Source organism: Lutjanus erythropterus, chromosome 8 (genome assembly GCF_056507025.1).
Source record: "Lutjanus erythropterus isolate fLutEry1 chromosome 8, fLutEry1.hap2, whole genome shotgun sequence".
In the NCBI taxonomy this organism is placed as follows: domain Eukaryota; kingdom Metazoa; phylum Chordata; class Actinopteri; order Lutjaniformes; family Lutjanidae; genus Lutjanus; species Lutjanus erythropterus.
In genome coordinates, this window is record NC_139324.1 from 28,960,860 (window position 1) to 29,032,948 (window position 72,089).

General features: G+C 38.1%; 1 protein-coding gene across 1 annotated transcript; it reads left to right on the plus strand.

Moving 5' to 3' along the window:
• Nucleotides 1–506: 506 nt before the first annotated feature.
• Nucleotides 507–47,440, plus strand: grb14 (growth factor receptor-bound protein 14). The gene is made up of 15 exons (XM_084724092.1): nucleotides 507–769; nucleotides 8,966–9,180; nucleotides 10,895–11,024; nucleotides 32,728–32,884; nucleotides 35,260–35,381; nucleotides 36,912–36,986; nucleotides 37,113–37,250; nucleotides 39,181–39,291; nucleotides 39,404–39,499; nucleotides 39,881–39,943; nucleotides 43,060–43,176; nucleotides 43,931–44,000; nucleotides 44,101–44,188; nucleotides 46,327–46,420; nucleotides 46,611–47,440. The coding sequence occupies exons 2-15, from the start codon at nucleotides 8,993–8,995 to the stop codon at nucleotides 46,755–46,757; spliced, it is 1,596 nt and encodes a 531-aa protein (XP_084580218.1). The 5' UTR covers nucleotides 507–769; nucleotides 8,966–8,992; the 3' UTR covers nucleotides 46,758–47,440.
• Nucleotides 47,441–72,089: the final 24,649 nt, after the last annotated feature.

Sequence of the window (72,089 nt, forward strand, 5' to 3'; positions counted from 1 at the left end):
TTTTTTTTTTTTTTGGGGTGGGGGGGGGGGGGGAATAAAATGAATAAATAATAAAAAATAAAGTTGAAATATTGAGAATAAAATTTAATGTTGAGATTAAGTTAAAATGTTAAGAATAAAGTCAAAGTTTCATAGTTAGTGCCAGGCATAAGAAAAAATAAATAAATCAGAGGAGTAAGATTACATTTCATTTTACGTTTTTTGGAAGTTTTTCCAAAGTAACGTTAAAATGTCAAGAATGAAGTCGAAACATCGAGAAGAAAGTCAGATTTTCAGAATTAGTGCCAGGCATAAGAAAAAAATAATAATCAGAGAAGTACGATTTTACTTTACATTTTTTAGGGGGTGTGATTTCCAAAATAAGATTTAAATATTAAGATTAAGAACAATTTTCATTATTAGTTTCAGACCATAGAAAAAAAAATAAAGATGGAGTTTTAAAAAAGTTTATTTATTTTTTCTTTTTGCATGTTGAGAGTAAAGTAGAAATGCAAAATAGCAAAAAAAAAAAAAAAAAAAAAAAAAAAAGCTGACCTTCTTTCTTGGCACTAATGCTCTTCCGTACACCTCGGATCCCGTTGACCACAGCGTGTTTTCAACAACAGGTAAAACGTGACCGCAGTTTGTGACGCAGAGCACGTTTACAGTCGGAAGGCACCTGTGCTACACGTGTGGACAGTCCGCTCCATTATTCACAGGCTACAGGAGCAGCGACATGAAGACCAGACTTCAGGGTTTCAGCCGGAGACTCCATTTAAAGAGGCTCAAGGTAAGAATAAAGAGGAAAGTCCGCATGTCCGTCACTTTAAACGGGTATTATTGAGTCAGTTGTCGCGGGTGTGGAGGGAGCAGGAAGGACTGACACCGTGTTCAACAGCTTCCTATTGACTTTGTGAGGTGCAGGAAAGTCGGTCACTCACTTTGAAGAACTCTTGCAAATTTTAACCTAAAACAACCTAATTCATGTCGTTAATCTCTTTAAAATATTTGGACACGTCAAGGACAGTAACTACTGCAAGCTTTCACTGACATTAGTATTTATCTGCTGTCCGTAAAATACTAAAAATAAATACTAATGATAGTTAACATTAGCGGACAGTTGTCACACGTCAAGGTCGTGCTTTTCTCCCACTAGTTTCTGCATGAAGAATACGAACAGGCAGATAATCCCTCACATGCATTATCAAAGGAAGTGTCGTTCAGAAATCTGAGTTTCTTTAATGTTAACATCGTCCAACCCTTAGGGACAGTTGGACAGTTTGACGCCAACGTTTTGCTGTTTTGTGCATTAAGAGTTTTATGTTCAACTTCATTCAAACAACTAGCAAGTTATGCACAACATCCCAGTATAGGGGAGAGCGGGGCATCTTGTCACGCTGGTAACATATCCAACACCAGAGGGTCCTATCTAAAGAAAAAATCTCACTGTCATGTGTAACTCACTGTTCTGAAGTCATTTTACTCTTGACATGCAGTGTATTAGTGCATTCACACGACTTGCAGGATGGGTAGTTCTGACTTTGGCGTCTTCATGTGCTTTTAAGTTGTAAAATGGAAACGGTTCCTTAAGCCCCACCAGCAGCATTTCAGCAGCGGGACAGTTTGCATTTTGTTGCTCAGGTCCTCTTTCCTCGCTTGCTTGCCTCTACCATGGATAAAGCAGGGTACGTGGTTAAATAGTTTATTTCCTGTCTGTCTTTATGATCGTGAGTCTGCACGGGGTCTTTCATTTTGAAAACTGATCAGATCCCTGCCTTTTCTGTGTCCGACTTCCTGCCCGTTTGATCTGCTCTGTGCTAATTGGCGACGCATCCGTCAAAAATAGAGTTGCCGCCGTATTTGAAGCGGAGCAGAGAGCCGCTTCTGGGACGCGCCGCGGCGCCTCTGGTGGAATCGCAAGCATTGTCTAGAATGGCCACGGATCGGTCGGGCTGTGAAGAACATATTTTGATCGAATACAATGCATTTACCTCGTGTAGTTCTAATAAAAGTTCCTAATTAGTGACAGCTGAAAAACCATGAATTAAATTGTTTTCTCCAGACAAATAGGATTGACTGAACAACAGCATGAAATCCAATATAATTCTCTTTTCAACAGCCTATTCTGTGATCAGTTCAGTTAGAGGAAGACATTCTGACATGTCATTGGAAAGAGACTCATTTGATTTCCAAATTAGGTGCTATAACAGAAAGGGGCCTGCAACCAAAACACAGCAGAGAGATAAAAGAATAAACACATTGGTACTGTATCACAGAAACTTTTCTTTTGATATTTCCTGCATTATAAAACAGGATAACCTGCTGGAAAACAATGGAATTTGTAACAGACGGGTGTCCTCTCTTCCCTGTAACTTTATTAAACGTGTCAGAAGAAGGCACAAATAATTAGACATGACATTATCACTGATGTCTCACATTATGAATGTGCTAGCATGGATTCTGTCTGTACAAACGCTGCTGCAGCACAAGTGTTAACCAGCCACCCTCTGCCTGTAGTTTCCAACAGCTGCTATGCCTCACTCCATTGCATTCCACATAAGCCAACCGACAGGGAGCACAAATGTTGTAACCTTTCCATTTCATTAGATGGACAGAGTGCATCGAGCTGAACTGGACAGCTGTAGCTTGATTTAAAGGTCCAGTGTGTAAGATTTGAGGAGATTTACTGGCATTTAATGGAATATAATATTCATAAATATGTTTTCATTAGTGTATAATCATCTGAAGATTGATTGAAGAATGATTCTTTTTGTTACCTTAAAAATACACATTAAACATGGAGGGTCTTCATGTTGCACAGCCACATTTCTACAGTAGCCCAGAATGGACAAACCAAGCCAGTTTAACAGCCACTGTAGGCTCCCATACACACATTCAGTCAGTTGGAAGTATTATGGTTCTCCGAGTATCGCAATTTAACTAAAGCTGTTTGCTTTTTTAACACTAGAACATAGGAAGAAGTTGAATCATTGGGACTGAATAGCGTATTTCATTTTTCTGAAAATAATGCACATAACATGTCAGTCTTTCTGAGTTTCATTATAGCAGCGTCACTGATTTGCTGCATATGTAACTGTAACTGGTCAGTGTGCAGTGTTACAGCTAAATAGACTGAGTTAGCAATGTGAAGTAAGCAGCTTTTAGTTTGTTTATACAGGGCACAGGAAATATATGCAGCTATTCATGAGTTCATGTCATTTCATGTTAAATATGTTGAGTAAAATGGATCAGTTTAAGATAATATTATAGTCATCACAATGCTAATTTCCATTAGCATGTCAATGGGAATTCCCATTTTATGGTAGCATTGAGCCAGCACACTAAGTGAGAGTTGATTATATAAAGAAACAAATCAGGAATTCAAAAACAGATTCAAGTAATTGTTAAAAAAGAAAAAAAAGATACTTAAGAGAATCTTTAAGAGAATTTTTTTTTCCTGACCGCTACCAGATGCCACTAAATTATACACACTGGTCCTTTAAACTCATTGTGTTGTACCACAGAGGCCAGTAGGTGGACCAACAGAGTAAACAATTTTTCAGAAGTGAATCTTGTTCAAAGTGCTGGAATTGCTGGGGTCTGAGAGAGATGAATGCTCCGAACAGTTCTTATAATAACAATGAATCACCTAGAAGGTCTTTATTTTTCTTGTGCTTGAGGGCAGTTATACAGTACAGGCCATGACACAAGTACGGTGTGTCCTCTTCACTAGAGTTAACTTCTCAGCTGGTACAGAGGTCTTACCTTTTGTTACAGCTGTGACTGGGACACACCCAGCTGCAGGTTGTTGGCCACCATTGCCAACTTGATGGCAAGGTGGAATATCCGGTTTCTACCACCCCCTTGTTCATGCTCTGCTGAGAGGTGGCCTGTAGGATGGGCTTTGCAGAAGTGAGGAGTAGGGATTAGTCGTCAATTAAACGCTGCCACCCTCGCTAGGTGGCACCAGAAATACTAATTGGTTAAAGCATTCATTCATATTTTATTAATGTACGACAACTGGTTAACTGTTGCCTCTTAGATGTTATGCAGCCGCCTGCCACTTAGGGCTGCAGCCCTGCTCTTCCCTTGCTAATACCTGTATGGCCTGGATGTTGTTATCAGCAAAGTGGGACAGATGACCGCTCTTAAAACCAGCGTAGTTTTGGCAGTATTTTGGTTTAGAAAATGATAAATGCATACAACTACTCGACCAGAACAATATGTAACCGCATTCAGAACAGCCATGTGGACATTAACCTGCAAGCAGAGCAGGCTGCTGCTGCTGCTGCATTACTAACGTTAGCCCCATTGTGTGCTCCAGGTGTGAGTTGCACCAACAAGTCTTTACTAAGCCTGGTCTTAACTGCTGAGTCAGTGTTAATCAAGACCAGTCTTTAGAATGGACTTTACCTCTGTTGCATCAACCAGATTAAGCCTAGTCTAACCTGTGCCTGGTCTTAGCTAAGCGTGTTCATGTGAATTCCCACGAGACTTTGGCTGTTGCCTAGCAATGTGAGTTGCTATGATACACTGTTAACAACATTCTGCTGTCTGAGATAAAGTAAAGGCTATTTCATCTCGCGTTGAGATGAAATTTTGCCATTTAACTAGTAGCAGCAGTATCACCGTGGTCCCTTTAAAAAAACATTTGCAGTTTTGAGGGTTGCAGGGTGAGGAGAAACTTAAACTTTGTGAAACACTGCTTGTTACAAATTCTCAGTTATTTGGGCCTTCTTGTCAATTTATGGTATTTAACTCTAATGTCTGATGTTATTTCTGACTGAATATCATTCATTTTCCACACAGCTATTGAACAGCACATCTCTTTGAGCCTTCATAGCACAGAGTAGAAAACATTAGTGACTTGAGGCTGTATATCTGTATAAATCAGTCTATATTTTGACTTTACACCTGCTCCTGACTAGGTGCAAGATTTACACCAAATCTTAGCAAGAAGAAGGCTTAAGACTAGATGGTGCAACAGTTGTTAATATCAATGTTGTCTTTGCATGTCTGCAAAGTGCCACACATTCCAGCTGCATTTAAAATACAATTTGATTATTGAAGCATGTGATTGAATGCAGAACAGCTTCAAATGGCTTTTAATACATGCAATATTTCAGGATGATATTTAACCATATAAATGAATAAATTGTGCTTAATTAAACTGTTTTCTTACTCTTAGACTAACTGACTAGTGTACATTAAAATTTATTTTTAGCTGACAAGTAAATTAGTTGCCAGGATTATCCCTGCTGAAAAGGAGACTGGAGTAGAGCGATTAAGCATAGATGAGGTGCCACCTCATTTTCACTTTGCCTCAGTGTTTTACTCTGAACTTTACTTCAGAGTAACACCTTACAAACCTGTCAACCAGCACTCTGAAAGGTCAGTAATTTATAGTGAAGTGTGCTGAAGGCACTCCTGGTGCTGTGGCACAGAAAGCAGAGTAGGTAATGGTCACTGGCAACAACCAGTGCCACAACAGGTGATGTTATTTTTGGCACGAAAGGACAATGGGAGTAAAACTGCTCCTGTGATGTAATACAGAACTGTTCCAAATGAGTGCGATTCCTTAATATATATACTGTATATTTTAAAAACATAACATTTTTGCATGTTTTTAAGACAAAATAATGCAAGTCAGTAACTGACTATCAAATTTACTGATGATTTTATTACTGTTGTACCAAAAGTGAAGTGCTCTTAATTTCCAAGGTGTAAAACTTAAACCCAATGAATGAGCAAAATTCAAGCAACGACAGCTGATTAGCTGTTATAACTGCCAGTGTCACGCCTAAAAACAAAAGCCCAGTTTAACCATTGTACTATAAAATTATTAATGTTTCTTACGACTGTAAGGTGTAGGTGTAGGTAAACTACAGACAATTTGGGGACTGTGTAACTTAGAATCAGTTGGGCTGTTGTACCCCTGCATCCCTACTTCCAGTGTCTATGCCAGTACACCAGTTTTTACATTACATTACATTACAGCATGTGTGCACAACAGAAAAGGAGGCTGAAACAATGTACAGCAATGGTAACGGTAAAAGTGTGAGATTATCATTTAGCAAAAAAATTCTTTGTGCACCTTACTGTTATGTGAAACAGTGTTATTAAGTCCCTAAAATAGATTTGGCATTCATCCTACACCAATGTAATTAGCATTTGCATTGACTGATACCAGAAGAATGTGCTCCAGGCTATGAGTTATTTCTGTCTCTCTCTCTTGATGCCTGGGGTTTCTTGTCCTTGTATCAGTCCACAGTAGGACCTCAGCTGAACCATTTGTCTCCCACCCCCCCCCACCATCTCCTGCTGCTCTCTGCACTCCCAAACCGACGAACACAGACGCCGCTGCTTTCACCTCTGAAGCTCAGTTGTTTCTCTCCTGTGTTCATGATGTGCTTTTTAAGTGCATATAATAGTTCTTGTGTTCAACAGTAACCCGAGACACGTAGAGCTGTGTAACTGTGACAGTAGAGTTGTAAAAATACCAGAAATTTAAACTTTGATACAAACCCCCAAACAATACTTGATACCTTTTTCAATGCCATTTTGTGTTGTAGGCCCACAAAATAGGATTTTTTTCCCCCTTTATGTTTTTAGTAACAACCTGCACACAGTGCTGCTACAGAAAAAGACACTGAACACCGTTTGGCTTTGCTGCAGGAAAAAACTTCAGGCAAGATAATTTTTTTTAACCAATTTAAAAGCTGATAAAGTATGTTTTGTGTGCCATTTCTCCAGAGCTGACAGGTTTTCTCGCAGTTTGGTTTGGTCTGCCTTGTTGGTCTAAAAAAGGCACTGTAGCTGACATTAAGTTGAATTTCAGAGCCATTTGTTTGAATAATAGAGGCTGCAGCCAATGTTTATTTTCATTATTGATTAATCTGTCAGTTTTTTTTCTTGATTAATAAATTAGGTAAATTAAAAATGTCAAAATTGTGAGAATCAATTCATTTTCCTTTGATAATAATGCTACACACAAAAGCTACATACAGGCTTTTATCATTCTTCGATGCAAGACTGTACTGTTGCCTTTAGGGCTGCAACTAAAGATTATTTTCATTATCGATTAATCCGGGGATCAACAATAAGGATTGCCCACTTGCCTGGGGCAATTGAGGTGCCATAACGGAGTACAAGATAAGACAGAATTTTATTAATCCTGAAGGAAATTCTTGTACCAGATTGCTCCAAAAATTACAGTAACACAGAATAAATACAATAGAAAACAAGAGTATTAAATGTAAAGTGTAAGTGCAAGGAGTAAATACAGAGAAACAGGGCCTAATAACAAAAACAGTAAGTATATATAATAACAAATAAATATCTCAAATAAAAGAAAAGTAGTATTGGCAATTACTAAGTGATACTGAGAAGAAATGCAAAGTTATATTGCACCAGATAATGAACATAAAAGTTACACATGATATTAAATGTAATATTGTGCATGATGATAATAATGAAAAGTAATATTTCGCATATTAAAGCATATATTTCCAGACTGAGAAAGTGGTTTAAAAAAAGAATAAAACTATTTTGATAATCTTTAAAGTAATTTTTCATGTTTCATCCTAATTAATAAAAGAATTTGTGAAAGGGCAAGAAGGAATTGACTTTGGGCAAGTAGATTTCTGACGCATTTGCTATACTGGGCAAGTGGAAAAAAGAAAACGTTAATGTGAGCCTTGAAATCTGCTGATTACTTTGACAATTAATCGATTAATCATTTAGTTATGAATGTGTATGTTGAGATGAAGTGTGCATATCATTTTGTGAGTTGCATTTTTCATGATTGTATAGTCTGAGGCAACACACTGTTGTATGCGTATTGTATTTTATTAGTATAAATAGAATTTATAGTGAAGTCAAAGGCAAAATTGTAAAAAAATGTCCACTGAAATTTCTCAGAGCCTAAAGTGACGTCTTCAAGTTGCTTCTTTTGTCCAACCAACAGTCCAAAACCCAGAGACTCTTCATTTACTGTCATAAATGATGAAGAAAAGCAGCAAATTCTCACATTTAAGAAGCTGGAACCAGCAAATGTTTGACATTTTTGACACAACTAATCAATTTATCGACCAGTAGTTGCAGCTGTAGTTTATGTATTTCTTTCCTTTGCAAGTAAAAACAGGTTGGTTTGAACACTGGACCAGCCTGACATATTTACCAAAGTAATGAAGTTAGTCTTCTGTTAACGCAGTGAGGTATTCCTTTAACCCTCTGTCAGTCTGTATCTCCAGCAGCCGGCCTGTCCTCCCCTGTCCAGACTCTGTTACACATTACCTTTCAGAAAGATGTTATCATCCTAACCATCCCCCACGTGGAGCCTGTCACTGAATGACACAGCCCACAACGCAACCAATCTGCAGGGCTGCCTCCTCTGTACAACCGCATGCTTCTTCTGCAGCGTACTAAGTTTAAAGTGCAATTTGGATCCCTGTGCGAAGTCCATGACAAAAGAACAGTTTGTTTTATAGTACTGGCGGCTCTCCCGGACTCATTATCGAGCTAAAGACACCCCCTTTGTGTGAGCGGGCTTTGTGTGCACTTTTCCTGCCCTCCAGGTTGCAAAGTGAACTTTTTCAAAAAAAACAAAACAAAACAAAAGGAGGAGAATTAAAGCAAAGTTATAAACAAAAGAGTTGAGGAGGCTGAACAAATAAGTTGATTATTTGTACGCTGCCGTGTCAGAGCAGGGATGGCTGTTTTGGGAGTCATTGTGTTAAAAATATCTTTATTGTGGCAGATCATGTTTGGGTAGGAGGGATCGTTTTGCCCCACTGGGCCAGCCTCGTGGGCAGCAGATGAGCCAGTGTGTGTGTATGCGCGCACGCGCGCGTGTGTGTGTATGTGTGTGTGCTCTGCTGAGCTGTGAGCAGAGGAGCCCCGCCAGCCAGCCAGCTCGCTCTGACAGTGCTCTGCTCTGCTCTGCACACACTCCAGTCCAACAGCTTGTCTCTTCTCTCTGCTCCAGATGATGCCTTGGATTTAGCTGGCCCACATGAGTGATATGAATAACACGCTGGACGAAATACACACTTCTGGAAGCCTCGGAGAGAAAGCAGAGATTTTTCACAGTGGCAAGGGTAATGTGAGTGGCTTTCCCAGCCCAGCCCTCATCCCTCTGCGAGCTCCTTTACTACCACCAAATGCCCAGAAGATCAGGACTGCGCTCTGCAAGGGGAACAGGTACGACTCCTCTTTCCTTGCGCTCGCTTCAATTAAGATAAATCCAATTGCACTGAAACCGAAGTGGTCTTTTCTGCTCTACACTTCGCAGAAGAATAGCACTCTCTTTGTATTTGCAGGAGTGAGACACAGAGGTCTGTTTGAGAGCCGCAGCGTAGACTTTGTACCTGTAAACACAGTTGGCTCGACCCAAACGCGGCTGTCAATGAAGTGTAATGTATTATTTCAACAGTGCCGTTAAAGACCTGGAATCAAATCAAGCACCTGTTAGTTTGCGGGAGATAATGAGTAACTCAGTAACTGCCGTGTTTACAGAGCAGTAAAGAAAGTGTCAGTCAGAGAACAGAACCTTTGACAAACTGAGGCCTTCTCATGTGCGAGTGTGCTGAAATCCATCTCTTTCTTACCGTATCATGTTGATTATACGATGTGGTGTTTTAGATGAGCCAATAATTCAGATGTTAATTCACAATAAGGGCATGTTAAATGCATTTTAGAACAAAAACACCCATCCTGGCTACTCCTTCACAGATAAGAATGATGTATCCCATAGGGGCTGTGAGGAATGACACATAATTAGAGAATTATCCCTAAAAAATATATTTATTTTTTTATTTGTGATACAGCTTGATATTCTCTGACCAGCAGTTCAGGAGCTTTTGTTTTTATTTACTGGTATATTATTGTCCTGAGCTCACATGTGCATTATCTGCCACCTTATCAAAAAGTCTGATGGTGAGTGGGGTGTGTCGTCTGGTAGTTGAGAGCAGGAGGGGTCCATGCAGAGACGGCCTTTGTTTGTTTATCACCTGCTCCATTTATACTCCCCGGTCCCCTACATGGGACAGCAGAGGGACCAGCTGTATGCCGTAACAGCTCTATAAGCTTCAGGTTGTGACATAAGTCTAACACATCATTATAATGTTACAGTCTGGACAGAGTGTAACAGGCAAAATAAGGGAGACTAGTGATCTTTTGTTAGTGTTAATCATTTTAAAAGCTTTATTTTCAACAGAAGTTGTTGCATCAACACTGTAAGATGTACACACTGTACAAACTGGGAGAATTTTTTAACAAATTTTCTGCCTTTTTGTTTCACTTATTGTGATTTAATATCAATTTGCAAATTGATATTAACATTGTGATACCCATAGTGGCTACAGATCCTTAACATGTCTTAAATTCAGATTTATTAATAAAATAGAATTAAAAGGTATAAGTAAATAATAGTCTTAAATTTTGTTTGGGAAGGTCCTCAGTATTTATGAATTGAATGCTCTAATGTTGGTCTAAAATGGTCTGAAATTCCCTCCTGAAAAGTTTTGATATTAAATATCATCATCTTTGTACTGTATTCAACTGAATATAGGTTGAAACATTTTTGCAAAATGTTAAATTCTGTTTTTATATATATTTTATAATACTGATAATAGTAATCTTTATTTATAGAGCACTTTTCAAAATGCTTCAGAGGCAACAAATTAAAACAGACAAGTTGTAAAATCATCAGGTTGTACACAATGTCACAACGTTTTTTGAACTGGGGATTGTAGATGAGTGCATACTTTTCTACACACCGCCCAAAGCGCAGTGTGACATACTTTACACTTTTGAAAACTCGGGGATCTCATAAAAACTTGAAAGTAAATCTGAATGTTTGCCACATTTTATTCAGCATGTTTCTTTCTCTCTCTCTGTTTTTTTTGTCCTTCAGGAGCAACAAAGAGGGAGAGGAGTCCTTCTCTTCCTCTGTTCCAAACCCTTTTCCTGAGCTCATCCCCTCAACCTTCCCCCCTCTCGTCTCTGAATGTTTATTACCGTGGACCAAAAGTAGCGCGACTCAGGTGAGTGTTCAATTTACTTTGCTGGAGGGTGACGCCAAGAGGCATATTATCTGAAAAAAAAGATTAGCCGTGTTGTAAACCTTTCCATACGCTTCCTCGGGCAGCGTAGTCACGCTAACTTTAATTGGAAGAAGTGCCAGAGAAACAACTGCAAGACACATTTAAATAAATGCATATTTACATGATGTTCGGCTTCTAATTTGTCTGAAACTCCGGGGCATATGGAAGGTAAAACCAGTTCTGTGAGTATGTAAATTGGTTGCGGTGAGGAGATAAAAATGCTGTTGGCACACTGAGACAATCCACACTCACAGTGTTAGTTAGTTTTGAGAGCCCAGGCTTGTTCCTGCATACGGTGAACATGCATGCATCATGCGATGTCTGATGCCACCTTTTAGATGTTGTATTTGAAATTTGATTATAAGTCCATAGGTTACCCAGGAAATACCAGGGCGTCGCAATCTCATGGGAGTGGGTGGTTTTAACTTTGCTGCGGGATCACGTGATTGAAAAATAAGCTGCAGGTCCCAGGATTTAGCCAGTGTTGTCAGCAACGTTTTAGTGACTTTTCAGACCCTTTTCAGGGGAATCAGTGTATGGTTCTTGGGTGGGTGTGTAGGTGTACTTCCTCCAGGGTCTGTCCCTCCTCCTCTTGTTGCACTGTGCTGCAGACGGTGTGTTAATAGTTTGTTTGATTCTCTCCCTCCCTTTGTATATTTTTTAAAAACTTAACTTCAAATATACGATGTTCCTGTTGTGAGTAAACAGAAACAAATTTATTTTATTGTCTCTTTAATTGAATAGCTATAATTAGTATTAGTGTCATTTTGCCGTTAGTACCATCAGGCATCCATCTCTATATTAATACCACAACAAAACTAATGTGTTTTTCCTGCGGGACAGGAGAAGAAACAAAATCAATGGATCTCTGTTATTGTTCAGGAGCGGGCGGCAGTGGATACACATGATGTGGGAGTGGGAAGTAATGGTCAGAAATCTAGGCGGGATTAAGAAAACAGTCCTCTAGCTTACTTCTCCTCATTACTTAACAAATGACATGTATGATTTACTTTAACTTACCCACTGCTGGTTTAAGTCACTGCATCTCTTGACAGAAAATGACTGAATTTCAGCCTGCATGCACTTTTTTTAAAGTCTAACATTGATGCAACTGAGCTGGTAATGTTGCCATAGTGAGAACAACAAGTTAGTGGACTTGATGTCCGACCAGGTCTGAATATTTTATCTCATTAAGGCATTTTTTGTTTATACTTCCACTCTACTGATTTATTCCCTCGTTGTCTTTTTCTTGACTGCCATTATCTGCCTGGTGCACCTTAAAGTTGACGATACGGATCGATGTTTCCACTGTGCATCGATGTTATTGGATTGTTGATCATTGGATCGATACATTGATCCATATCAATGGATCATTACACCCCTACTAGGGATGTCATGAAAAAAACTCTGAGCCTGTAGAACAAAAGACTGAGGGTGATATGTACTGAGCCAGACACAAATCACTGTCAGAGGAGCATGTTACTCATATCTGGAAAAACGTGGAGTGAAAAAGTGATTCCTGCTGCTGAACTTTGAACATAACTTGAACTCAGGGCGCCAGCGGTAGTTTAAATTGACTGAAATGGCGACAGACAAAATGCTAACATTATATTTAGATGACAGTTGAGACAGACTGTATGTTAAGGAGTCGGGACGGTAGCCTAATCCTTACTACTACAAGGTTTGTTTACATTACATCAGCCTGAACACAGTAGCCTTTAGTGTTTAGCCACTGCAAACATTGCAGAATGCAACAAAGCAGCTGTCTCACAAAAAACGAACGGTGACGTTATTTCAGAATAAGCATAACAAGGAGAATATGCTGGATGTAATGCCAACATGAACTCACTAACCAGCTGGTCTGTCTTTGAGGTGCTCTGCTAAGTAAGTGTTTACTCCTTTCGTCTGAAAGATATGATGGCACCGTTCGCAATTAATTCCTGATGATCTGCCTCGAACGCAAAGTACTTCCATATGCGACTCTGTTTACTGCTTTAATTTTTAACAAGTTGAGCTGACACTGCAGCTGCGCATGTCGTTGTCTAGCACGTGTAGTTGTTGTTGATGTTCCACGATGCCAGTGGTTGTTTTTTTTCCCTTCCTTTGGCATTTTACGGCAGATTTATAACGCTTGTAATAGTACGTGCTGTCCCTGTCATAACCAGAGGAAGTGCCTCTCCAGTGCCTATGGTACTGTAAGAAAAATCTTGACATCAACTTTGTACCAAAGTGTCTGTCTTCATGACATCCTGAAGTTAGCTGGGCTAACATTTGCAGCTAATGTTACAGCAGACAAACCCATTGTTTATTTTCTTGAACGTTTGGTCTTGTGTTTGTGGTTTTGGAAAGGTGATAAAAAAAAGACCTGACTGACTGCGTATCACTCCTGCAGCAGCCGCACCCGCACTGCTTTAACACGTGAAGAAATCCTAAGCATGACAGGTCTGTTGTTTGTGCCTAGTTACGGTTGCTATTCTGTGATTGGACAATGAATCTTTGGGGCGGGAGTTTAGTGCATGGCCAGTAACCAGAGAAGTTGAACACAAAAATCTTAGTAGTCATAAATATGTTGTATTTTTCCTTTCTAACTTTAGAAGATTAATTTTACATTAATTAGAGCATTTTATTAATGTCATGCTGCCACAGAACTATTCTACAATAATGATCTCATAAATTTGGCGAGTCCTCAACAACTTGCACAGACATAATCACCTGCATTATGTCTGTCCACAACTCATAATGAGGAATCGTTACTTTATTTCCCTCTGCTCTTTCAACCAATGAGAGCAAGTTAGGAGAAAATATCATATTATGCCCATCAAAAATTATTTAATTCGACCCTGCGATCTGTATTTGATTTGTACGTTTATGCAGAACTCGCTGCCAAATTCTAAAAAGAGAGCACATTCATTATGTTGGAAAGCTAACAATTATGGGTCTGCTTCAAACGTGCATGGGTTTCATAATGGATTTTTGTCTATACATTTTCCAGGGCTGTTAAATTAGTCTGGTTTGTCAACCACTAGATGTTTCCTGGATGTGGATCCCTCTGCTGTACACTGAAGCTGATTTCACGTTTTTTAGTATCTTTGTGGCGTGTGTGTGTGTGTGTATAAATGTGTGTATTTGTGTGTGCACATGTAGCAGCAGGGGGCAGCTCAAAGCAGTGACTCATAGGAAAGCTTGAAATTACAGAGCTCAGCAGTTACCGAGGACTATCGGCAGTGTTAGACCTCTCTGTGTTCACGAGTTGCTCTCATGCTGAGAATAAAAAACACACAAAGTCATGTTTTCTAGTTTTTTTTCCCTGAAGCGTCCATTGTACTCGGTTGTATATGTGTAATTGGCCAAAGAGTGTTATCAAATTATTATTATTATTTATTCCTCTGCACGTGTTGTGGTAAGATTACTTGATTATTTAACTCTGGAGAGTCTCCACTTGATACGCAGCGTCTCAAATGAGCCCTTCTACTCTCTTCCATCGTCACTCAATTCAAGGCTTAGCATCAGAAAATTACAGGGTGATTGCCGATTCTCCTGCGCTCTCAGCAGCCTATTGTGAAGACAGGTCAGGGATTTCCACGGATTTGGCATTTTCTTTGATAAGTGCGAGAATAATCCTCAAGTTTCTCAGTGAAGGAGCCAAATGACACCCAGCTGACCCCTCTCTGCAGCAATGTGGCTTCCTTGTTAGCAAATCTTAAAGTGATCCTCATGTATCTCGCTGATGAGGCCTGTGGCTGCACCCCACAGGCCTGACAGCCTCTCACTGTAGTCTTTTCAGCAGTCGCACTGGGAAGACAAAGGGAGTATGTCAGACTGACCAGCTGTTTTTGTGTTACAATCCTCATGTCACAAGGTTATGACCTCGTTTCAGTAGCACTCAAGTAACCAATGACATCATTGTTCCAACTGTGCAGCGCTCATCCCCTCACCCACCCGTCTCACTGTTACCCTGTGAAGGAAAAATAGTCCATCGAGCTTCCCACTGTGTCTTTTGGGGTAGTAATTTTCCCATCAGTTACAATTATCTGAGAATAATAATCTCCTACTAAGGACAGACTTAGATTATACAATGAGCAGGCGAGGGAAATGGCAGTGGCGTCTGTCAACTCAGCGTCTAGCTGACTATGTTTTTCTTTTACTGAGTGGCTTTGCTGAATTGTGGCAAGATCCTTCGCTTGACATGGCTTTGTTTTACCCAGGAGTTAAAGTCATTTCGCTTGTGCAGTGATTACCAGGTACACGTCTTTGATGCATTCAAATCTGAAAGGTTGCGGTAATCTCACTATTGACACGCCCAGGGGTGCTGCTTATTTTTTCCCCGATAATGTTACGTTGTAAACAATAAATCAATGTTAAAATCATAGAAATAAATTTAAAAAAAACTCCAGTCACTATTTTCCACTGCCTGCGCACATATCTTGTGCAGACAAGATCCTGTGTTCATAGTAAACATGCTACTACTGCCAGAGATGGCAAAAGCACACACAGTCTTATTCTATTAATACTCTATTAAGTAGAAATACAGACACTTGGTTAAAAAAGACTCTGGTAAAAGTAGAAGTGCTGAATCAACTTCTTAACAAAGTAAAAATACATGCTCTGAAACGTGCTTAAAGTATAAAGTCACCCTATGAAAGATATTTCTCCTGGTTGTTTTGGTGCAAAGCTAATTGAACCTTTCTGTGCAGTCTTCCTCTCTTGTCTGTTTCATCTTGTTATGTCTTTTACACATTTCTGTCCTTTTACTTGTGTCATGCATGATAAGGAGGAAGGAAGGAAGGAATCATCTTGTTTTTGGGAAGGTGGCGGGCAATTACACAGAATAAAAATGATCAATAAATCCCCTCAAATGCATTAAAGGCAAAGTAACGAGACTGCTTTAAAAATAAAGTACAGATATTTGAGTTAAAATGTAAGGAGTGAAAGTAAAGAATTGTCAGAAAAATAAGCACTCAAGTAAAGTATAGATATCTGAAAAGTGCGGTAACAAAGTATTACTTTACTTCCCGCCTCTGACTACTGCTGCCAACAAGATCAATGCCTGCTAAACAGATTTTCATTTCAACAATCAATGCTGCAAGCTCACGTGGCCACTGTGAAGAACAGTCAGCTCTGAGTGATGCTGTGTTAACTCGAGTTTATGGCCGATGATGCTCGGGGAGACACTGTGTTGAAATCATAAAAATAAACCTAACCAGATCCTGTTTTTTCATGAGTGATCATTGAAAGCAAATTTTTTTTAAAATGCCATAAAAAAAAGATCAAACATATGGCCAACAAACTCTTGTACTCTGTTACTTGATGGTTTATTTTGGTACCAGTGTGGTGCAACAGACACTATTGTGTTTATTTGAATTTTGTAGACTAGTATTTCATGATGACATGACATTGTTTGTAAATAAAGTTTTCAGACTTGGGATTTTATTTGTTTAACTTTCAGTAACAACGTAAATGACACACAGTTTTGACAGGACAGCTTGTAGCTGCACAGAAAGTAGAGAGAGAAAGTAGGAGGAGGACATGCAGCAAAAGAACAGATGCTGGAATTGAACCCACGGTCGCTGCACTCAACCTCAGCGCACAGACCACACGCGCTACAGACTGAGCAACGAGGGCACCAGACCCTCTCACTTTCCATGGGACCCACTCAGATGACCACCTGTAGGTCCAGGAGACTCGCTACACTGAAAACCTATCAACATCACTGCTCACGAGAAGCTGGTTTATCTGAGCCTCCTGTCAGCCCTGTGTTTGCACCGTCATGGTTACATCCCATTACAAAACCACCAAGTCATGACTTCCACATTTTGAATGCATGTAAAGTTAGTGTGTAGTCGGGTACAACAGATTAGATTAGCCTCGTCTCCCTCGGGAGAAATTTGTCTTGGACATTTGAAAAAATAGTGGCGACGTGGTCACACACTTTACAGTCAAACTGCAGTTAATGTTCAGTACCACACCCAGATACATACACCCAAAACATACACACCGAGTGTATTGCACGATTGTTATATGTACAGTAGTTTAAGAGAACTGATTGATGGGACGGACATGCATGGTGAATAAACCAGAATGTGTCCCGCACTACCTCAGCTGTTTCTGACACACGGCTGTGACATTAGAGATTACTTAGTGATGGAAAAACCTCCTGCAATTTTGAGTTTGACCTCAGGAAAAGTGCCCACTGGCAATGCCAAGGGTTCAGATTCTAAGACTGTTGGCTCAGCCGCAGCATTGTGCCACCGCAGACACAAACGCACAAAATATAGCACGGCGTGATGATGCTGAAGGATTGAGAAACCTGTCATGCTACCAGCTGGTCATCGTGAAGATGATTCCATGTTGACATTGTTGAAAAGGGCAGTGCAGGCTGGCTTTGAGCGTAACATCATGGAAGAACTGGCATGTCTTTTTTTAAACGTTTTATTTATAGTTTTTTCAGAGAAAAAGACAGAACACCGAGGCAGTAAACAAACAGGAACAGTATCCTCCTCCTCCTCCCAACCCTCCCTTCACATATGAGGGAATAATTAAAAACTTTTAAAAGATATGTAACTGTAAATTAAAGCCTTTTGAGATGTCATATGGGTCTCATCAGTACTGTGATACAGTCAAGAAAAGGTTGCTATATCTGTTTAAACCTCCCTGACATCGCATATTGGATTTTCTCCATATATAAAGTGCCAGAGAAGCCAAGGTTCAAAACAGGGGCATATTTCTCTGCTGTTTGTTCCCTTTCTTTATGATTACCACTCCATACTAGATTGACAGTTGAAGTTTTCCAGTTTCTAACTGTTGTGACCAGCCTAGAAAGGCTGTTTCTGGACTGGGCTGGAGATCATGTCCGTAAACATCTGAAGAGCAACAGAGAGCACTCGACAGAACCAGAACATAGGAGCCAGGGATCAGTTTGAGTGTTTGCACTTAATGCAAAGCGGTGATGAGGATGGATAGAATGAATGTAATTTAACACATGAATAATGGAGCGTATGTACGATCCTATTCTGGATTGATGTCTTGAATTAATCGAGCGAGAGTGTACGCTGTGGAGGCATTTAGCCCATGCATCTTCTGAAGTTCAGGACTCCCTCAGATGCTGTGTAGACGTAGCAGTCTGACCCGCGAATACATTTACAAACTTAGAAACTAGTTTTCTGGTATCAGGTTCAAATGTTCAGGTTCAGGACTGGAGCTCGTCAGGAGAGTTTCAAAATTTGAAATGTTTCCTCTGACATAGCTCAGAACTGGTATATCTCTATCACACAATGGCAAAATAAAACATCTTTGAGGAAGTCCGACCGGCTGGCACTGCCTCCGCTCTCCAGGCGTGCAGTGGGCAGTCATGCTTGGACTCCGACCAGAACCCAGAAGCACACAGACAGTCAGCGTCCAGACAGTGTTGAGTGTTCAGTTCAGCCATATGACTCAGAGGAAATGCCTGCCCCCTTCGGAGATGTTATTTCAGATGCTACATGCTCCATGTCGGTGTTCCTCGCTCTTGAGTTTCAGCCTCTCCTCTCCTGCAGATGTAACAGGGTCCTCAGGGTCACACTCAACACACACAAAACATTTATTCATCTTCCCTCCATTCATAGCTACTTAATAATTGGTCAGAAAGCTGTTTACTTGTGCTGATGTTATACCTGCCTGTGTCCACAAAATGGCAGCAGACATCTTTTCTTACTATTATTTGAACCTTTTGAAAAGATTTCATTATTTTTTTTCTTATGATTTTTCATAACAGTGAGTGGTTAAAGCTACTACAAGGAACTGTCATATTCTTTTGATTTTAGAGGCCGCTGTGGACAAAAGTGGTAGTGTTTCCACTGTAATCACCACAAATATAACATAAAAAATAAAATGATCTAAATAATAATCGGAAAAATAGTGAGAATAATGTAAAAAAGAGGAACCATAACCACCTATCATTCTTACCACAAAGTAATACAAGAACACAGCACACTCTGCTCCATCTCGTTTGTAAAATGTAGATAAATATATTTATTCAGTGCATTTTTGTTGGGCATTAATCTTGCGTGTATGTAAGTATTCTCGAAAAAAAAAAAAGACTTAAAAGGTAAATAAACCCTCAGGTCACGGTTAAGGCACAGCTGAGATGCGAGCCTGCACGCAGCTGCAGACACAGGGAGGACAGGAATGATAGAAATGTTTTTACCGTGTGTCGTATTTGGGCATTTACAGGGATACCGCTAACATTACTGCCTTCTAGTTTATAATACCCGGTCATACTTCTATATATAGCATTATTATGTTTTTTCCATACTGTATCGATTCTCTAAAACACTGTGATATTGTGACACAATCCAAGGTTCGTGGCACTACTTAATTTTTTGTTGCACCAATAAATACCAGTGTTATCTGTCTTCACTGTTCTGATTGTATAAAGGGCTTTTAACTCAGATTTTATGCATATGATGGTGTGTTCATTATACTATGATAGTTTGCCTAAAATTAGTTCCACAAAAGCAATATATCAGCTTGTTTACAGTATTGCAACATATTGTAATATATTGAATTGTAACCCCTGTATTGTGATTCATATGATCGCTCCAGATTCTTGCCAATGTACGTCCCTGTTACTTACAATAACTAGCCATATGTAATACATTATATTTTGAAATGAATTTGTCCAACACTAATGTGGGATGAGAGCTGCAGAGCTGGGTCATGTGTAAACAGCAACCTTCAGAGGTTAAACTGTTAAAGAAGTCTGACATGAACTGGTAAAGTCAAGAGTATTTGTGTCAGATATGAGTAGCATCTATCCAGTATATCTTAAAGACTTCAACTCTTCCCGTTTTAGGGTTTACCCGTCGCTCTGGAGGAGGCAGGTCTTCAAAGACTAAATTCAGGGAACAAAAAGTCTTCAGTAGATAAGATTGTTACATGACTGACTGTGTCCTTGCTCTGCAAGATGGGCACTGCTGATATATATCTCTGGCTGTTTTTAGATAGGTATACTGTGCATCCCCCTGCCCGGAGGTGGGTATACACTGCATACCTGCATTTACGCACCGCTGCACCTCTCTTGTTACTTTGACAGAGCCTGCAAGGGGTCTTGATTGAATCAACGCTGGTCAAGGACAATGTGTCTGGAGCTGGCTTTGTTATGGGAGCTGTGGAGACTCTGTTATCATTCTGGCTCCATTAATTCCAATTCATTTTAGCTGTGTGATAACTAGCAGCGTCTGCTTGTCTGTGCTCTCACAAGTCAGTGTACTGTGTTTCCAGATAAACATGAAGCCTGCTGTGGGAGGTTCCTCTTTTCCTGTCTGTTCTCATGAGTTGAAAGAGAGGACAGTGATTGGTGCCACAGTTGCGCATTCAATGCTGTGAAGTAAAATATAATGATGATATACGGGCTGACGGAGTAACGGATTACATGTAACGGGATTATGTAATTAGGATACAAAAAAAATGTAAACAGTTGCAGAAAAAAGATTACAGATTACAGATGCATTTAGTAAAAATTTGGATTATTTGCAGTATTACAATACATTTTAAAATAAAGAATGATACACTACCATACACACATTACAACACTGAATAACACCTGAGTAAAACCAGCTAATCCTAGCTTAATATATGAACTATTGCATAAAAATGCATAAACGACACATTGTCTTAAAATGAACCAGACGTAGAGAGCAGTATTGCCGTAGCAGAGCTGAATGAGTCTGCGTGTGTGTGGTCTTTGTGGCTCCTTGTGGTCTGCGACTGTTTCTTTCTTATAAATGCATTAACAGCTTTATTGAAATGGTCTCTGCCCTCCACAGCATCTGGTATCTTTCGCCCCAGCACCCTCGCGTACTCTCGCTCACTGTAATTTCTGTAATGACGACTCTAGAAGAGCTCCATGTAGAAACACTGGACATTTAAGATGCGTTGTATAATGTTTAACTATACCTAAACTGTCTTTTATTTGAGCTCTCAGTGTTTTAACACTCTAATGGTGAAGACTGAGGCTTGTCCTGTAAAGATGGCACACTGATATTCACAAGGCCTCTTTGTCTGGTCTTACAGAAGAACAGATGTGGGCTGTGAATTGTGGCTGTGGGAGTCGGAGCTATTTTGGACGTCTCTTTATTTCTCTCTAAGGGCTTAAATAGCCCGACCATATTAAGATACTGTGACGCCAAAGTGTTTTCTAAATATATTGACACAAACTTACAGTACATCCAGTGTTGTCACGGTACTGAAATTTCTAACTTTGATATAATACCTTGAAAAATGTTTATTTGATACAATTTTCAATTCCATTTTTCTGGCTTGTTTCTTTGTCTGTCTGTCGTGTCAGTAATATATTACTCAGTAATATTACTATGTTTTCCAAGAACGAGTTGTGTAAAGTTTACACTTTCCAAGAGAGTATATCACAGTTACTATTTCCAGTAAATTTGAGTTACTGAGTTACTCTTTGCTCACGTCTGCTGCAGCCAAAAATGCCTAAATGAAGGCTGGAGGATTAGGGAGAGCGAGAGAGAGAGACGTACTTTCCACAGTTGAAAGTCATCTTTTTGAGTTTGTTTTGCTCCTTAAGACAGAGTCTGTGGTGACGGGATCTAATTTGAAGGCCAAACTCAGAAAGGAAGACTTTGTTTCCACCACAGTGTGAACAGTTCACTTGATCAGCAGTTCTATTCTGGAGCACAACAAGGCCACCAACATGGTTCAAAAGTTATACAATGAGTAATAATCACTTATTACTTTTGACACCAAGAAATAAGTAAAGTAACTTATTTCATTTGCCCAACACTTGTCATGGTTTTCACTGGTTCTTTGCAATTAGATAGTAATTTTGGCTGCAAAAATTCAGATTAAAATTTTGGATTATTGATTAAAATTGTACTCAGTACTCAATTATTGATTTTGCATAGTGCAGGGGCCAGAACCTGGCATCTGTGGCTACTAAAGTGAGAATCCAAGCCACCGGGGTCATCACAATTTTGTATAGACCTACAACAATGAATGAAAATTAAAATGTTGAAAAAAGAACTTCTGTTATTTATTTACATATAACATTTTGTCAAACCACATGGAGACACTGGAGGAGGGCAAAAGAGCTGCATGTGGCTCCAGAACCGCAGGTTGCTGACCCCTAACATAATTATTACAGATTTGAAAAAAAAAACTCCATAAAAATACTATACAAGTACATGTACCCCAAAAAATTACTCAGTTACAGTAATTTGAGGAGCTGTAATTGGTTAGTTCCTCCCCTGTATGAAGCATGTTTACACATACAATAGAAGAAAATAAAACAAAATTATAAATCCTGACATTACCTGTACTTCTAGCCTCTATATAGCACATACTAATATTAATTAAATAAACTGCACACTAGAGAGCAGAAGAAAGAAAAGTAATACTACAGCACAGGCCTAAAGTTTATCTCAGTGATGTTTTTTTTCCATTGTGCACCACGTCAGAAAAAACAACAACAAAACATTGGGTTGTGCCAACTCAAAAGAAAAATAATAAAGTGAGTAAAGTGGTTTTAATGTGTAACTGCAACAATTAACTGAGCTTCAAAAAACAAACTAAAAATAAATAATTTATTTGTGTGTGTGAGTGTATGAGAGCAACAAGTAGACACTATACCAGACGTGCTATTACCACTGATGCAGTTACCTCTAAAAATAAGATAAAGATGAGGAAATAGAATGAAATGTGGTTGCAGGCAAATGCAAACTGTGGTGCAGGAATACAACCTGTTTCCCCCAGTGCACTCTGTAGCGTTCGTTATCTAAACGGTTATTACAACTGTGGATTGTTTAACGATCTCTTTTTGATAATGTCCAACATCAGCACGCACACAGTGTACAACATTAATACAACATTTTCATGGATGAATGTTTGTTTAAAGAGACGTATTCTATGTCTGAGACTAAAAATAGCCCCATAGTGTCGTCTGGTTTCAAGGCAGGCAAAAACAATCGGATTCGCACGCTGTCTGGGAAATCTTCAGCTCCTCTGCTGTGGCTTTTCACATTATCGCCAGGCAGAACTTCCAAGTATTTGAGCTTTTTTAGGCCTCGTATTTTGTAACTCTGTCCGCCATGAGAAAAACTTTCTTTTTTCAGTGTTGTTTAGTGGAACAGCCTTAGCAAGAGGGGAGAGAATAAAAAGCTTTTACATTCCCAAGGACAAAGGAGGAGTTTGTGTTGTGGGGAGGCAACATGACTTGGTTTCTCACACTTTTATTGTGAAGGATGCCACTGTAACAGTTTTCTATAGCTCTGAAAGCCATAAGTTATCGTATAGAAGAAAGCTTCTCTGTATTAATTACTCCTCTATATATTAATCATCTCTAGAACTAAAATTTAAACATCCTTATTTTCAGTTACTATGTACGGATATTTTGGGATATTTTACGGATATAGTTAATTGTGCGCCTGAGGCAGAAGCATGAATTTCCATGCGAGAAGAGTCACCTTGCCAGCCATCACACCGCTTTGTCTGCAGAAGCGGGTAGGAATCTCAACATCTTAACATTTTCCTCTCTATTTGTAAAGTGCTGTTTTCTATTTGCAGTCGTTCTAGATTTGTTTTTTTGTTTTGCTGCAGCTGGATGAGATCCAAGCTCATGTGAGGACTCTGTAAAAGCTCACTTTGTGTACAACTTTCTGAAGATGTTCATTCTGTTCATAATAAGTTGCCTGTGCTGTTTTTACTTGTTTGAACTGAATTTTCACTGAGTTCATGAAAAGGCGCAGTCTTGGATTTAATCTTTGTTACAAATGCAACATATTGGCCAAATATGGTGTATTAAACTCAGAAAGTAGCTGGACTGTATAAATGTACAATGTGTTTTTCACTTTTAGGAAATCTGCTTAAGCAGCATAAACCTCTGAAAAAAGAAAGGAAACATGTAGGGCTGTGATAATGATTATTTTCTTGATTAATAGATGAGTTGTTTGATCTAGAAAATGTCAGAAAATGGTGAAAAAGTGTTTCCTAAAGCCCAAGGTAACGTCCTCAAATGTCTTATTTTGTCCACAACCCAAAGATATTCAGTTTACTGTCATAGAGGAATCAAGAAACCAGAAAATATTTGCAAGAAAAGAATTTTGACTTTTTCTCTTAAAAATACAAACAAGGTTTAATTGATTATTGAAATAGTTTTATTAAAAAATGTATTAATCATTGCAGCTCTTGCAGTTAGGTAAAAACCTGATTGGAGTGTTGGTTGTGTGATTTCTCTGAGTCCTTCATGTTGACAAGCACTTGTTGATCAACAAAAATATCATCTAAATTCACACCTGTTCTTGTTCAAAACTGCCCCGTTATTTCGTATGTATTTATAGATTCTTACTTTCTATCTAATGATGTTTTTCTTTGACTGTTAACTTTGACATGAGGCTGTTAACTTTTATATCATACTAACAATGAAATCACTTGTTACCACGGGTCTTAATGATTAATCATTACTTGATTAATTGCTGTAAAGAATTTAACTGATTAAAATGTATTAATTGATAGTCCAGAAAAGAGGTTCTTAGTTTTTTTCTCAGTCAAGGATTCCTTACATGATAGAAAATATACCTCTAATGTATGTCTAGTGGAATAATGATGTACCCTATTATTTTTTTCACACTTCTACTTATTACGTGAACAAACAACACAAGAGAAATGTATTAAAAATATATTAAATATGTATGAAAAACATCTGCACCATGTCAACACAGAATACTCATAAGATACAAACACACATCCAGAGTGTGTTTCACTCTCAGTGCATACAGCACATACCTTAACCAGCGGGAGGAAGATTAATATATTTAATAAGAGTTATAGATTAGAATGTAATCTGTGGACTTTCTTTAGATTTAAAACTTTAAATATTGTTTGTCGAACTTTGAAACCTTTTATAAAATAAATGTATATCTTTAATATTGTTTAAATAGATGAATCTGGGGAGTTTTCACGGACCCTGTGGCTGATGACCATGGACCCCTGGGGTCCCCGGACCTCTATTTGAGAACCACCGGTCTGCAAATGCACAAATTGCACAGCATTCGACATTGTTTTGTTTGGCAGAGGCATGTGTTGAATAAGAAAACTTAAACGCCAAATGAGAAAAGGAGACAATGAGAAAAAAGTTGGAAAAACGTTGTGTATTGTATCTTAATTATGACTGATTAATCGATTTTCAGGTATCACTTGAGGGAAATGTACAAAACTTGTTACGGACGGGGAACCTGGAATGTAAACCATCTGGCAACTTGCCGCCGATAATGAAGTGTAGATGTGTGTGACAAATACGGCACCTCCTTGTGAACCAAGTATAGATAGTATGATATGATTATGCTGTTATAAAGAGACACAGCTGCAGCGTTCTAATAATAATTTTAAATATTCATCAGGCCACACCTCAGCTATCTTTCCTATCTTATCTCTGAGTGAAACATGTTGAGCAAATCCAATCAAAACAAACTCTGCAGAATAAAAATGAGGCCATCAGCTCATGCTCACTGTGTGAAGTAGCAACTAGCTTTCCAGCGTGCTTATCTGTGAAGCTTGATAACGTTTGTCTGCTGTTGTAATTCATCTCGTCATTGGTGCGCTGAACGCTCTGCAAAGCAAATGGTATCCTGGCAAGTGGTTCAGCACCCGGAGCAGCTTATTTTGGGAGACATCAGCCGTAACCCACTAAAAATGCATCGGGCGATGTCGATGGTAAAGACGTGAATAACACATGGTTCAGTCATGACACTAGAAGTTCTAAACGAGGTTGAGACTGTCAGTGGTTTTTTTTTCGGCGTTGTTCCGGTGAGGAGCCGGGAGGACGTTTCTCAATGGCGTGTGAGATAGACCCGGCTGGAGGCCACCTCCTCACCAGCACTCAGTGATAGAGCTGCAGCTGTGGGAGTGCAGTTCAAGGTTAAACCAGAGCAGTCTAATTGGCAAAATGGCTCACACCGTCCTGTCCTTGAGATAAGAAGGTCTAATAGAGGAGTTATGTTTAACAGGACTATATGTAGTGCTGCATACTCTGTGTCTGGATTTACTCTGCCGGTGTCCAGTTTTTCTTTTTCTTTTTTAGGTTTTTCCAGTGGAAGACCTTTCTATCATAGCACATTATGTTCTGTTGTTCTGCCCCCTGCGTTACCCCTCAACCCTGAGATGCAGCTCCACAAATCAACACTCTGTTGGCATCAAACCATGTTGAATGTAGCTGCGTTTGCATGCTGTAGCAGTAGAGCATAACTGATAAATTGGTGTGCAGATATTGTTCAATTTCAGTTTATTAAATATATATTAGTATACCTAAGTCTGCAGTGTATACCGGCTGATAAGTATCAGAAAAAAGGCGAAGATAAGAAACATTTCATTATTTGTCTATTGTAGGCACTAACAGTTTTGTTTTTCCCACTTTATTCTTGGTCATGACACATTTACAATATTCTTATTTATTTATGTTTTTCATTCCTGTTAAAAAAAACCAAAAACAATTACTGGCCCAAATGTAGGATTATGAGATTATTTTTAACAACTCTCAAATATCATTGTAGCACCAGCAGGTTTCAGCAATTAGACAGCAGATTTAAGTGTCTGTTCAAGTTAGAGGAGGCTAAAATTTTGGCTTTCTCTGCCATCGTTGGTAAACTGATGATACTAGGGTTTTTACGTGAGAGGTGTGAAAATAACTTGATGTTGACGGTGTCACCGCTGCTGAAAGCTGTCTGGATTCAACCATTCAGCAGATTTTATCTGGGTGGTGATCTTTAAACTACCTTTAATTTAAAAAACATAAAACACAACCAACCTCGCTAGTATAAAACTAAGCAAACAGGCTGCTCTCTCACTGTTACATGTGTAAATATTTACAACAAATATAGTGATGCCACTACTACAACAACAACTACTACTACGCTAATGTTACTACTAGATTTTCATATTTGTTTAGATTAAAGTTTGGGAATGACTACACTAGAATATTCTGCATTAGGCCGTATTCTGACTGTAGAATTTTCCAGTTAAGACGTGTGTCATATGTTGGTGTTAATCATGTTTTTGGAGCATTGTTTGGACATGTTTTTACTGCAGTTCGCGACACACAGCCTCTTGCAAGCTAGCAGCCTGCAAATCAGGTGTAGAAATGTATGCAGAAAGGAAAAGCTCACAGAAACACATCTGCTTTTAAATGATATATAATATATGGTTTACACAGGTTTCTGTGTATGCTTAAATATCGCAATGTCAACTTTTTCAATAAGGTGATTGAAAAAATGAAATAAAACATTGAACAAATGGCTCAGATGGCTCTGTTCCACTTACATAATCAGAGTATGTACAGCTGACTTTTTTGTTAATGCTGTAACAAGCACAATTGTCTGCAACCGAGACTGAAAAAACTTGTTTGTAGTCGAACACCTGAAGCGAGTTTAACTTTTGCCCTCTAACATTAATTTAACAGAGCGCGTATGTCGTAACTCTCCTGGTGACATTCTTTATTTTTGCATGTTGCAACATAAAAGGTGTACTCCGTTGACATGACGTGGGCGGACATGAATGCTTTCCAGGTGAAAGCAGGTGTACTTTTGGATCAGGGTTACTCGCTGATGAATGCAGCTCTGTGTTCGCCGATAAAGACATCGGGCGTTCATGCAGCACGCTGCCTCGCCTGGCCGTTCATTAGAAACTCTTAACCAATGATTAACAGCACCTTCCAGTCAATGTTTTCAATTACCTGATGTGAAAAATGATGCATAATTATAGAGGGGTTTTCTTGGAGAAGCCAATGTAATTATAGTTCTGTACTTGTAATTATTTGACTGATCTGCTGATATTATAAACAGTATATAACGCACTGTATATTATATATCTCTGTGTGGTATAAGTGCTTGCCTGAGATGTAAGATGAGTATAAGATCAAGTGTCTCTTTTGATTTGTTGCCGCTGTGATTCACATCAATGAAAAGGTTGTACACCATCATACTTCAAACACAGGATGCCACTTCATATGACGCACGATTGAATGAACCAAATGGTGATTTATATAAGATTATAGATATCTTTTCTTTGTGATTCAGCAGGGACTATTTTGTATGTTTGGAAACAGCATCTGTTACATTTCTGCATGACTCAGGCATCAACAAAGTTAATTAGTGAATCTAAAACAACCTGCCGAGCAGAATTAATCTCTCCTCGGTGCTGTGCTTCGCTTTTAAATAGCTTTTGGCAGCGAACCACGTGAACATCATTTTGGTGCCTTAGGCCAAACAGCCACTATTAAATATCAAATAATTCGTAATAATTATGCAAATGTCACGAAAAAAAAAAAAAAACAATACTAACACAGTAACCATGGAGACAGCACTCAGGAAATTCACACAGGAAAACAGCATGTGTGGCTTTGATGTCCACCTTCTGCAGCAGCGTTTAACCCGGTGATAAAGCATTTACCGGAAAATAAGTTTACGTCATGGACGTCATCACAAGGACCGTGTGTCACATCAGGACACTTCCCACACTCCTGCATGGCCCGAGCTGACTCCATCTCTCTCTCCATTATGTGCATTTACATGGACATGATTTATTAACAGTGTGTTAAATATTTAAACTTAACTGTTATTTAGTTTTTTTTTTTACTTTTCTGTAAATATGCAAGGGACAATATATCTAACTCACACCTGTTTTCAATGTAATTAACTTATTTTACATAAATATTTCAATAGAAAATAATTTTTTTTCAATAGCTTGTGACCCAGTAACTCTAAATGAATACCATGCATCATAAGGCCTCCTACGCTGGACAAATAAAACACACCTCTTTTTATTGCTTCTTCTATTTTACAATATTTTAAAATTAAAACTCAGTTTGTTTGGTTTTTTTTACTCACCTCTATGGTCACATTATAATGCTCTTTTCCTTATGATTCTTGACTTGTCTGTTATCAAAAAATGAAACCAGGGGAGTGAAATGTGCACAGAAAGATTGCACAACCACTAACTGGCTGTTTATTTTGGCACAGGACTCAACATAAAAAATAATATTATTTGTCACAGTCTTTGTTTTGTATCTCTTAGTTTGATCTTGGTGTAAAATTTAAATCCCTATGGACACTTGTATATGTCAAATCGTCATTCTGGCACTTAAACATTTGTGTACATTGTGCAGGTCATGCGTGTTCTCCAGCCTTTGCCACCTTTGTCTCACAAATCAGTCATCCAGGGAAAACCCTGTAATGACCTGCTAACTGTACATTATCCTGCTTATTACATGGATACTTACTAAAAAAAACAGTGAGTCCTCCAGAGTCTATAATCAGGACTGTGTCCATAGCAGTGGTCTGTTATTCACAGCAACCATCTGCTATTCAAACATAACAGACTGGAAAATGCTGTAATTTACCAATCAGGATCAAGTATTAACAAAGCCATATAATAAAAAAAAAAAGATAAGTATTGCTTTGTGTTTGGGAATGTAGCAGTCTGCAGCATTTCACTGGTTCCTGCTGCAACCCCCCACCCCAGCATGGTGCTGAGATGGTGTGTTCCTGTTGATGTGTTGCATTTAGTATGATGCCAACAGAAGTTTAATTTTGGTCTCAGCAGGGCGTAGAAGCTGCTCTGACTGGCAGAGCACCCACAGTAGCTCTCTGAGAGATGCCATATGTCTTTATAAAGAGAGGTGAAGCCACTCCCCTTCTGATGGGCCACCATTGATTCTGTTTGAATAGTGCCATGAATCGCACATATGATGTTTGTCAATTCAAAAGATAATTTTACAAGTCAAGCCAAGTTTAGCTTGTCAGTAACACAGTATTTAAAAATTGCGTTTATTGTGACAGACCTACTTACCTACTAATTATTTTCTGTACTTCTTTTTTATCTGTACTTATTTCTGTCTTTGTACCTCTGTAAAATCTGAATTTCCACTCAAGGGAATCGCTGAAGAATTATTTTATTCCAACTAAATTTTGCACAGGACTAACTTTAATGTTTTCAGTTGTCTGTTCTAAGTCATGCAAACACAAAGAACATCTGTAATGCTAATGTTCCACAAAGGTTTCCTCATCGTCTGACAAACCCAGCCCTGTTCCTGGTGAAATGTGATGCCTGAATGATTTGATTTGGCCGTCTCTCAGGAAGCCACTTCCTCACAGCAACTTCACTGTTGCCCAGACTAGACGCAGCTATCAACAGCAGAGCAGCAAACACACACCTTTAGAAAAAAAAAAAATTAAAAAATCTAGCGTTTATTTATTTTAATTGAATTTGATTTTGCACTGTGGTGTCAAGTTCTCAGCTGTTGTCTTTGTCTGGTTTAGATAATTAACCCGCAGTGTTATTGAAACAGTGGCTGCCGGAGTAATCTGTTTAATGTAGGCCCTCGTCTTTGTTAGACATCCACAAACAAAGATGCTCGTCTTGTACGGCTCCTTGCGGGCTGATTAAACACTAAATGGTTTACGCTGAGAGGTGATGTCATGGCTGGAGGCGCCCATTCGCTGATGGCTCCTTGAGGACTCAAACCTCAGCCCTGTTGGGGAGCTCTGACCTCCTTTCTCTCCGCAAAAGGAATCGGCTTTAAACTACTAATAGAACTCATTGAGAGAAAAGAGACTCTCATTTGGTCTTTATTTACCCCCGACACCCTGCACCTGCCTCTGTCAGCTCTAGACTTGACTTGACCCAACTAGCATTACATTTAACCAGAACCTTTGTAATTACTCTTTGGACTCTTGCAGGGCATTATGCTCTGCTGTCCATGGGTGTGTGAGTGTGAATAGAGGGGTCAGAGCCTTATATGTGTCTCTCTCTAACCCTGCAGCCCTTTTCAGACATGCAATACGTAACACTGCTGGTTTTGTGCATTTGTTTCGTCATTCAGGCATAGGTGACTTTTGAGGTAATGTTTCTTATCGGACTGTCGCAGTGACGGAGTTTCCCCTGTGGTTATTTAGTTTGGCTCAACAGCACGGTATGCAGTTAGTGCCATTCTCTTGTTTTTCCCCAAATTCTTTTATGATAAATGAAGTCATTTGGTGCAGTAACACAAAGTGTAACATCACCTGTGGATCTCACCTTGATCTGAGCAAGTGAGTTGCTGGATGCTTATAATAGTTAGCTAATTTGTTTAAAGAAAAACATGTTTTAATTGCGATGTCATGAAGAAGCACTACACAATCTTTAAGTGTGACAGCGGCGTCTGTGATTGGTGGAGCTTGTGGTTACCATGGAACATTTACCGCACCCAAAAAGGGTAGTTCCACTCGCAGGCTGGCTAGCTAGGTAGCTAACATTAACTAACATGAATTGTACTAATAATGTTGTTATGCAACAATAAATATAATGTATATACACACACAATGCAAACTACAATATATTACAAGATGCACTATTATTTGCAATGGTTCATGGGATGAGTAGTTCCTTCATTCTTAAAATAATTATGTACACAGTCTTGTGCCTTTGCCTTTTTTCAGTTTTCAGATCTTTTTTTTTTTTTTTGGCTGCAAATCAAATGTCAGACATAGTTCAACTCATGAATGGTTGGCTTTGTTTCAGACATAAAACTCTTTATATAAGGATCTTCTGAGGCGTCAGTGGAGGGAATGAACAGGAAATTCACGTCCAAAGCTAGAGCCGTCCAAAAAGTGGGTGGCTTCTCTTCTTTCGGGTAGCTGATATCTATCCATCATTGAGTTTGATGCGTTATTCCTGCATCAAGTCATACATGAGACAGCGTAATATAAATCCTTGTACATTACTGATAGTACTGCATGAGTGAATTCATGCTTTTTCATGCATGAAGTTATGCATGAATACATTATAACTATGTATCGTTACTATAGTGTTGCACCACAAGGGAGAAATTATAGATTAATTTTGTGCATAAGAGATTAAAATTGAGATAATTCATGGCTCAGATCTTAGAAGGCGATACGAGACGTGCACATAATCTGTCTCAGTCACTATCTCTCTTGACACTTAGTGGTGGAGAAAGCTCGCAGGTGATTTGGTATCAAGCCCCAGCGATACAGATATGTGGAGTCAGGACAGCCCCGTGCTAAGAGGCAGTTTGGTCTAATTGCCTCCTTTCAGCTCCACTGCAGCACAGAGCAGGAGAGAGGGAGGGAGAGTAAGCGGCTCGTTGCTTCCCAGCTGACGCTCGCTGTGCTGTCTGATGCGTGTTTTTATGTTTCTCACAAAAAGCTCTCTTTCGCAATGCTGTGTACTCAGCCGTGCATCGGCTACAGAGCTTGCCCAAACTCAGAGCCCTGCTTGGCTTCACACAGCAGGGTAAGTTCTTCTCTCAGATGGATTAATTTGTTCAGTGTTTGATGTCTCCATGTGGTTTTTCGCAAGATTACTGGACGGTTTTCTTCGCAAGCTTTGTTCTTTGCATCCTGGAACAGGCTTTGCACATTGTTCTGTACTTTTGTCGCACTTTCATCAACTCTTCGTTTTCTGAATATTTTGTGGCTGCAATAGAAAACGGGGGCAGCCTAAACGGTGTAAGTGGGTCAAACTGATTAATTTCTCTGATACTTTTAGCGCTGTTCATTGCATCAAGGCAAAAACAACACTCTGCTCGAACTAAGTGAAGTATGAAAGTATATGCTGAAAGGTTGAAGTGGTCGTTGATTCGGTGCTTCTGTTGCAGGTAATCAAAGTTTATAATGAAGATAACACCAGCAGAGCAGTAGAGGTTCCCAGTGACATCACTGCACGGGACATATGCCAGCTGTTTGTCTTGAAGAACCACTGCATTGATGACCACAGCTGGACTCTCTTTGAACACCTCTCCCATTTGGGAATAGGTAAGATTTTGTTTTCTTCATTTCCTTTCATTTTTATTTAAATTAAATTTTATATCATTGTTGTCTTGTTGTCTTTTTTTTTTTTTTGCAGTGAATGTTTAGCAAAATTAACCTTTTTTAACGTATCATTTCAATCCATAAATCAAATTGCATGGTTAAAAATCATTTGTGGCTTTGATTTCACACCTCTGAATCCTTGCACACATTTCAGATTTCTCTTCAGCAATTCAAATTGTAATTGTCACACAATGTAATGAAGAATTAAATGATAATGCACAGCAGCAGGTCAGGTTAAATGCCGTTTGTCAAAATATACATTGAGCACATTTGATTTTGACACCCTTGTTGTATGTACTGGTATTAAGCACGTGATGGTAATGTTAGTCCTCTGGGCGAGGTCTGTGTGGTTTTAATGGGAGGGGTGGTGTAGGTCGCGGGGTGGGATAAAGTGTACATATATGTGTGAGTGGAACAGAGTGCTGTCCTCTGTTTCCAATTAATTTCCCAGTCACATGTGAGATATGAGTCACATATGTTGGGAGCTGATCGTGTCTTAATCACCGTGAGACATCAATTATAGATCTTCCTTGCATAGAATACTATTTCTCATCCTCTCTTGTCATTATGTTTTCCACACTGGGTTACACACAGTAGATTTTCTCTAGTTGTATATTGTTAACTCTACTTCTGCTTGGCTTTTTTGTGGACTATAAGAAGTTGTTGTGAGGTTTGTATTTCAAAGCAATGTAACCTGCTGCTGCTGTGATCAATTTTAATTTGAAGCACCATCAGATATTAATCTGACAGATATTCTTTCTTCCATGCACCAATTTGCAAGTGAGGTAGTTTGGTTTCATTACAGAAAAAACATGCTTTAGATACTTTTAAAGAAAATTTGGACTGATGCACATTATCAAATAATTTGCTGTTAGTTTTAACCATTTATTCAACATGTGACATAAGTATTTGTACATTAAAAAGCACATTACCTCCATTTGCACTCAATAATTGTGTGTGAATGACACTTAATACAGTTGTTATGAAACAAACAGTGAAAATACACATATTTGTCAATGATATATCTGTGCATTTTCACACTGTTGCACACTTTACATAATTCATCCGTCTGTTCTGTTCCAGTCATCAGTGTTTTGTTTTTTTTAATCAACACTACATATGTGAGCTCAAGGGGCTTTTTCTTAATTCAGAAAAGTTTTTTTTAGTATTTGGAGATGTATGCTTTGACAGTATTTAGGATGTAGACCAGGGATTCTCACTTTGTGGCCCTCTAACCATTTTCTAATTCAAAAGGAAAATAATTGATAAACTGATTCACGCTGGTTTTCCCAGAGGAAAGGGACAGATATGTCTCTCAAGTGCAGTAGGGTCAGACGCTGAGCAACGCAGGGGAGGAAAAATAAGAGTTTAAATATGCCATTTATTCTGTTCCTGGTAGGAGGAATTTATATTTATGGTTTATATTTACGAATCACTTCAACATTTCAGTGAGCTGTTTATTTTTGACTAAACTCCTTCAAATGTTACCAAAGCATTTACAGTTAAAATGCAGCTGCAGGTATTAAATGCAGTAAAATGTCTGATTCATCTGTCAGTCCTTGCATCAAATTTAGTTATTAATAATAAATATGAGTTAAAAAGTTAATGAGTTACTTACTTTAAAAATAGAGAATAAAAAAAAGATGAGTAATAGGGCTTTTGAGGTATATTTATTCTATCTCATAACGTTTATAATTAGTGTTTGTTTATTAACTGGCCTCTGACCTCTCCTCATTTTTTAAACATGGCTTCCAGGCAAATCAAGTACTCCTAACATAGACTGTAGTTTGATTTTTTTTGCTCTCAGATTTCATTAGTAAAGGGCACATCTATAAATGCTCATTCAATTGAATAATTTACAAAGTCTGGCACGTGTCGTTTTCCAGAATGATTTAATCAGCCGTGTAAATTCAGACCAGTTACTTGTTGTCTGATGACTTCTTTGCTCTGTTTTGTTCATGTTCATAGATTGTTGTTCAATGCTGCTTCACATGGCCGGCTGAACAACAAAGTTTTCCATTAATTAAACAATCATTTTAGCTTTTAGGAAATGATTAATATCGACGTTGTGCTGCTTGACTTGAGAAACACACTCTCATCCAGAGGTTACACATTGATATAAGGTTAATAATCAAACTCTGTGCCTCCAACTACAGCAGTGCAACTCTTGTCAGAAAATCTTTTGTAGACGTCATTGCATTGTGATTTTAAGAACTTCAGACTTACAGCTGACTCTGTTCAGGCTTCATCTTTTATCCAAAGAGCAGTGAATAACAGGCCAACCTGTCGTTCATTTTCTCTCCTCTCGACCTCACCAGAGAGAACCATTGAAGACCATGAGTCTGTCATGGAGGTGTTGTCAGGCTGGGGAATGGACACGGACAGCCGGCTGTATTTCAGGAAGAATTATGCTAAATATGAATTCTTCAGGAAACCCCTGGTGAGTTTGTGGTGAAACTGTTCTTTGCATATGGTGATGTGAAGTGTTGGGGTATAGTTAACTACATGTAGTTCAGTTACTAGTCAAACTACAATTTGCAGCAGTTGGGTGGTAGTTTAACTACAACCTCAGTTCCAAAAAAGTTAGGACGCAATGTGTAAAATGTAAATAAAAACAGAATCCAATAATTTGCAAATAATTTTCAACCTTTATTCAATTGAATACAGTACAAAGACAACATATTTCATGTTCAAACTAATTGTTTTTTGTAAATATAGACTCGTCCTGAATGTGTTACATCACATTTTCTTTTAACAAAACTCAATAAGTGTTTGTGAACTGAGGACACTAATTGTTGATGTTTTGAAAGTGAAATACTTTCTTATTCTTGCTTGATATACGACTTCAGTCCAGAGTCTCTGTTGTTGTATTTTGTTCTTCATAATGCACCATGTATTTTCAGTGGGAGACAGGTTTGGACTGCAGGCAGGTCAGTCTAGTACCTGAACTCTTTAACTATGAAGCCGTGCTGCTATAACACATGCAGAATGTGTCTTGCTGAAATAAACAGGGTTGTCTCTGGATGGCAGCATATGTCGCTCCAAAACCTCCATCAGTGGGACCTTTACAGATGTGACAGTTGGCCATACTTGCACTGATTTCTCTGGAGTCTCTGAATATTTTAATTATATAATGGATAGTAGATGGTGAAATCCCTAAATTCCTTCAGTCGTGTTGAGAAATGTTCTTAAACTGTTGGACTGTTTGTCCATGCAGTTCTCAAAGTGCTGAACCTCAACCCCACGCTCGCCGTGAACAACTGAGCCTTTCGAAAGTACCCTTTTAATACCCAACCACGATACAGTCACCTGTTACTGATCAACCTGTTTACCTTCTGAATGTTACAAACAGATGTTTTTGAGCTTTCAGCTGTTGGAACATTAAATATCTTGTCTCTGTGTATGTATGTAATTGAATACAACTTGAAAAGTATTTGCAAATCAATGCATTCTATTTTTATTTACATTTTACACAGCATCCCAGCTTACAAACTACAGATTCATAGTATTTTCATAACATTTTTTGCCATACAGTGTGGCACAGCCTCTTCCCCTTTGCCACAATTGTCATTTAATGACAATCACCTGCTATTTCATTAAAATTAGTTGTGAGATTAGTTGAGATTCCACCTCATAAATGTCTGTATCCACTCCTTAAAATGCGTCCTCGGGCTGCCTAAGTGAGGAATTGCCTGTCCTAGTTCGTAAATCAAACACACCTACACTTTACTCACCATCAGTTTGGACGTAACTCTGTAACGAAACGAGATGCCAGACTCATGACACAGTTTGGATGATGCTGAACTACTTGAAAATAGACTTAATCTTTTCATTGTGAAGCAGGATGTAGTTTGGTAAACTTCAGTTTTCATGTTGCCTTCTTGAACCAGCACACCTGTATTCCCACCACTGTTTGTGATGAGGAGTTTAAGGAGTGTCGTAGTAACTGATGTTGCTTTCATACTGGTAGGACTTTTTCCCAGATCACATGGTCTCCATATCCACGGAAACCAATGGGATGGTGGATCACTCTCAGCTCATACAGGTATCAAGTTCTCTGTGTTTACAGTGCACTCTGTTTGCCCTTGGGTGCCAATTGTGAGTCCCTCTGTCCTTTAAAAATCTACTGTACACACCCATCTATGGACAAATATTTCTCTACCCAACACAGACCTTTCTCAACTCCAGCACCTGTCCAGAGATACATGGACACCTCCACGCCAAAGAGCATAGCAGGAAGTCCTGGAAGAAGTTTTACTTTGTGCTCCGGAGGTCAGGGCTCTATTTCTCCAACAAGGGAACATCCAAGGTCAGTAAAGTAAAATCACCCATCTACAAAATGTATCAAAAGCAGATTACTCCATGGGTTATTTGTTCCATACTACTAAAACTGTTGTACGCAGCCATATATTGAGGTATTGAGTAATTGCACTGGTCTGTCATGCTTTTTCCTTTCTTGAATTAAATACACATTGTCCTTAGTTTACACAGTAAACATCCGGGATTTAAAAAATGCATGGCACCAATTGGAAAATCCTACGACGGGGTCACCAGTTCATCCTCTTTACGTATCTCACTCATGTTGTAAGAGGGCAGTGGAACAGGTTGAGCCTGATTTTCCTTAGGTCAGCTGGCACAGCAGCCAGGCAGAAACAGTACTCTCAAAGCTGATGACAAGTGAAGCTTACACCTAGGCACCAGCCACGCCAACACAACCACTTCTCTCTCAACTGCTTTCATTTCCTACAACAGTAGACCTTTTGTTGTCGAGAGCAGGAAGGCTTTCGGTATCGCACCCACTTCCACCCTCGCGGGTTTGCCGTTCATCTGTGGTCTTGGTCAAACACGTTGCCAGTCAATCAGCGCAGACAGTAACGGCTGTGGCATGACTTTATATAAGGAAGTGGGAACGGCGCGTGACGTGAAAGCAGAACAATGGTTGTCTTTGTGCCTTTTTTTTTTCCTTGGAAATTTATCTTTAGCACAATGTGGCTGTTGATACTGTCTCAGCACAGCCCCTATCAATATGTTTAATTTTATCCTTATCTCTTTCATTGCATTTATAGGTTAACTACACCCAGAATGACTGATAAGACCGCTATATATTGATAAATATGCATTGTTTAAATTTACGTGAGCTCCACCTTTGTCCTAAATGAGCTATTATGTTCCTTCTTTCCAAAAGATTAGACTGTAAGACTGGGTTACACCAACAGAGATTAATTAGGAATAGTTCTTATCAGGGTTTAAAATTAAGCAAAGCTCTGTGTCACAATTAAATAAAGTGTATTGATTTAAATCAAAAGTAATTAAAGTTGTATCAATATGGAGATGCTTGCTGCCCCTAACCCTAACTAGTAAGGAAGTGTTTGCTAGCCCACGAGTTAACAAAAGCTAATTTAAATTTCAGTGCAACATAATATAAAGTTTAAAAAAAAAGAATCCTTGTTGGTGCAAACAAGCCTAAGTGTGGTTTGATTCAAATTCAAATATAGGGTCCATTTATCCACACTTTTTAAAATTTTCTAATAGAAGCATGTCCTATTTGTTTCTAAAAATTACTTTCTTGTGCATTATTCATTTTGTGTTATGAAACTCACATTAGTGAACACATCACACACAAAAAGTAACCTGGACAGTAGTACTGTCCTTAAGTATGCTACTTTATACTTCTACTACACTACATTTTGGAAGCTAATATTGTACTTTTTACTCCACTACATTTAGTTACTAGTTACTTTTCAGAACTGGATTATTGATACAAAAAGAAATCATTATTACACCTTTACCAGCTGCAACATGAAAGAAATTTTAATGCCTCACTAATTATAATCCAGTAATATTATACACAAGACTTTAAAACTGGCCACTCGCATAATGAGTTCTTTCAGTTGTGGTATATGAAGCATATTTTTATGTTAATACTTTTGTACTTTCACTTAATATTACATTAGCAAATACAAAAGAAGCAGGAGATTCTTCTTTAAATAATTTTGTTTTTGATGATTTTGTGGTTATGGTGGTAAAAAAAGAAAAAGACCACTTTGGTCCACTGAGCCTCCAAAATCCACACAAGATTGAAACTACCCTGTAGTAGCTTTAAGTAAAAGATGTGAATACTTCACATGCAACAGATTTACAGATGTGAAAACTTGACTGGAAACTTTAATTGATGCTGCATGAAAGTCTATAATCTTTACTATAGTTTTGTTTTATTATGAGCTTTCTTTGTTTCACAGGAACCAAGGCATCTTCAGTTCATTGCAGACTTTAGTGACAGTGATGTCTACACAGTGTTGTCAGCCAAAAAGCTACACGGAGCACCTACGGATTACGGCCTCTGTGTCAAGGTGCCGTCACTTTCTAGAAATGCCGAAACCGTACAGAAAACGAGCACAAGCAGAGTATTGATTCCCAGCATGCTGAACTCCTCTCGTCTCTTTGTAACTCCTTTCTCACCAGTCCACGAAGTGCAGCTCAGCGCGGGACTTGAAGCTGTTTTGTGCCGATGATGAGCAGACCAGGACCTGCTGGATCACAGCCATGCGCTTGTTAAAGGTTGGCTCGCCGATCACTAACTGCGAGTGGTGTCTAAGAGCAGGAACGCTGAGTCAGTGCTAGAATCAGATTTAGCTTTTGGGAGGAGGTCACCAGAAACTATTGAGTGATGCTGGATTAGCGTTCCCACTCTTTATAGAAGCAGCATGTGTTCATTGTCTGGATATTTGCTGGATAAAGTTTGGAGCATTAGTCATTCTCCTGCTAGTTCTATAAATAATATACAGTAAAGCACAAAACAGACGGTGGTTTATTTGTATCTGATCTTTGTCATCACTACACTACAGGGTTACTGAAAGTATTTAAAGAGTAAAAAAGAGAGAGGATGTAATAAATATTTGGGGTTGGAATTTAAAATGCTGACATGTGTTTGTGTTTCAGTACGGGATGCAACTGTACCAAAACTTCATTCAGCCACACCAGAAGCAGAAAGCTTCACCAATGGTAAGCCAAAGATCTTATTTTTTATGTCATGTAACTCACGTTAAAGGGCCTTAAATGTTATATTCTTACATTTGTTTGAGCTTATATTAATGAATCAAAAGACAATGTGAGTGAGGTTACTTTTTGTGACAAAAATCCACAGAGAATTAATCCTGGATTCCTGTGATGTTGGAATAATGGTAAAAAATGAGTTTCCGACTGGGAAAATTCATGTGAACACCCCCTCAAGTCGGAACAACTTGGATAGTCAGTGGAAATTTTGTACACGGCTTCTGAGTTGTTTAAACATGGCAGACAAAAGTAAATGTTTGGTTCATGGAAAGAAACTTATTATTTATTCACATGTTGCATTTCAAGTTTTTGCTCATGTTCAATTTGTGATATGATTGTAACTGTCAGCTGCTGTCCACAAAGAGTGACCTGGATGAGTGAGAAAGGTTATTTACATGGATTAAAGTTCTCCATCTTTTGGATTCCAGACAGGAAATGTATGAGTTACCTTGCAAGGCAGCTGGATTTGTGAGATCACGCAGGAATCCATCTTGCCAGGCATCAAAATTATCTGTTTGTGTCCACACCAACAATTGTCCTAGGAGAGACGTCTGGCAGCTACGGGTGTGGTTTTAGATGTGACGACAGCGAGAAGTGTCCATGGAAGCGACTCGTCTCGCTGGCGGCTCCTTAAGAGTTTAGCGTAGATACTGCGATAACATCAGTTATATCAGAACTGGAGAGTATTTCTTCATCGGAAGAAGAGCAAGAAAGGGCACTGGAGGTTTTCTAGACAGAAAAAAATCTTTTTGCTCTTTTCTTTTTTTAAATGCTTGCCCTTTTCCAGATTCAACTTGCCACATGTATGAGATCAGTGTGTGTGGATCTGAAGGGGGGAAAAAAGCGAGGGGAGGAACAGGCATCAACTTGAATCTGAAGGCTACCACTCGCTCTATAAATAAAGTGCGTCATCACTGATGATCTTGTACTACATTTCGCTGCACTGCACGTGCTACAGATTTATCCACCTGTTTCAGCTGCACATATAATGACCAGCTGTGGCCCTGCCCAGGTGTAAAGGCCTAGCTCCTGCCATTAAATTTTTCATGTTTGGGATGTATTTTACAGATAAAGACAATGACACAGGCTGTGTGGCTGCTCTCACCTGTTTCTCAGTAGTTCATCCATGGTTAGCATGTGCGCCAAAATGAAAAGCATGAGATTCCATGGTGCAGGCACGCCGCTCAGGGAGGCAGCGTGGGAGTCGCTATGGTTACGGGGACGCTCTGTCTGTGTGTCTCGCAATCCCCGCCCTCCTTTCACATCTACACACACACACCGGCTGTCAGTCTTTATGTCTAAATACCACTGTGATGTGTATTCACAATACATTTATAAGAGACTATCAAAATGTGGGTAGTCAGTATACCATCAGTGGGCGTTACATCACTATGAATTGATCAGGGATATGGTAAAAAAAAAGTTGCATTGCAATTACAGTGATGGAAATTGATATCGCGATATGTGATATAATCAGTGGGAATGATCATTTATGCTTTACGGTTCTCATTTTTAGTTGTTTCATTTCATCTAGAGAACAAGATTTTTAGTCCAGGTCATCTCTGCAGCACTACAGTATCTCATTATAATGCTGTTTTCTTATACAACATTCCTTTTTCAAAAACTTGCGATTTGGTTCTGGTTCTGCGATACGGATATTGTACTTTAAGAAAAGGTGTACTAACCCTGAAATTGGGATTTTAGTCAATGTCTGCAAATCTGATTTTGAGGAACTCTGAGCAGACAAAGTCTTGGGGACCCCCTGTGATTTCTGGTGGCCCCGTAAGGGGTGCCCAGACCCTAAGTTGGGAACCAATGGGTTTTATGACTTCACCCAGCTTTAATCCATGCTTCTATTAATCATACAGACAGAAATACAACTCCAAATTAATGTTAACGTTGCTCCTTGTCTGTTGGATGTGAATGTTTGTTAACACATTTGCTCTTATTAAATGTTAGCAACCATTAGCTGTTACAGCTTTATAAGGTATTATGTCAATGTTGTGTTTCTAGCTTGTTCTACTGCCCTTGGTGACCAAAGGAAAATTCATGAGTTAAAAATATACTGGAGCTAACGCAGGCTAACACATACCGGTGTAGTAATATAATTGCGTAGGACAAATGAGGCACCTTCAGTGTGTTAAAGTAGGTTTGGTGTCCCAGAATAGCCTCAGACTCGACTGGGAGTATTTTTGTGGCAATGAACACAATCTATTTATGGCTTTTGGACATGTTCATGAACCCTCTGCTTTCTAAAAATACACAGTGATCAGCTGCTCTCAGATTTAACAACTCATCACCTCTTCTCTGCTGTCGGAGGGTCATATGTGACCAGCAGCCTCGCCCAAGAGGATTAGCCAGAAAGATAGGGGGGTACACGAATCTGCCAAACGCAGGGTCGGGTCAGACTGCTGAATCCTCTGTGGTTTACTTGACAGATTTAGCTAAACACGCAACACAAGAAAGCTGCTTCATATTAACTCTGAAATGCAAATAAACGCTGTATTCAGACACATTAAGTATCATAGGTGTCTTTACATGATTGGAATTTGGACAGAGTGGAAAAGACAGGAAGACAGGAACGCTTCCGTCCCCTAAAAGTAAACACTGCTCACTTTGTTTTCGCCACTCGTTTAAATTGTAAGCTTAGTAGGTGGTATAGGAACGAATGTGGTAATTTAAAAGCTTCTTGGTAATCCTGATAAGAAGAATTTTCTTGAGTGTGTGCAGTGAGCCACTCACTATATGGCAGCTTAGAGGACTAAAATGTGCCCATGTGTCATTCTTTTCAAAGCCACTCTAATCCCTTTTCAATGGAGTTTTCTGTCTGGAATCATCTAGAAATGATGGAGATGGGAGTCACGTTACTCAGACACTAGATGGCAATACAATACCACGACAGTCAGTCGCTACAAGCGAATACAAAGGAAATCAAACCAGAAAAGAAAGAAACTGGGTTTTGAGTAGATTACTGCTTGTTTTAATACAACAGATTAAAAAAATGTAGCAAAAAAACCCATACAGTCACTGCAAAATAACATAGCATTGTATGTGTGCAATTTCAGAGAAGCATCTCAGAGAATTCACTGGTGGCCATGGACTTCTCTGGCCAAAAGAGCCGAGTGATCGAGAACCCGTCTGAGGCGCTGTCTGTGGCTGTAGAGGAAGGCCTGTCATGGAGGGTGAGTTAAAACTTTCTCCAACAACAACAAGAGACATTTTGCTGTACTGTAAACAGGAAAAAACATAAGGTTTATAAGCGGTAATGCTTTATTTTACAACAGTTGTATCCCTGTCACTTCACCCAGTGGTACATGTACCATAGACATGTTGATCAAAAATGCACATTTTTCCTCTGGCCTGTAGCGCTGTTTGACCATTTACATAGTTTGAGTCACAAAAGTACACACATTCTATACTTGACTTTGGTAAAAGTAGAAATACTTATTCAACTTGTTTACTCAAGTAGAAGTGAAAAAGTACAGACTCCGAAATGTACTCAGTAGTATAGAAGTAAAAAGCCTCTGAAGGACATTTCTACCAGCTGTTTCTGTGCAAACCTAACTGAACTTCACCTTTTCTCCACTGTCGAGTCTCCCTTTCTGTCTGCTGTGACTTGTTACATCATTTTTATCTTGTTATGCCCAGGTCTTTTATCTTATTTTTGTCATATTACATTATATTCGTTATATTAGTTGTTTTTTCCTGGTTACATCTTGTTACATCTTTAACTTTGTATTGTTGTCTTTTATGTCGTTTTCGCTGTGCTTGGCTTTTTGCATTGTTTTCATCTTGTTACGTCTTTTGCACAATTTTTGTTTTGTGGCCTTTTTTTTTCTTGTTATATCCATATTGTCTTGTTACAATGTTTTCGTCCTGTTGCGCATCATTTTCATTGTGTTATGTCTTTTACTACCTCTGTAATTTCTCCTGTAGAAGAAAGGCTGTCACCGTCTGAGTGGCCACGGGAGCCCCTCCACGTCACAGAGCTCAGTGTCAAACATAGGTTTGTTGGGCCCTTCTTTTTTTATTATGTATATTAAATTGTTGTATGCAAACAAGTGAAATAAATCATTTTTAATGTACCGTCTCTCTTTGTGCCTCAGCACTCCACTTGACTCAGCCCTGGTTCCACGGCAAACTGTCTCGGGACGAGGCTCAGCGTCTCATCACTCAGCAGGGTCTCATCGATGGGTAAGAAGTCATTTTAGTTTTCATGGTGTCATTAAAGACAGTCAGTGTAGCAAGTAAATCACTGATGATTGGGCTGTTTATAAAGGGTCTTTTCCCTTTATATTAATGTGAATCACATTTGAATTCGTTGCACAAGAGAAATCACGTGTATTTAAGAAATACATACAATACAGTAATGTAGTTGTGAGAAGGGCAGTTAAAAAAATATAACAATCATTGGGGAATGTGGCAGAATAAACATTACAACGGCATTATTTTTATTACATTATCACTTCTGATTGTACCTCTAATTATTTCTACCCATCAACATACTAGAAGCAGATCTACAAAAGCAAAAAGAAGGGAATTGTTATGTAAGAGATGATTTTTTTTTTTTTTCATTTAACCCTTATTTAGCCAGGGGAACCCACTGAAACCAAGGTCTCATTTTCAATGGTGCCCTGCTTACATACAATACATTTGACAATCATGGAGCAATGTAAGAAATTAAAAGGTAAATGAGCAGTAGAACATCAGTACTTGAACACCCACCATCAATATTAGCATATCGATCAGTAATTTCAGTTAAAGGACATGTTAAATCCTAAGTAAAACATTCACATACCTCAACATCAAGCTCATGTAGCAAATTTTTGAAGGTGCCCAAGGAGACGAGGGCGTTTCACTTAGCGGTCTCCTGGAACTTATTCTAGGTACACAGCAGCTAAAGGCAGTTTTTTCCAGTTCAGATTTGTGGCATCTCAAGGACTAACCAGTCCTGAGATCTTGTATGGTAGAGATTACAGCGCCATGTACTGAGGGATGTCAAGTAATTGGGCAGCTTTAAAATGATAGCTTTATATGCATACCAAAGCAAATGCTTCCTTCTCCTAGCAGACAAAAAAAATCAATAATGTGACACAAATTATTAATTCTAAAATGATTTTATTGATTTAAATAATGCATCCATAGCAATGGTCTGTTCTTCATAGCAACAGTCTGTTATTCATAGCAATGGTCTGTTATACAGAAATAGCAGACCTTAGAATGCTGTAATTGACCAGTCAGAAGTTGTAGTATTTCACAAAACCATGATATAATCTCTATGATTACACAGCTTTGTGAAATAATCGATTCCGATTGGTCAGTTATGGCCTGTTATTTCCTGTGTAACAGGCCGTTGCTATGGATGCAGTTCTGATCATTGACTCTGGAGGACTTAGTGGAAGCAATAAAATAATTTCAAAATAACTTTTAAATCAATATTTTGGGTCAAATTTCTGTCTGCAGCCATGTAATAAGTGGGATAAAGTACAGTATGTGGGCCATTATAACAATTGCGATTGAAGATAATGCCTCTGGAGGAGAATTAAATCATTAAAATCAATAAATCATTTTATAAATTAACATTTTGTGCCAAATTATTGATTTTCTTAAAAAAATAAATAGCTGCATAATAAGTAAAGTTGGGTATTATTTGGATTTTAACAATTCTGATTCTGCTCATTGATTCTTAATAATTCTCAATTCCAATTCTGTCCTCAAATTGTGAATTGTGTGTGACACTAGATTACCATGGACAAATGTTACCAGTGGAAAAATTGAGCTGAGCTAATGTTAAGTAAATAACTGTAACAACGGTGTTTTCATCTGCAAGTCAGGCAACGTACTGAGTGGCAAAAAAGAAAAAAGTTAAAATTCTCTGATTTCAGCTCATTCAATGTGATTTTTTTCTGTTTTCTTCACTCCTCTCTGACTGTAAACTGAATATCTTTGGGTTGTGGACAAGACGTCATCTTGGGCTTTGACAAACACTGATCATATTAATTAATCAAGAAAATAATTGACGGATTAATCAACTATGAAAATAATCATTAGTCGCAGCCTTAGATGAAAGGATGACTGTTGGTACTTTGACAAAATATTAACACAATGAGACTTTTGATAAATAATAGTTAGTAATGTGAATATAATGATTAAGTGGGTAAACGTCACTTTACTGTAAAGCAGCCTTTCAAACCAGGAAAAGACAAAACTTCAGCCATATCATGATATAATTATATCCAAAATCTAAGACAATATCTAGTCTCATATTATGATATCAATACAATATTTTCTATATAGTAAAAGTAAGTTTAAAGTTTTCTCTTTGTTTTCAGAGTCTTTCTTCTGAGGGACAGCCAAAGCAACCCGAAGACATTTGTACTGTCACTGTGCCACATGCAGAAAATCAAACACTTTCAGATCTTACCTGTGAGTATAATTTTGTTTTAACACAGAGTTTTTCTACTAACATTCCAAAAACTAACTCCAAATAAGAGCATCATGTTGAGTAAATCACCTATCAGTCACTTACCTCGTGTCTGTGATTCCTTTCGTGTGTGTGTGGATGTGCACGTACACTCGTGCGTGTGTGTGTGTGTGTGCGCGTCCTCACCTGCAGATGGATGATGAAGGGGAGGTACTCTACAGCCTGGATGATGGTCAGACACGGTTCACCGACTTGATCCAGTTGGTGGAGTTTTACCAGCTAAACCGTGGCGTGTTGCCCTGCAAGCTCAAACACCACTGTGCCCGAATCACCCTGTGAACAAGGGACCCAAAGAGATCCCCGAGGGCCCACATGCACCTTAACTCCGGGGCCTTTCTGGACAAACACTCCCAGTGTTCTTGTGCCTTGAAGAAGAAAGATACACAGATAAACTGAACAGCCGTGCTTACTGAAACCACTAACTTATCATCCACATGGTCCTCCTCATTTTTCCTTTTTGAGAAAAATCTGAATTTGACAGTAGACTGTATAATAACTGACCGGATGATGTGCAGTTTCGTCTGGTGATCCTTCCTAAGTCCCGCCCCTTTTCACTCTGTGCTCCAGTGACAGTTGAGCAAGGTTGATGCCTCAGTCAGCTTTCTCCTTTCCTGTTTTCATACTTAAATGCACTATGTGCTAGACTCAAGTATGTCGGGGAAAAAAAACACACAAAAAGAAATTTGGAAGTTGGTTAAAGCTAGCAAAATGCTAGCTACCTAGGTAACTACTCTACATCAGTCATTCGCATTTTACCAGTAATAGTTAATTTCAAGAAGTGGCCCTATAGAACTAAACAGTGAGGTACCAGAAGTGAAAATCCCATTCATATCCTGAACAGAGGATTTAGATTAGCAGCCAAAATGTCGTAACCATCTAAGGTAGACTTACAACGAGCTCTGTGCTCCGTTAATCGGGCTTTATGCTCCCATAGAAGCTACAAGTTTGTATGATATCGATTTAATTTTAAGAAAAAGATGTTTTATTCACAATGTCCTGGAGAAGTGCTACACTATCCACAATCCTAAAGTGTAATGTCAACATCTCTGATTGGTGGAGCTCACTGTTACCATGGAAATGTTTACTGCCCCTGTGAACGGGTGGCTCTTCTAGCTGTCAGGCTAGCTTCAATATAATTTGTATACACAAACAACACAACTACAACATAACACTGATATTAATAATATAAACGCTATGCAGTCTTTTACCTTTGCCTCTTTTTTTTTTTCTGTTTTCCAATCTTTTTTTTTTTTTTTGTCCCGAATCAAGCGTTTTATTGTCACAGTTCATCTAGTAGTTGGTTGATTTGGTTCCAGGCTTAAACTTCTTCACATCTAAGGATTTTCTTAATGTCAGCGGAGTGGATGAATGAATGAGAAATTCACTTTCGGAAGAGGAGCTGATGAAAAAGTGGGTGTTCACTGAGCTCTGTTGTGTTTACAGGAAAAGGAAAAAAGGTGGCCAAGGTGCCAAGTCAACTGTTTTTGGACCACAGAGCAAAAAAAGTGGCAGGACTTTTGAAGCGTCAGATGAATGTGTAGTGCAAACAGCATCATGTAACCAATGAAAAAGTTTTTTTTTCTTGGTAATTGACATACAGTAGCTGGAATTTGAGCTCTCACTCAAACTGCAGTCTGTATACTGTAATTACATATAACCTACCTGACAGTCTGTCAAAGCTAATGATGGTTGAATGCCAACAAGAGCATCTTTTTTTTTTTTTTTTTTTAATTGAAACCATATCATGCTGGGAATTATAGTACACAACACCTCTGTCCTGTTAAATTTTAGTAAAACTAAGCTATCTTACTTTTCATTGTATCTCTAAGTATTCAGGTATCTTTTTTTTTTAAAGAAAATAATCTTTGTTTTCTACTTGAGAGATAAAATGACCTCTCAGGAAGTGTCACTGTGCATGCCCTGTAAGCTGGACTGAGACTGCTGTTGAGAGAGAGAGAAAAAAAAAGAGACATGTAATGTACAGGTTTAGAGATATAGCACACAACCTCACTAACCTGCACTGTACATTCATTTTAAATGTATGTCATTAAATGAAATGTTTGTAATACCTGAAATTAGTTGTGAGCTCACTCCAGAGCAAGAGCAGTGAAATATATTTCACTGATTTTTAGATACAAGCCATTAAGACGGAAATCAGAAATACTGTGACTTATTTTGATCACATGTGAATTCATTGTATATTGAAATTTAGGTTTTTATATTGTTCCAAAGATTCAGGAAGACAGCTTGCAAAAACCAGGTTTGGTTGTATTTTGCTGTTATTGCCACTGCTGTGGATATACAGTGTCATATTGTCTGTTTTAAAGAAAAATAATAATAATGCATCAGTCTTTAAAACCCCTGTTAAAAAAAAAAAAAAAAAACTTGAGAAAGCTCAGAATTTCAATTGTCTTCACTAAATTTGAGTTTTGTATTTTCTTTTTTTTTCCTCATTGCTTTGCTGTGCTAAGGAAGTTAAATGCCAACCAAAAATGTTGGTATTTGACATCCTGATGCGTTTACGAACAGCCCGGACAAATCTTACCGACTTTACCTTTAACTATTGAAATTAACTAATAAAAATGTTCCCAGCCTATAATCTTTTGTTGGAAGAAACGTCAATCTTTGAGCTTTAGAAACAAAAGAATTTGTAGTTCAAAAACTGTTGAGTAAACTCAACTGAAAGTGATTAACAGTTAATAATTTAATATTTTCATTTGCACCCGAATAATGACAAATCAGGTTCGTGGCTCACTGAATATTTTTTGAAATGCAGAAATTTTGGGGGTTTCTAAAACTCACACATTCAAGTTTATCTAAAGAAGAAAAGTAAACTATTTCAACAAAAGATCATAGGTGAGCAAAAGTTTTTAGTTAATTTCAAAACTTTAATCTAAAAACTCACATTTAGTGAAGCCAGCTGCCTTGAAATCGAGTTTTCTCAATTTTTTTTTTTCTTTTTACATTGAAGGTATTTAAAATCAGAAACACAATCGAAATGACCACCTTCTGTTTGTTTGTTTGTTTTTTTTCAGCTGGACAACAGTGCATTGAACAATGAATGTCATGGACTGCATAGTTTTATATATATAAACAAAGTCTGTTTGTAATCTGTGTATGAATGTACGAATTACTGCCACATTTAACAGTAAGCTGTGAGGTAAACACACTCAGTTAAATCAAATTACAGACAGTTTCAGTTATATTTATAAACTACCAGCAATGCGTTATTCATGTTTGCTGTAGTCCAGTTTGCACCACGATAAACTCTTTACTCAGACGCTCAGATGAGATCTGGGACAGCGAGAAGCGATCGATCACAAGGCTGATAAACTGAGCCTCTATTTAAAATATAATACAGTACACATTATAGTCTTTGCACGGTAAATAGGGCACACAGGGTTACGATACAAAGGCAATGACAGACACTAAATCTCACTATAAAATGAAATGACCACCTGAGCCATCTCATCAGCACACAGTGGGGTGCTTCTCTGCTCAGGAAGATTTTTACAGCGAATACACGAGCCACGATTTTCTAATGAGATCCAGCACATGGTTAAATTTAGTCACACTATACAGCCTGTGTATGGGACACATTAGCCTAACATTGTCAAGTATGATTTACTGAGTACTGTGGGCAGTATATGTATACATATAGATACTCTGTGTTCTCCACAGAGCATCACATGAATAATATTTTTAACCACTAGATGGTAGTAGAAGCATTTTGCTTTTGCTGGTCCAGGTTTATGTTTGACATCATAAAGCATCTAGTGCAATTTAAATTACATAATACTACAAGATGGAAATTGACTTTTAAAAAGTTACTTAAAAGTTGTGCAACTTAGACTTCATTGGTACTGAGCATCTGAAATTTTACATATGTATATATACACACATGCATTGCAATGAGTGTATTTTACAGTGACACCAACAGCAATCCCTGTATACATGTTTTTACTATAAAATGTAATTTAATATTTCAGATCCAAGTAATGAATTTAAAGGCATAATATGCAACATTTTCCTTAAAAAACAATGCACAGCCTCAGACATAGACCCTTCTCTCTTTGTCATTATTTTGCTGTGTTCAGGACTACAGCTGCAACAATTAATCGATTAGTTGTCAACCATTATGTTAATTACCAACTAATTTGGTAAGTGATTCATTGTTTTGAGTCTTTTTTAAGAAAAAATGTACAAATTGTTTAATTTCACCTTCTCAAATGTGAATATTTTCTAGTTTCTTTTGTCCTCTATGACAGCAAACTGTATTTCTGTGGGTTGTGGAAAAACCAAAACATTTTAGGAGATCATGATCAAAATTTTTCACAATTTTTAATCTTTAATTAATCTTTCAAAATAATTGAAAGATTAATCAATGATGAAAATAATTATTAGCTGCAGCCCTACCCAGGACACGTAGCAACCCAAAACATAAGTGTGTGATGTCCTGGGAATGAGACAACAACAAACTCTTTGTGGTGCGTTTAGGAACGCTCAGAGAAATCCTACTAATTCTATCTTTAAAGGGACAGTTTTGAGCAGCTTTGTGTAGGAACTATTTTATTTCTGCAGTCAAACTACTTTCTTTGTGCTAGAGAGAAAGTGGTTCCTACATGAAGCTGTTCACAACAAGGTCTGTGGATTATCTTGAGTAACTGGGTCATGATTTCTGGAAAGAAACACTGGTTTTGAATATTTCAAATGTGTTTTTTGAGCAGAGTGCCATCTAGTCCCATTATATTGGAGAGAAGGCAGACATCTCTATGGCTGATATCTCCAAAACTCTGCGAAACACACCGAAACAATCTAGATGGATAAACAGCACTACAGGTAAGAGGAATATTTTCAAAGATCCATACAATAAAAAAAAAAAAAAATAGTAATGGACATGATTGTTGTTCCCTCCACAACAGTAAACGGCATCTTGTCTCGAAGCATCCGTGTTAAACAATCTTCTCTGTTGTGATACAAACACATTGCCCCTCTATACCTCCCCTGCTCTACTTCAATAGCACATTTTGAAACAGCGCTCACATCCAGGGGAGATGTGCGCACACAGAGAAGTCTTAAATGCACCCCTGCTTCCGAGGTCTTGTGCTAAATGTTGTTTTGGATGTATTCCTGCCATTGATCGGAGTCTGGCTGCAGGGGGAGAGATGGCAGCTGGGAGAGACTGCGCTTCCTTTAATGAATTCATCCAGCTCCATCCTGCCCAAACGGCCTGTGGATACAGCGTTTCTCCCAGTAAATAAAGCCTCTCTCCGCTCTGTATCGGGGCCCTCGTGGACAACCACCACTGTTTGTAGCACTTCTCACTGCTGCACTGGCTTTACTCCTGCCTGCACTCTCACTCTTATGACTCCAGGTTTTGCACTTGAGAGTTTCAACTTCAACCTGTTCTTAAATGCCCCCTCTTGTTGTATTCCCCTCGTCTGTATTCAATTATCAGGCTCTGCTGTCTTCAGCCAATTACTGATTATCTCCAATGAAGTGAAGACCTTGCTGTTTGCTCTGCTCTTGATCCACAAAAGGGCATTATCTGGGCTCGGGTATGAGTCCAGGCATGCAGAGGCTGTGAGGAAATGAGGCTCGGTTTGTTTAGGGGATGCACTATAGTGAAGGTTAGAGGCTTTAACTGTTCCTTTGCAAAGGGCTCTCCCACCAGGACTATCTAAAGCCAGAAGCAAATCCAACAGCGCTTTACAGCAGCTACAGTGGCCTCGGTGGACTGGAGCGAAGATAATCATAGGTCGATAAGAAGAAAATATTAAATAAGTCAAAGATTTTCCAGTTTTTCACACATACTACAGATCAAGGGTGAATAATACATCAAACAGTGATGGGATAATTATTTTACTTTGTTTAATCATACAAACACTGAAGACTGTGACTAACTTTGAGCTACAATGCACGGTTGTATTAAATATAACTAAATTCTCATTTTGCAGTAATAAACATTGCATAAGCGTCGTTTATTAATAGATTATTGCAGAGATTCTCCATTTTTATCTCAGTCAATGATTCTTGACAAGATAGAAAATATACTGGGCACAAGAAAAAATATATTAGAAAGATATTAAACATGTATTATAAATATTTGCACCATCTCAACACAGAATGTCCCTGTAGAGAGAGCTGGTCTACAACCTTACTGGGTGGCATGTGGATGACTGGCAGGAGGAAGATTTATATACAGAGTTATAGATTGTTTGATTAGAATATGATCTATGAACTCGTTTAGATTTAAAATTTAAAATACTGTTCCTTGAACTATGACGACTTTTGTAAATAAATAAATAAATATATATGTCCTGATAATTTAAATGAATGAATCAGAGAACTTTCCATGGACCCCCTGGCAGAGTACCACAGACCCCTGGGGGTACTCGGACCTCTATTTGAGAACCACTGGATTATAGATCACAAGATACACAGAGAGGAGGTTATGCAGGTAAGATGCTTCCTGTCTCGACTTTTCTTTATATTCCTGTGGCGAATTTTCTCCCTGCCCTTTACACAGTCCAGACTTAGTTAATTTGAACTGGAACATTTGACTTGTTTTAAATCGATGAATGCAAAGCCAGGCAATGAGCTGATTTTTTTTTTTTTTAATGTAAATCTCTATTTACTGTTGCGAGTACCACTTTATGTTAGCAATTAGGTTGTAGACTTATAAATCATTAATAAACAACTATAAGTTTCATATATCAATGTGAGCTCACTGTTTGGCAAGATCCAGTTACTGCTGACTACTAATTAATCCTAATGAGAAAGATTATAATTGGCAACTGGCCTTATTGTAAAGTGTAAATACATTACCATTTATTAATGACTTATTACTATTTATATATGACAAAAGGGAGCCTTATTATGAAGTGTAAAATGGTGCATACTGAAGATGTCAAGGTAAACCTGGCAATCTGGTAATTTCATATTTTAATAAATGAAATGTTTTTACTATTAATATCTGCTGACGGTGGCTAAATGCAGACAGGTGTAAATGCAGCTAATGTAGAAGACAACATAAACTAAGGAAGCGATGATATCTGAGGCTTAACAGATAAAATGTGGACTCACTATTTGGCAAGCAACAGGTTACTGCTCCCCTTTTTATATAATGTGTTGTAACAGCTTATTAAAGATAAATTAAGTGTTTATAACCTAATTAATAACATAATGAGATTTATTGTAAACCATACCCTCATGGTTACAAGAAATGTAGTATTTCTACATATGTTACATGACGGCATTATGGGTATTGATTGCAAGTTATTCAATATGTCCCAATAAAAAAATCCCCCTAGATATTTTAATTGCCATACAGCATATTCTATATTTGTTGCTAAAAATGATGATTGATAAAAATGTAAAAGTCTAGGCTTTTAAGATGAATAAAAAAATATTTAAACACATGAGTGTAAATTTCTAAGTGGATAATGAGGTTTTATAAAATTATATACAGCAACAGCAATAATAATGACACATTTACTGTAAACCAAATCTAAAGCCTCGTATCTTTTCACACACTGCATGAGATTTTCCGAGCCCGTGGTTGAGGCGCTGGTGTGAAGGGAAATTTTCTTGGTGTATTGAGCATCTTTGGTAATGTATTATGTCTCAGATAATTGCCCAGACAGTGCTTGCTCTATAAATCGCCTTTCTAACCTCTGATATATTTTTCTGGGGGTCTTGGAACTGGCAAGCGGTAAGTGCCAAGCTTTGTTAATTACAAGGATAACACATGCACTCGTCAAATAATGGATGTGGTTTGCAATTTCAAGTTTTAATAATCAATTACTGGCAGTAATTCTCTGTGGAGTCACAGGATAGTCATTAAATCTCAAAAGGCGAGACACACGCAATGTAGCTTTTTCCAAAGCCCTATTTTTAAATACATAAGGGAACAGGGTCTGCTTTAATCCGCTGCATTTTGTTGCCTTATTACAATGTAAAGTAGCTCAATTAGACCTAGACAGTGCAGCTTGTAAAATAACTGTTTAAGACAGTGAGTGATGAATGGTCATATTAATGCTTATTCCTACAGGAACTGAGCCAACAAGGACAAGATTGGAAACTACACTAATACTGCAGATCAGCTGTTTTTTTTCTTGTTTTTTATGAGTTACTGCTTTTATTAAGCTATAACCACAAGTTTCATTTAACACCAATATGAACTGTCATACAGCAGCCTGTATAAACTCTCATTAAGCAGACATATCTGGGTACCACTTTTCAATAAGATTACCCTCATAAAATTTTCTAAATTAATACATGGAATCAAAATTATAAATGATTCACAAATAGGTTATTTATTAAGTTGTAAACACTTACTAAATCATTAATAAATTGTTAAAATGCATGAGATAAAAAGGGTAACAGTGACCTGTTGCTTGCCAAATAGTGAGCACACATTTATCTGTTGAGTCTCAGATCTCATGAGCTTACTTTGTCTTCTCCATCAGCCGCGTTTATACCTATCAGCTTTATTAGATATATATAATAACTTATTTAACCACCATCAACATATATTAACAGTCAAAAAAAGCATCAAATTAAGATATCAAATCACCAGATTCATACACTTAGGCTTTGTCAATATTGTTCAGCATGCATGGTGTCACTTATATAAAGTTGTTAAGGTGTTAATTGGTAATAAGGCACTTATAAGACATTAACGTGTAAATAAGAGCCTATAAGTGTTACTAATAGTGTATAAGACACTGAAAAGCATTTATAAGAAACTTAACAGTATGGACTACTTAAGAATGTTAAAGCCTTATGAGTTTTTTAGGATTGTTTATAGTAGCATTACACATATATGAAGTTCAGGTAACTTATCTATTGTTCATTGATAAATCTTTACTAAATTTTGTTGTTCCTTTAATAAAATACATATATTTATATATGTCCATATATTTATATACATATATTTAATTATGCCTTTATTAGCAGTTAACTATGGCTTTTGTGGCTATCAAATCTTAAGGGTTTTTGGCTACTGGATCCAAAGTGTGAACAATGCTTATTGCAACTAATAAATCTTTTATTTAGTATCTATAATGCTATTACAATTATGAGAGAATCCTAAGGCTTTTATTAACATTCTTAATCAGTTTCTAAACTGTCAACAAGCTTCACATAAGTGCTTATAAATGTCTTATTATCTGACAATAAACATGTTTATATGCCATTATTAACACTTACTGTATATAGTCTTATTAACACATATGGATGTAATAAGTATCTTAGAAGGGCCTTATTATTTTTTAAGTCAGACTTATTACAGCCACCTTATTGTAATGTGTAAAGCATAGATTTACACATTACAATAAGGCTCCCTTTTTATTAGTGGGTCATTAGTAAGATTAATTAGCTGTAAGCAGTAACTGGATCGTAAAAATTGCCAAATCAAAACTGTGTTATAAGTCATTTATAATTTGATTATTTCCAAAATGTTTGAATCCTAATTAGTAACCCTATAATAAACTATTTATAAATCATTTATAAAGGCAGTGTTATTGTAAAGTTGTGCTCATATCTGTCTTTTGTTGTCTGGCCTGAAACACGTCTGTAAACTGGCCTCTTTGATCTTAGCAAACAGGTAGATGTAGTGCTATTGAATCGGTGTGTTCTCTTTTTTCCCTCCCTATACAGCAGGGTTCCTGTTATTGTATTTTCAGTCCACCTTCAAAGCTGAAACATTGCAGAGATTCTTCTTGACCTTGAGAAATTAACATGGGAGGACTGGCTTTGCTCTGAGGGAGCCCTATAGAGGCCACGTCCCCTCCTAATCCCCAGTTGAAAGGCATACCTCCACTTCTCAGTCGAAATGGTAACATCCCAGTGAGCCAAGTGTTTACATGACGATATCCTGACATATATAAGGACATAAAACACTTCATTTTACTCAGATTATTTCATTTGGAAGGGTTCTCTTTGTGACAGATACAGGTTGTGATCAGGCTCGGGGAGTAACAGGATATATGTAAACTGTATTCCATTACAGTTACAGAAAAAAACAGGTAATCAGATTCATTTATTTTAAAAAAATGGGGATTATTAGCAGGATTAGAATTTTAAAATACAAAAACGCTTCACTGGGTGGAAATTTTAACATTTTTTCTTTAAATAAGAAACGAGGCACAGTATCAGGTGCAGTGAGAGTTCTGCCTTCAGCTGTGAAAATACTGTCATCATCCAAGAACTCAACATCTAATGTGAAGAAACATTTACAGTAAAGACCAACCGCTAATGTTAGCTACACAGACCAACCGCTAATGTTAGCTACACAGACCAACTGCTATTAACTACACAAAGCAACTGCTAACATTAGCTACACAGAACAACTGCTAATGTTAGCTACAAAGAGCAACCGCAAACATTAGCTACACAGAGCAACTGCTAATGTTAGCTACACAGAACAACCGCTAATGTTAGCTACAAAGAGCAACCACAAACATTAGCTACACAGAGCAACCGCTAATGTTAGCTACAAAGAGCAACCACAAACATTAGCTATACAGAGCAACTGCTAATGTTAGCTACACAGAGCAACCGCTAATGTTAGCTACACAGAGCAACCGCAAACATTAGCAACACAGACCAACTGCAGTTAACTACACAAAGCAACTGCTAACAGCTACACAGAGCAACTACTGACGTTAGCTACACAGAAATCCAGTTAGCAAGCTAATCTGATATTTGATATTGAGGTAAGCCAAAAGTAACAGAAACTAATCAAGTTAAATTACTTTAATATTGTATTGGAATACATCTTTAAAGGAAGCGTCTGATCCCTGGTTGTGATGGTGTTTGAGTGTATAATACGTGTGTGTGAGACAGAGAGAGAGAGAGAGAGGTGGAGAGAGGAATGAGTTTGGCCCTGCACCGATGAACAAACAGTGAATCTGAAGTGCAGCGCCCTGTGTGGTTGCCCACCAACTGAACAACATTAAGGCAGTCCTCCATGTAAAACCTGCTCACTTCTCCCACAAACACTCGAGTTTGGCAAACGGGCAGCGGCTCAGCGGGGAGGAGCTCTCCCTGGAAGGCAGACAGTGGACAGCGGGGAGACATAAACCACAGCTTCTGCTGGTGATGGACTGATGTTTTAGGTGATCAAAAGGATGGATAAGAAAAGGAAAACGACAGGGGTAAAACCAGGAGGGGGTCTTGGAGAGGAAAACATTTTTGACTTTAAAGCCAGAAAGACATGAAAAGCAAAGTAAAGCTGAGATGTTTGACAGTGCAGCACTTGGGGTGAATATTATCGCACACTATAAAAGTAGATCCAAACTCTCAGATTCACTTCCCTGTGTTCGCTATCATTCATACCACAACATGTAGTTGAGGAAAGTAACTTCAAAACAACATGATATATATCATAGGGCAATTTACTTCAAGGTTACAGAGCAGAACTTACTGTAGGATGATATATTGTCCTTGCATTTTTCTGCAAAATAGGTCAAAATGTGCACAGCGGCACACACGGATACACATGTGCGCATGTGCACAAGCACATTTACACACGTATTGGATCAATTTACATTCCTGCCTACTTTTTTCTCTCATTTACATCGTGTGCGAGTGACTCCTGCACAGAGTAGGAAGCCTTGTGGAAGAATTAGGAAATGGTCCATTTCTGAGAACACAGTGGAATAGAAGCGGAGCAGCATATGTTGGGATTTGAATGGTCAATCGATGAATAACCCAGAGCGGTGTTTTTCTGTGCAGATTGGCAGGCATTGTGTTGTGGTATCTGTGTGTGTGTGTGTGTGTGTGTGTAAGAGAGAGAGAGGATGGGGGCATGGAGGAGTGGGGATTCATCCTTCCCCAAAGTATTACGCAGTGGTCAAAAATATTTGCAATGCCAGAAGGTATTTTGAAAAATATTTGAAAAAATTCAATACCGTGCTGACCTTTTGCTGGGCATTTGTGAACAGATTCACTCTCCTTCTAATCTGGCTCAGAGTCAGGGAGGAAGATCTGTGTTACTGTATCATTCAGTCGATTCTAAATTATGCTAATCTATTCTGCTCGCACATTTACCTTGATGTCTTTATTAAAATCTTTTGTTTCCATTTTACATCAATGAGGCGTATACTACAAATTTACCAAGAACCTAAAATATGAAGTGACATACAGTGAACAATAATTTGCACACTATGAAACTGACAGTTGTCTGTATAATTCATAAAGGAAATCCAGAATTATTTATTTCTCTTTAATATAGATGTTACAAAATTTATATGAATTATATGCACCAAAACCCTGCTAAGTGTTATTTTCCCCATATATTTACATGCTATAATTCTATTTAAGTAATTATTGCAAATCATTTCTGCTCACTTGGATCTTCTTACCGATGATCTGATGTGAAATGTGCCTCATTCTACAAAATACCACCACAAGAGGGCAGAAAGTGTCCAAACACACACTCTCTAATGAATTTACAATTGATTATATTCTGTGCCTACAGCATTTATACCAGAGAGCTACTCATTTTTAAGCTGTTGTAGTAGTTTGGAGAAAAAGTCCATGATTCTTCATGAGAGGAGACAGACAGCTGGGAGAGGCACTCAGTGTTTACTATCAGTGTTTTAAATTGGTCCTTACAGTAAAGGAGAGGATGCAATTACAGAATTTGTTGTCAAATAAAAGCTGTATGCTTCTCAAATACTACAGATCATTAAATGATTAACAAAAGTATGAGAAAACAAAAAGAAATGTGTCATACAATGATTGAAATTCATTGTATAACATATTGTATGATTCAATAGCCAAAAAAATCTAAAATGTCAGTTGTATAACAGTCAATGAAACAAATAAAACAACAGATGTAAAAATTATGTTTAGCTCTAAATTAGAAAACAGTGAGAGAAAAATACTGTCACTAATTTATGAAGAGAACAACTGAAGTGAATGTCTTCACCAAACAAAGCTTAATTCAATGCTTTGTTTGTCATATGCACACAGAATGAGATATTCAATACAATCTTGGTTTGTGGTCTATTCTGATTATCATCTATAGAATCAGACAAATGCTTTTTGTCAAGGATGACAACAGGACAACAGAAAACAGAATAAAGTGATGGGTGGACAAATAAAAGAAGTATACAAATGGATCATACAATAAGTATAAAACTCCCAAAATAAGAGTCATGCTGCCAGTTGTAGATGGGTTTGTGTCTTCACTCTGCAGAGCTGAGACTTTGCTGACTAATCAGCCCGCTAATGCTGATCGATGCTTGTTGGGGTGGATTGTGTCCCACAGCAACATGGAGGAGTGAAAGTAGCACAGACGTACATTACACAGAGTCCTACTGAGTAACTGAGCAAATTAATGTCATTCTTGAGTAATGATTTACATATTTACATATTTTATTATTCTACAATAATGAAACATGTAATATGTAGTGTGGTAAAGCAACACTACGCATGCTCAAAGGCTTTGGCAATGAAAGCAGATGGCACAAATTTGATGCTAAGTGGGGCTTATTCCCTGTTGTCCCACTGATTGTCTATTTGCCAACTACTATTGTTGTCATTTGCTCAGAGTTGGCAAAAGTTAGTATTTAGTATTTATAAAAGAGAGAGCTCTTTTAACGGTCGTCATCACGTCTGCTTTCTGCAGACAAACTAGAGATTAAACACCAACTGCAGGATATTGTAAACCAAACTGCCTGTTAAAAAAATAAAATAAAAAGTCATGTGGAGAGCTTCTCCAGGAAGAAAATCACTAACTGCTAGCTCATCAAAAAAGTTGCTGTTTAGCTTCCTGCGAGTGATATTGCTACCCCAAACTGAACGTGAAAACAGGGACTTGATCAGAAAAAACAACAATAGACAGGCTGGAAGGCCATTAGAGTTGGGGTAGGCTTGGGTGGCAGTATTTGTGTAAATCTTGAACAACAACGGTACTGCAGAACATAGGCAGAACTGATCGTCATGGCGATGCTCTGACCCATTGTTGGGAAACAACACAAACTGGTCTGCTCGGGGCTCGAGAAGCTGCAGCTTTTGTTTACCGACTCAAACCTAAACTTTACATTTACTGCCAGACCAACAACTTCACTGCTCACCTTTTCCTCCACTCAGCATTCACCGACACTCTCTGCAACCACAGACGGTAATCAGCCTGCCACTCACGCCCGCTAAAGTTACACACTCGCAACAATACACTACTTTGACCATTCAGGAGTCTGCAGTGTTTGCTGGCTTACCTTTATCATCAGGACTAAATCCAAAACAGTCCCAGGGCAGAGGCATTTTTCTTTTTTACTTGTTAGTCCTGCGCTGCTTTATCAATCAAAAGAGAGACTGACCTCTGGTGGTGCCTGCTGTGTACTACAATACATCGCCTCAATACGTATCTCTGATCAGTTTAATAGAAAGAGAAGCATCTGCATTTATGGCCGTATTGAAAATCATATCATCAGGATTTCTTAATCCACTGGTATACTGTTACACCTCTGTACAGCAAAATAAAAAAATGAAAAAGACCATATGACTAATGGGGTGGATGTTAGATCATAAAAATTACTGAACAGAGAAGGAAAGATCTGCATATAAAAAAGCTCCTGTTTAAGGAATTTATTTGTGTGACATTTCGAGCTCCAGGCTCTTCCTCAGACTGCTTCTCACATATACAGAGTCAGCATCTTAAATACCCATAATTCATCACATATCCACCATGTGGTACACATCTCATAAGTATAACAAAACAAGACACTTCTTTAAAGAGTGTTTATACATATATTTTAAAAATATAAATGAATACAATCATTAGAATTCTTAGTGCACATATACACATGTTCTGAAAAAATATACATCTATAATAAATAACTCACGAATAAGGCAAAAGTTCAACCTTTTCAAAAATAGAATTTTCAAAACTTTTTTCAGCATAGATCTATTATGAATATGATCTCATACAGAATTCATGGTGCATATCCACCAGTCTTTAAAAAAATACAGATCTACAGTAAATATATGTAGAGTAAATAAGTGAGTACACATGCTGTATATTTTTTTAGTATATTGGGTATTTCTTGTATAGTGTGCTACATATATTGACCTTTTAATAGGTGTCTATATTTATTGTAGATCTATATTTTTCTAGAGATTGGTGGATGAGCAGTTTCTTAAAAAAATTAGTATTTTTCAGATTTTTTTGTACTTATGAGATGTGTACCACATGGTGGATATGTGATGAATTATGGGTATTTAAGATGGCGACTCTATATATGAGAAGCAGTCTGAGGAAGAGTCTAGAGTGCAAAAGGTCACACAAATAAATTACTTAAACGAGATCTTTTTGGTGTTTTTCACACACCCGTGTACCGCCCAAGCATAGCTGGGGGCTAAAATGTTGCCTACTTGTTTAGTGAGGTCGTACACAATGCTGCACAAACCTTGATGTTTTTTTTTCATTAGTATGGATTGCTAGTATACTTTATATCATATAACACCTATTTATATTTATGTTGTACTATACACACACAACAGAAAAAGCCAAAAGGCCAATTTTAACAAATATCGCAAAGTAGTGGGCAAAGTAGTCATACAGAACAAGCCCGCAGCGAGCATGTGACTTACACAGTGTCAGGTAAAGCAGCAGCTAACACAGACGAACACACAAGTTCATGAAAAAGTAGCGCAATGAAAATCACAACTTGAGTGTGCGTACAGTTAATCACCTCTCTGTTACGGAGCCCTGACAGAGATCTCTCTGAGGATACAGCAGGTTGATACAAACACAGCTGGGAGTCTACTTGTTTTTGGATGCAGGTTTGACATAAATTTTCAGATCTCATGGACTGTTGGGAACTTTTCAGGTATGGTGAGACAGCATCCTCAGTGGGAGAGGTAAAGAAACTCCATCAGTGTTGTTCAAGTCAGAAATAAAACTGTTTTGCAAGGTGGAGTGCAGAGGATGAATTGAGGAGTCTATCAGCCTGAGGGAAGAGGATGCTCTGAAAGTCTGGTGGTACTGCAGCAGATACTTTTGTATCTCTTGCCAGACGGCAGCAGGGTGAACAGGCTGTGGTTGGGGTGGGTACTGTCTCTTAGTATCCTCTGGGCTCTGTGCTGACACCTCCCTGATCACTGATGCCCGGTAGATGTTTTGGGTGGTTTTAATGACCCTCTGCAGAGTCCTCCTGTCCTTTGCCATGTACATCCCATACCAGTTTGTGATGTTTCCAGTCAGGATGCTTTCTATTGCTCCTCTGTAAAAGTTAACAAGAACTTGGCACAGGAATTTTCCCTTCATAAGTTTCCTGAAGCTCTGTGGTTGTTTCTGAGCTTTCTTTACCAGGTTGGACACGTGAGAGTAAGGGGACAAGTTGATCAGCAACAACAACAACAACATATATGATGGTGCTGATGTGATGAGCTGGAATGTTTGCACCATATGGACCTTGATGATGAAGGATAATCTAAATGTCCACCAGATAAATCTCTTTGCAGCAGCTGCCAGTCTCTAGGTTAGCATTTTGTTTTTTGCAGACTTAACAGCATTCTTCACCTTCCTCCTAAGGTTTCCAAAACACAACGATGCATTTCAAGGCCACCAGCTGTCTGATAAAACTGTAATAGTAGAACGGTTATGGCAAAGTGGGAGAATCGTGCAGTGCTGCACTGGTGCCTGGAGGACATACGCACACAGCAAAGATGGGATATCTTCACAGAGGAAAAAGCTTAAAGACCTCACCTTACAGCGGCTATTGGAATTCTTCTCTGTGCCCACATTTAAAGACAGTTCAACCCATGACAAACTGGGTATAAGAGTGACCAATACAGCACCAGTTACGAATGAGCTACCCAACATTACCATCTCATAGGATGAGCAGCGATTTTCAAAGAGTGACCAGCTTATTGCTGCTAAACTAGTGGTGGTCAGCTCAGTAGCAGACTGAGTTCACCACGATATATCGCTCCTCAAAGGTTCATAATGAGAAACGACAATTTGTATGAGGTTTTTGCTGAGACTGTCAGGCCGCAGAGTCATTAGCTAGGTTTCAGTCCAAATGTAGAGCAAAATGTTTTATTGAAAATGCAAATTAATATGTGTTTACATCATGCATGTGTTAAGGAGAACAAGCTGCTCAGTAGCACCACTTCTTCCACCTCCGAGCTGGCAAACTTCCACTTTCGCCCTCTGCTAACTTGAACTGGGATAAAATGATCATGTGCGTCTTCTTGAATTTGAAAATGTCAATGGGCTGAATGGATCAAATTCTGATAAGTGAAACAAATGATTTAACAGGTGACACTAAAAAAAAATGTATGCACCATTTCACAATACAAGCTTCTGGGAAAAGGTTCTTGCTGCTGCTGTGCATAACGTGGCGTTGTATTTTACAGGGTTTGGTCACTTTGTCAAATTTGCTCCAAAACTCAGCGCACTTCCTAGCAGCTTGGTTTCCAGCGAAAGCTTCAGTGAACTTTTCAGTAACATGTTTCATATATGTCATGATTTATTCATCAAGTCTGTTTCCATTGTACTCAATACAACAACTTTTCCACCTCAGCCAGGCACAAAAAACTTTTTTAATACTTCAACATTTTTTCCCCAGGTTTTTTTTTTAATGCACAAATTGAAAATGTGCATAAAAACTAGAGGATGGAAAAAAAGTTTCTTCAGAGGAAGAACAGCTGTGCCTCAAGTGAGCTTCGAATTGGAGAGTGAAATCTTGCCGTTATAGCATGATATGTATTTGTAATCTGATTACATCAGGTGACTTTTCTAATGTGCATGGCTGGGTGTTATGGTGAATCGAAGGCTTGGGGCAAAAATGTTTAATCCTGTGAATAGTGACTTTTATTCATGGGGATGCTCTCCCTCCTTCATTCTGTTCAAACGTGTTTGTGCTGAACACTCCTCTCCTTCTCTTATTGTGTTTACATGATCACACTGCCTGGTTTTACCTCGTCCTGCAATCATGCTGCAGAGAAGTCAAAACATTAATTGTTATCTTTGAAGGGATATGAAGCATAATGTTAAATTGTAAAATTCTGTAGTTTTCCGATCATCCGTTGGGTAAAAGTTGCTGCCCCGTTTTTCTCCACCTAAAAATGCCACTGAAAACTATTTTACTCACAGTGAAGTCAGTATTAACACAGTCCAAAACAGCAACACTGACTGACTGACTGACCACTTTAATGCTTTGCTCCACTGTTTGATACAGCATATTTTTAGTTACTACATGTTACTGAAAAATGTGTTGAACCTAATTCAATGTGAGTGACGCGTCTCTAGCATTTGGTTTAGGTATGTCATCATATAAAAAATCCACCAGAAGTTGCTGTGTCTTTAAATAGCACACCTTTTCAGGTGGCTCCAGACATTTGGACTGTTTGGTGTAAATTTCAAAGGTAAGCATATTTTTCTTCAACCTATACTTATTTACAGTTTCTGCCATAGGTCTGACTCATAGTTGTATAAGTTGATACAACAGAGAAGTCTGATAATGGTCAAATAATTCAATAAAAACATGCTCTACTAGGTAAGGTAATGAAGCTAAACTGAATTATCATTTAGTGATGCCAAGATAATACAATTATGTGACTTTTTCTCCATTTTGCTGGTATTTGTAAATGTATTTTGATACTTTTGTCAATAAGCATGACTGTTTGGTAAACAAAACTATGGGGTCTGTGTATTAAAAAAGACTGATGATTGTTGTAGTTACGGCCCCAAGGAAATAAAAAATATGCAAAGGAAAAGCCATAGCCTTTTTCAAGATGAGTACATTAAAGGGTTAATGATCATATATGGTACACGAGGTTCTGACACCTCTGCAGCAAAATCAAAATGATCAATATTATCCTGAAAAACCCTGTTGTTTGCAATGTGAGACATGTCTTCTGTCCTCTGGTGGATTATCAGTGTCCTGCAGGCAGCAGCTGATCTGTCAGTACTAAATCCAACATGGCTGCCATAACTCGTATGTTTCTGGCAGGGAACTCTTTGCCAATTTTGTTAACATAAGATTAACATTATATTGTTACCAATATTTCAATATGAATATTTACTGTATTGAAACAACCTATAATAACTTCATATTTTTATTTTATAGCAAAATCATGTTGCGTATCAAACAAAGTACAGTTTGTATATTAGATAATCTGTGTATCACTCAATTATTATTTGGTTGAATTTCATGATGTAATCTGCATTATGAAACCACAATCAGAAATACTCAAAACTATTTAAAGGTTGAAATGTCAGCTAAAGATAAATGTCGAGTGGAAATTGAGTTATTTAATATATTTTTTATAAACGCAACCTGCTCTGATTATAGTCATTCACTAGCAAATGGGCACTTGCTTATAACTGACTTTTTAATTTATTAATCAAACATTAATTTGACAAAAACAATTTCTTGGCTATCATATTCTTATATAGAACAATACAGATTATATTGATTATGTTGTTTTTCGCTGCTACAAAAAGGTTACTATTTTTTTTTAAAAAAAGGACCAAAATCTGCCAAATTCTCCAAAAGCAATGACTAGTATTTGTTTGTTTTAAAGATTTTTTTTTCTTTCTAGCCATTATTAGGTGTATCAGGGTTTACAGGGATCATGATTGGAGCACATGTATAAATACATTTCTTAACTTGAAGATCTTAAGTGTCTACCACTGATACAAGCAGTTACTGTAACAACACTTGAACTATAGAAAAATTTCCACTATGAAGTGTCAGAGTGTTGCAAAGAACCTGACATACCTATTCATACATACATAACAGTGCGTTTCTCTTTAATTAGGTGTGTTTAACTTAAACTACATGCAAACATGACCAAATGGAACAACAAGACTGTAATATATTCTGTGGCTGTTGTAAGGAAATGAAGGACTGTGAAATGTGCAGTGAAGTGAAACACAAAGGGTTCAACACAGGATCTGACACTGTCATTCATTCAGCACAAATAAAAACCCCTGTTTGTCACCAGAATTCATTGTAGTACTATAGGAACTATAGGAACACAAGTACAGTACAACAACACTAGGCGAGCTTGCCTGCATCAATCAGTATTTGTTGTAGTTTTAATACAACATTTAACAAAAAGCAAAGATAATGCTCACATTTTATTTTACAGTGCACTAATAAGTTGCAACAAGCATTTTGTATCAAATTAGACGAAAACTAGAAATAATATATTCTTTATTTGACAGCATTAGATCTTTACTAGACTTTATTAGAGGGTAATTAGGGAGAAATTCACACAGAACTGTACTGTAAACTCAAGCGTATTGTCTCCCACTGTTATACACTTATTAGACTTTATTATTTGGAGCATTTGGGACACAAATTACAGAAATATACAACTAACTAGAACATACTATTTCCCACTATTAGTACCTTATTATGCTTTATAAGAGAGGAATTAGGGACACATTATAACAGAACTGTACTGTAAACTCAAGTGTATTGTTTCCCACTGCTTTACACTTAATACACTTTATTAGAAGGTAATTTGGATGACATTACAACAGAACTGTACGATAAATTAAAGTGAAATGCATCCAAAATTAACCTCTAATACTGGTCTAATAAAGAATGTAATATTATTTGATAAAGAACATATTATTTAGTATTTGTTTAATTTGATACAGTATGGCTTGTTATGCTTTATTAGTGTTAGGTGTATAATAATAATAACTTAATACAAAGTACAGCTTCTTATGTCTTGTTAATGTGCTGTAAAATAAAGTGTGACAGAGATAACAAGGACAGTGTTAGCACAGAAAAAAATTCAACATAAGATCATGTTTGAATTACCAGTTGTCCCTCCACTGTCCCCCCCTGCCTCTCTATTACTGCCCAGAGGCTTTCTCTTCCCCCACATAGAGGCCAGTATGAGATACAGCTCGTCCTTCAACTCAGAGATTTACAGCACAGCTCACAGACTTATTCAATTCATGAACAAGCCACAATGCATACACATTCCAGCACTGATCCGGCAGACAGCAACGGTGCCTTATAACCGTGCGCAAACACCATTTGATGTTACCAAAAAAAAATATGAGGGTTTTTGGACAATTTAATACACAGAGAAGGTTTTGAGAGCATGCTATTTGTTTACTTAGCGCTTCTTTTCATGCTGAGGTTGAATGGAGGCTAACGTCAATCATAGCTCTGGACCTTAGGTGTGTACTGCTAACTCCCTGTCTCTGCCCCTTATTATAACACAAGTTAATTGAATCTCAGTCCAGTACAGCCTTCCAGATGCTTCTGTGTGTATAAAGGTACAAAAGTGATGGAGCAGGTGCAGCAATATTTGCACTTAGAGTATTTCCACTGAATATCAGTTTGCTCTGGTCAGACATTTAAGAGAATAGTTCTAGCTTTGTAAACCCCTTTCATTTAGCGCTGGGCAGTATTCCTATCTTCCTGTTTTCAAAAGATTCCTCTTTGACCCACATATACCAACAACAGAGAAAGACCTCCGTCTGAGCTGCAGCACACGGTTTGCTTGCCTTGCTAAAGATACAACAAGAAATGGGATATGGACAAAATGGCCGTGACCTCAGACATGACTGCACACTAAAAGGAGAGGAATGCATCTTTGTCCATAACAGAATGTTGAACACAGGGATCACAACATATTTATGTGTAATGGTTTGCAGAGGTGGTCAACTAACATGGTGGTGGAGTAATTGCTGTCATATTTCTTCAACGACTGAAACATGGCAATAAGAATTTACAAGCTATAGTCTCTGTGTGTGCGTTTTGTGTGTCCCAGTGGTGGTGAATGGCATTTTGTTTTTGGTGCTCAAAGCATCATCGACAGACGCACCACACAGTTTTTAGCTGAGACAGCTACGAGCTGTATGATAAAGTCGTCATGAAATATAAGAAATGTAACCTTGTTTGCCAATTTCACTTTTCATTTTTGCAATCTACACAGTCTGCTGTAAAATGTTACTCCGAGGCACATTTAAAAACTTAAAGCTACTGCATGTAACTTTCATATTCGGAGGCCCCTGTGGGAAAAAGAGGTAGTGTTTCCACTGTAATAACCACAAAATATAATGTCAAAAATAAAATTATCGGAATATAAATCTCCTCGTGCTGGCTAACATACGACTTACTGTAACTCTGCCTGTGAAGATGTAAAGACAGGCTTTTTTTAAAATCTCATTTAAAGGAGAATTCAACCTGCTGGCAGACATTAAGAATAACTATACAGAAACAGACGATTTTCTTAAGGATGGTCTTGTTAACTTATGTAAGTCATATAGAGGCATCAGTAATAAAATTAGAGTGTTTCATAACTAGTAAAAAACTCCTTGTAGCAACTTTAATTTCAGCTAAAATTATTATTTTTTTGCATATTATATTTATTTTTTTGCATATCAATTTATGGCTCACATACATGTGTACAAACAGCTTTATATATCTGATGAAAACAATGTGTATTGATATTTCTGTCTTGGTAAATCTACACGGTTTTATGCATCTGGCTCAACTCAAAATGAATGCCAATGTTGCTCTGTGTCTTCAGGATGTGCAAAAAGACAACTGGTTGCTAAAATGTTAATAAGTCAATGTCAGCTTTTTACACTGCCCAAGAGGGGTCAAAATCAATTAATACCGCTTTAAACAATGAAACTGAATTTGACAAAAACGGAAAAACTTTTTATCTAGTCTCATGGTCTTCCTCAGTTTGCTTACTTTTGCAAACTGTGACACATAAATAAACCATTCTTATCACAACTTGTCACATACTTTTCATCACCACCCCTCAGCCTCTCATACAGGCACACAAGGTTCCCTTTATGAGCTGTATCTGATGCTGCCAGAAAGTTTTTTTTCCAACATGCAGTTAACTTTGTGAAACAGTCAAAGTTAGGGTAGGTTTAACCACAAAAACCACTGGGTAGTTTTAGGGTAAGACCATGCTTGGAGTTAAAATGAACATGGTACAATGACACATGACGTCACTGTAGCCACTTCTAACACAAAAGTCACATGACACAAGTTATGTACCTTAAGGGTCCTGTCACACATGTGAATTACAGAGTGTGGCTAGGAGGATTGATACCACTCATTTAAATATGAAGTTATACAGCCAGCCATCCATTCGCTTAGCTTGGCAGAAAGGCTGGAAACAGGGGGAATTCACTTCAAGTGAATTACAAACATCTGTTCAGTTAAAAAAAATAATGCTACTGAGATACAAAACACATTGTTTATTTTTACGATGATGATACTTTAGTCATGTGTCCACATACTTTTGGCCACACAGAAGACTGTGCACATCAATATTCTATACTCAATATGCAGACATATGAATAAAGCTGTGGACAAAAAGTGTAGTCACAATATGTTGCTGCCTCTGTTCTGCTAATACAGATGTTGATGTCAATGTGGTGTCTGTGCTGCTCTGCTGGGAGCTACAGACAGCTGCTCAGGACAGACGTTCTTTATGCTGCAGTATCCACATCCTGCTGTATGCTGTACACCTCAAACCAGGCTGGACTTCATCAACACGTGCGTTCATGGGACAGATCTTTGACAGTTTCTGACCTGGTCAACCTCTGCCTCATGTTTGACCCAGTTACGGCTGAGGTCATTTAGGAGATGAGCTAGTGTGTAATCATGATGTTCACCATTGTATTTTGAGATTTGTTAGATTTTGTGTTAGTTATTAATGTTCCAGCTCATCTACTTTGAGAGTGGAACAAACATGACTGCATAAACTCGTATCTTCCTCTTCAGTCTAAGTACTGTATGGGCACTTAAAAAACAGTCCCCTCTTTTCCACGGACTGGAGAGCCATGTCACAGGAAATTGAAATTGCAAAGATTTGACATCGTATTTTTTTTTTTTCACAAAGCAGGCTGCTCCTCATATCTGAAGCAGTACTTGAGATAAGGATAGCGCAATTTCAGCACAATTGGCAAAGGACTATTTCCCGAAAGTAAAGGCATGTATTTCACTTACAGTATTGAGCACAAATTTCCAGCCATTTCAAAATATTTTGACCATTGTCAGAGTGTGTGCACAATGAATCTTATTAGACTTCAAAATATAAATAGCTACTATTTACTGACATCTTAAAGCATCAGATCAATAGGTATATAGTACCTGTGCACATGCAATTCTAACAAATATTATGGCCTGTATACCTGTAGAATCTACAGCCCCCATGATAGTCAGGTAGTAAACTCAAAAATCCTAAAATGATGAGGTACGAGAGATATGAGAATTGAATAAAACAGCATTATTTCTTGGGATGCAAAGTATTGGATTTTTGCCAATATCCAATATTTTCCAACTCATTTTGGCTGATTGCTGATGCTGAGACCAGTATATGCCAGATTTAACTGCAGAGAACATCAAGTCTCTCTTGTAATGGAATTAACATATTATTATGCTTTGTCTTATCGTGTTAGCAGATGCAGACATAAAATACAATGCTTTTTAAAATGTGCACACTCACATGTGCAGAATAAGGAAACTATTGTTGAGAGATATTTTTCTCTTTGTTCTTCACAAAGTCATCGTAGTAATTTCAATAACAGCTCTTAACAAGAAACTGTGGCATTTTTCATGTCTAGTCAGTGTTGATGGTAAATGTAGTCACATTGAGTAATAAATTCCTCAGTGACTGTGCTACACTGACAAAGAAAACTGAGCTTTCCTGCTCACAGAGCTGTGCAGCAGTGCCTACATGTACCAGGATGCATTGCTGGTGAGGTCGTGACTCCTGAGCTTGTGCTGCTGTGTTGTGTTGTAGCTGTTACTTTGTTGGCCAAAACATTTAGCGTCAGATAACAAAAATACTCATCTACCGCACCCCCTGGCTACCCAGAGGCAGATACTAGAAATCCACAAGCTGAAATAACTTGTAGTTCTTCTTCCCATCCAGTGACATTACCGAACGCAGGTAGAACAACAGATTTTGCACTCCATTCATCATTTACCATCAATACTGACTGAACATCCACATGAAAATGGTGAATTTTCCCTTTAAGATTGGCAATTGGATTTGTTGTGTTGAAGGCATGACGCTTCACTGATCCTCACATGACCAACACTGAGCAACCATTGCAAACAGCAACTTTATCAGCCTGTCATATTGGCAGAAATGTTGATTTCTGGCTGATACAATATTTCATTTTAAAACTTTCATTAGCCAATACCACTGATGTGCCAATACTATTGTATATCCATATTCATTTAAACAGAAATCAACAGAATTCCTCGCAGTGACACCCTTTGTGAAGTTTATTACACTGAAGTGTCAGCGTGGTGCAGGTCATGATGGGACTCATGCATTTGAGTAATAATTACTTGCATGTGTTCTCAAATTAATTCTTATAATATTTACATATAATCCAGCAGTTTGTGAATGGAGCTATCACAAGGAGGTGAGTGTGGAGAGTTTGTTGAGTGGAGCATCAGGTGGTTTCAGTCTTTGAGTAATGTAGAAACACTGTGTGTTGCTGTCCATTTCAGATTTTTACTCACACACAGCCTGCTCTATGATCCTCTCATCAGGTCAAAAGATATGTGCTTTGACTGTTCGTTCCAAAACTGATTTACTCCATTTGACAACTGTCTGAGTGTGATCGTAGAAATT

Excerpts from the sequence above, each read along its gene's own strand:
- grb14 (XM_084724092.1), top strand. The coding sequence starts at position 8,993 with ATGAGTGATATGAATAACACGCTGGACGAAATACACACTTCTGGAAGC. Across the intron at positions 43,177-43,930 it reads AGGAAGGCCTGTCATGGAGG|AAGAAAGGCTGTCACCGTCT; the intron begins GTGAGTTAAAAC and ends TTTCTCCTGTAG. Across the intron at positions 44,189-46,326 it reads CAGCAGGGTCTCATCGATGG|AGTCTTTCTTCTGAGGGACA; the intron begins GTAAGAAGTCAT and ends CTTTGTTTTCAG.